At 41.5% G+C, this 72,089-nt stretch overlaps 2 protein-coding genes across 2 annotated transcripts in view; one reads left to right on the plus strand and one right to left on the minus strand.

The window, feature by feature from the left end:
* Positions 1-10,648, plus strand: part of col9a1c (collagen, type IX, alpha 1c) — a 20,165-nt gene extending 9,517 nt beyond the window's left edge. The window contains exons 11-37 of the mRNA XM_079231538.1: positions 464-499; positions 581-604; positions 750-803; positions 1,474-1,545; positions 2,082-2,120; positions 2,301-2,357; positions 3,053-3,106; positions 3,355-3,408; positions 3,616-3,669; positions 3,976-4,029; positions 4,137-4,190; positions 4,264-4,317; positions 4,409-4,462; positions 4,559-4,612; positions 5,770-5,814; positions 5,945-5,998; positions 6,097-6,150; positions 6,305-6,358; positions 6,505-6,576; positions 6,687-6,722; positions 6,823-6,867; positions 6,954-6,986; positions 7,166-7,312; positions 7,805-7,859; positions 7,976-8,170; positions 8,676-8,762; positions 9,683-10,648. Coding sequence (XP_079087664.1) covers positions 464-499; positions 581-604; positions 750-803; positions 1,474-1,545; positions 2,082-2,120; positions 2,301-2,357; positions 3,053-3,106; positions 3,355-3,408; positions 3,616-3,669; positions 3,976-4,029; positions 4,137-4,190; positions 4,264-4,317; positions 4,409-4,462; positions 4,559-4,612; positions 5,770-5,814; positions 5,945-5,998; positions 6,097-6,150; positions 6,305-6,358; positions 6,505-6,576; positions 6,687-6,722; positions 6,823-6,867; positions 6,954-6,986; positions 7,166-7,312; positions 7,805-7,859; positions 7,976-8,170; positions 8,676-8,762; positions 9,683-9,882 — 1,791 coding nt within the window. The 3' untranslated portion in view covers positions 9,883-10,648. The remainder of the gene's footprint in view (positions 1-463; positions 500-580; positions 605-749; positions 804-1,473; positions 1,546-2,081; positions 2,121-2,300; positions 2,358-3,052; positions 3,107-3,354; positions 3,409-3,615; positions 3,670-3,975; positions 4,030-4,136; positions 4,191-4,263; positions 4,318-4,408; positions 4,463-4,558; positions 4,613-5,769; positions 5,815-5,944; positions 5,999-6,096; positions 6,151-6,304; positions 6,359-6,504; positions 6,577-6,686; positions 6,723-6,822; positions 6,868-6,953; positions 6,987-7,165; positions 7,313-7,804; positions 7,860-7,975; positions 8,171-8,675; positions 8,763-9,682) is intronic.
* A 4,018-nt stretch (positions 10,649-14,666) lies between these two features.
* col22a1 (collagen, type XXII, alpha 1) lies at positions 14,667-58,976 on the minus strand (the record flags this gene model as incomplete). The annotated part of the gene is made up of 64 exons (XM_079232239.1): positions 14,667-14,860; positions 15,280-15,357; positions 16,146-16,328; positions 17,533-17,599; positions 17,682-17,861; positions 18,105-18,149; positions 18,242-18,277; positions 18,375-18,446; positions 21,658-21,711; positions 21,866-21,919; positions 23,065-23,118; positions 25,444-25,488; positions 25,579-25,632; positions 25,754-25,807; positions 25,950-26,003; positions 26,181-26,234; positions 26,383-26,436; positions 26,550-26,603; positions 26,896-26,949; positions 27,236-27,349; positions 27,448-27,483; positions 28,258-28,302; positions 28,448-28,501; positions 28,582-28,617; positions 28,715-28,792; positions 29,390-29,434; positions 30,487-30,591; positions 31,091-31,144; positions 31,259-31,312; positions 31,433-31,486; positions 31,576-31,629; positions 32,135-32,188; positions 32,414-32,446; positions 32,541-32,582; positions 32,757-32,810; positions 33,056-33,118; positions 33,209-33,253; positions 33,358-33,411; positions 34,805-34,858; positions 34,963-35,016; positions 35,102-35,155; positions 35,725-35,778; positions 39,424-39,477; positions 39,603-39,656; positions 39,880-39,909; positions 40,463-40,498; positions 41,003-41,056; positions 41,176-41,229; positions 43,019-43,063; positions 43,178-43,231; positions 44,995-45,048; positions 45,130-45,183; positions 45,292-45,345; positions 46,919-46,957; positions 47,189-47,251; positions 47,348-47,392; positions 47,505-47,624; positions 48,346-48,426; positions 48,562-48,837; positions 49,336-49,459; positions 49,803-49,914; positions 54,633-54,713; positions 58,234-58,800; positions 58,886-58,976. The coding sequence occupies 64 exons, from the start codon at positions 58,974-58,976 to the stop codon at positions 14,667-14,669; spliced, it is 4,872 nt and encodes a 1,623-aa protein (XP_079088365.1).
* Positions 58,977-72,089: the final 13,113 nt, after the last annotated feature.

The raw sequence follows: 72,089 nt of genomic DNA on the forward strand, positions 1-72,089 counted from the left end.
TGATATAGAGTATGTCATAAAAATACACTATATATTTAACAAATAATAGTATAGAAGGCCATAAAGAAATCGTAAATATCATTAAAAGTCATATCATTAAATGTAATAAAAAGTAATAATGTTGTATATTATTAAAAAAAGTCATAATAAAGTGCAATAAAAAGTAATACTTTAGTGTACTATAAAATGGCACAAAAAAGGAAGATTATATGTGTATTTCATGTTCTACAAATGCCATTTAAAATGTTGTAAAGTAAGTTGTACACAAGTAATGATTAAGGGTCTCATAAAAAGTCACAGGTCATAAAAAATTGTAAAAAAGACATCATTAAAATGTCATGGTATATTTTGTCATAAAAAGTCATAGTATCATGTAAAAGTCTTAATAAGTCATAAATCATAAATGTCATAATATATTATGTGATATAGTAAATTAACAGAGTTGTTTGCCTTCTGACTGCAGGGACTTCCCGGCTTCCCTGGTTCCCCAGGTCCTGCTGTAAGTGGAAACATCTCATTAAACTAAAACATGGACTGAGACTCTAATACTAACACACTCCTTTTGTCTTTTGTCTCCCAGGGCCCCGCAAGCGAAGGACCCACTGTATGTGTTTGCAACATCTTTGGTTTTTATCGTTTTACCAGCTCATATAATAATAATAATAATAATAATAATAATAATGAATCCTTTGTTATATGTTGTATATATATTATATATGCTGCCGTATTAACCGCCGTGTCTCTTACAGGGACCTGCAGGGAAACCAGGAATCCCAGGAGACGAAGGAAACATCGGGCCGGAGGTCAGAAACGCACACATTAAAAGTTTGAGTACATTTTGACGTAAACCAATGTGAAAATAGTACGTGGTGGAAAGTAACTAAGTACATTTATTCATGTATTTGGGTAGATTTATCATACTTTACTCAAGTATTTTCATTTAGTGCTACACTTTATACTTCTACTCCACTACATGTCAGAGGGAAATATTGTACTCTTTACTCAACTGTCTATCATTTAAAGTTATACTTTCTTTTTCCATTAAGATTTTACATTAAAAAAAGATTTGCAAATACAATATAATACATCATTAAAGATTAAACTGGTGGTACTGAAATACAGAACTGTGTGAAGCAATTCAAACTAACTGCAGAAAATAACATCAGTGAAATGCTGCTTCCACATTTCTGCATCAGTATTCACAATCTGATAATGTCATTATGTAATATCTGTAACATGGGAAAGGTCCCTGAGTACCTTTTCTGTGGATACTTTATGTACATTTGTCTTATGATACTTCTAGTGATACCACTTACTTGTAATGGAGTATTTTTACGTCGTTGTATTGTATTATTCCACTTGACCTGAGTACTTCCTCCACAGAAAATATAGCGCTATAAAACAGTTTGATATGTTGATAAGTTATGGTTACAAAGTTTGCTTTTATATAATTCATATTTCCTGTACTTGCAGGGTCAACCTGGACCCAGAGGGGCCGCCGGCACCCCGGGGTCTGCTGGTCCTCCTGGTCCACCAGGGCCTGCGGTAAGGACCAGAACTAACCCTTTTTCATTAACATTGTATTCATATTTTACACAATACACATGTTACAATATGTATTGTTTTGTGTACAGTTTTGTGTTTGTCTGATTTTATTTTGAATTCATTTAATTTGAGATGATTAATACCTGAGGGCACATATGCAGATACTGATATTTATCTGCTGAGTGCTAATATCACTGTTTTGAATTGGGCACTTTTCCTGCCAAAACCAGACCATTGTAGGTGTGGTCAAGTCTAAAACAAGGCAGCTGATTGGTTCATGCCAAAGTTGTCAGCATCTGCATGCCTGTTCATTTAAGCTCAATCTCAGCCACAGACTGTATATTGACCAACAACATACTAATCTGTCATCTCCATACATTTCTTCTCGAGCTCATATTTCCGTGTGAAATCATGAGTGTGCGTTGTGTCATCGCAACGCCGCGGGTCTCTTTCTCTCTCTGGGGGCTTTTCTTTGGTGGATTTGTGAGGACATCTAAACCGCCGTTGTTTTTAGATGTCGCTCTGCTGTGTTTTAGGGACCGCCTGGTGCCAGCATTGAGGAAAGTGGGGAACCTGTGAGTGTTCTTTTTTACCGTCTTTCACACTCCCAAGTTAGTTTCCTGGATGCATGGCATGTGGTTTGGTGGTGGCAGTGGATTTCTAATCAAATTGAGTCATTAAAGGTAGGAGGCTCTGCGGCAGCTCTGACGGTTGGGTCTGTTTGGTCTGTTTCTTCTGTCACATGTCCTTCCTAGTGTCCTGCCGCCTGCCCTGCTGGCCGCCAGGGGATGGCTGGGCTGCCGGGGATGAAGGTAACACGATTGCACTTTAAATTTAGTTTCATTTAGTTTTGAGTGAGACGGTGTTGGGAACTGTTCCCTCTGTGGGATTCAGAGGAGTCAGATCAGATGACTTTCAGTGTTAAATTCAAGCTAACAGCTAAACATTTCGACAAAAAAGATAATCTAGACGCCATGTGAAAATAAAAATCATGTGAATTTACTATTTTTGTAACAAAAAAGTAGTTTCTGATTCTGTTTTTCATTGCAAAAATGTTTTTTTCGCTCTGAAATGAACGCTTGTGCACACATTCATGGTTCCCTGCAGATGAATTGTAATAACCAAAACCTTTATTATCCAGTCAAACATCTCACTTTGTCCAATACTTTATAGTTCATGACCAAATACTTGCAAAAAAACTAAATTAGCTTCATGAGTCTCAGCTTTGTCTTTAGTTAAACATCCTCATCTTCACGTTGTCATTTGTAGATGTTAGCACCCTGACTTTAGCAAAAGTGAAGCTGTATTAGTCTCGTGAGGGAAATTGAGTAGGAAACCCAAAAATTGCTTTTGGAAAAATGTATTTTCCCAATTGATAAATCAGCTTCACAAGGAAAGGAAACTCTGGGACACAATTATACCTTTAAATCAAGGATGAATATGCAGGAACCTCAAGCTTTGACAGGAAGAAGATCAAGTTGTTAACATGAGTTATTGTTGCCTTCAGGGACATGCAGGTTTGCCTGGTGAACCCGGAAAAGACGGAGAGTCTGGAGAAAAGGTACTGAAACATATCTGTTCAACAATCAGATGTCTTCTTAATATCCTTCCCTTACTCATGACACCTGCCAGGCTCCTCTCCACTAATAAACTCCTGAGTGAATTCCCATTTCCAGTAAAAGATTATATGTGTGGAAAGAGATGGAGAATAACTTGCACATGCGTGATTTGATTGCAGCCTGTAAACAGCTTAATATGATTATCTCTGTTCTGTTGTTGTTGATTAATGTTTTCTTTTTTTACGCCCAGGGAGAAGGTGGAGAGCCAGGTCCTCAGGGGCCAACAGGACGCATGGGAGATGATGTGAGGGAACTCATTCATCAGACATCATTTGCTATTATAGTATACTATGTATATATATATATATATATATATATATATATATATATATATATATATATATATATATATAGAATAGTATGTTATTCAATGAGAGGTGTAAATATATATATATATATATATATATATATATATATATATATATATATATATACATTGCTGTCATTTCAGGGTCAAAGAGGTGAGATTGGATTCCCTGGAACTCTGGGAGAAAAGGGAGACAGAGTAAGTTACAGCAAGGTTTCACATTTATTTTATATATTTTCTTACACTATTAGCATTTATAGCACTTTTTTTGTATTCTTTATTTAAATTCTACCTTAAGTTTGAAGTTATTGTAATTCTGTGTGGAAGATAAGCTTTTCATTGTACGGAGTAACTCTGTTAACGGTGCATATGACAATAAAACATATCTATACCTAAAGTTTCATCACATGTTTTGCTCCCTTGACATGCTTATAACTGATACAGTTTATATTTACCGGCATGTGGTGCTGATACACACGTGTGCTTCCTCCTCTCTGGTCCCAGGGTCCTCCTGGTTTCAATGGGGTCCCCGGGCCGACCGGCCCCCCTGGAGGTCCGGTAAGCACTCTTAGTTTGATCCGGTCTTTGTCATTTACTCTGAGAGCACCAGGACAGGATGTAGTTGAAAGCTAACGCTCAGATGTGCGTCGTATATCTCGTCTCAGGGTGTGGAGGGAGTCCGTGGACGTCAAGGCTTGGAAGGGCCCAAGGGTGACGAGGTGAGTTCTACGATGCAACGCCTGGATTATTTTGCCAAAGCATTATCTTTAAAGACTGTGTCCATTAAATTAGGGAGCTTTGGGACCTCAAGGAGAGCAAGGTGCTACAGGGGAAAACGGAGACCCTGTGAGTAAACTGATGCGATTGGAGGAAATGATTTTCTCTTTTTGTTTTGTGTGTGTGTGAATGGCTTATAACTGTGTTTGTGACATTACAGGGAGCGGCTGGTAAAGATGGCTTAGATGGACTCCCTGGATCTGATGGAGCGAAGGTGACTTCTCTCTTTTAAAAGACTTTTTTTTCAGTATTTAATGTCTTGTTTTTTTAATCATTATAATCTTTGTATGCATAATCCTCTACTCAACAGGGAGAGGCTGGAATTGCTGGAACTGTTGGTCTCAGGGGCATTGTGGGTATTCCAGTAAGTTCAATTTCATTTTCATTCATTTCATTGGATATATATATAAAAAAAAATATATATATATATATCCTAATATAACTATTTGGACATATAGAACGAGAACCTTTTTATGGATTTTTTTCAATGATCTATAGTGCGAAATATGTATGACACACTATCTTATGATAAAAAAAAATTGATACAATAACGTTTTTCAACATACTAAACTATGACATTTGTATGACTTGTTATATACTATACTATGACTTCTTTAGACATGTAATATACTATAACCTTTTGGGGGATTCTTTGAATATACTATGGTATGACTTTTTATTAAATACTTTTTTGACATTTTGCTGCATTTTTATCCTTTTACTATTCTATAATTATTTTCGATCCATTTTCATTTTCATTCTTTGGGTTTTCATAGTCAGTTATTTCTAATATTGGTCATTTTTATGTTGAATAGTTTTTTTTCAAGTCAAGATCAATAAAACATTAAAGTCAAACAACCAGCGGGAAGGAAAAGTCAAAGCCAAGAGATCCTCTACCTCAACCTGTGAGGTGAAAGGCTTCAGATTATCTTCAAACTGCACACTGTCTTTTTCATAGTAAATAATTTGCACGCCACCTTTAGAATAATGCATCGTTTCAGAGCCTCCACCAAGGAGATTATGTGTAAACGTGTCAGAAATACATAACTGTCTCTTTGTGCTGCCAGCATATCTTTGAAAGTCATGAATATTAACCATTACACATAAATTGGCAGCAGTGTGTGTGATACCATGTAGGGGTTTCAAAGTCAACCTCTCTTTGAAATTGGCATGTAATTTTTATCCAGACATTCGTGCTCCTCCAACAGCGTATCCTAATCTCTTTAATGATCTCCTGACCTTTCCTCTCTCGCCAACAGCAGGCTGACTTTAGTGGATTTTAGAGAATTGTCTTCACACTAAACTAAGATGGTGAACAAGTAAAGAGCTGGTTGTGTTACTAGTACGGCCCAAGTCGGACATAATGGAGCTTTCAGAGACTCAGAGCCTGGTTTCAAAGTAATTAGAACAAATGTAATATATTTGTTGTGCTACTTCATTGACCCTTTTGTTGTCAATACATTCTAAGTTCCTCAATCACAAATTATTCCCTGTTTTCACATGATGTGTTGTTGTTCTCAGGGACTCCCAGGAAAGCAGGGACTCGTTGGGCCCACTGGTCCAAAGGTAATTGGAATCATCTTCTATTTAATGAGGCTTCCAAATGTTATTGCTATTGTACGCCAACAGAATTTACTCAACCAGACGAGTAGAAATCCAAATTTGAAGACTGACACAATCCCTGTTTTGGATTCAGGGTGATGGTGGTGATGAGGGACCCATCGGGCCAGTTGGACTTCCTGGAAAGACCGTGAGATTCTCCCATCAAGCCTCCAGTATCACTCATATATCTGTTACTTTGACGCATGTGCAGCTAAATTGTCAAACCCAACATGTGTTTTCATACAGGGTGAGCCTGGAGATAATGGAGAAGATGGGAAACAAGGAGATAAAGGAGCGACCGTGAGTATCCATTTTGTTTTAGTTGTGTTTGGGCCAGTTTATGGTTTCACATCTTTGGTGTTTAATGGATTTTAGTTGTACTTTCTTGATGTTTCAGGTACATTCATTTGACTAAGTTGATATGCAACTAACTCTATCTTTAATCAATTTCCAGGGGGAATCGGGAAAACAAGGGCCAGTGGGGGCTGAAGGTCCTCAAGGCATCCATGTGAGACTTATTGATTATTGATATAAATGCTTTACAAAGCAGTTCATGCTAACGATGAAGATAATTCATAGAAACAAAACATCGGACGAAATATGAAATGTAAAAATGTATTGGATACATGTATATATAAAATGATGCATTTCCAGGGTGACAAAGGAGATAAAGGTTCTACTGGTGACATTGGACTGAAGGGTCATACTGGACACAAAGGTGATCAGGTTAGACAAATCTAATTTTACTAATGTTACTTTCAACATCCAAAATGATAAAAAAAGTCTTAAGATGTTTTGAAGTACCTCAAATTAAATTCCTCATATGTTGTGTGTAGGGGCCTGTGGGACCAATGGGACCAAAAGGAAGTCTGGTAAGAACTATTATAATCTCAGTGATTATGTTATTGACCTGTTCACAGCCAGTTAACTGGTCCAGGAGTAACATACCTGCCCTCTTACTTCTGCGTACAGGGGGACACGGGTATAATGGGAGACTCAGGGGTCAAGGGAGACCAGGTATGTGAAGCTAAATGTTTTATTTTTAATATCTTGTCTCTGTGAGTGTATTTAAAAGAAGTCAACTATTCGTTGTGTGTTTTCAGGGCCCACCTGGTGTTACTGGCATCAAAGGAGAGGTAATACATTGCTTCCAAGCTTTTCCCTTCAGAGAGACATTAATAATCCCACCACTGTGCTATAACACCTGATATTAATAATATAAACTGGATTTACCGTAACTGCCACACATATAAAAGACACAAGAACACATTTTCAGAATGAGATGGTAATAATTTCATTTTTTCTTTACCTCAAGCGTGGTGAGAAGGGCCTACGAGGAGCAACAGGCGATGAGGGCAGACCAGGCCAGACGGGCCACGAGGGTTTGGCCGGTCCGATGGGAGCTCGAGGGCTGGACGGTGAACCAGGCATTCCTGGAGCCTCAGGCCCCAGAGGTCTACCTGTAAGTGTTGCCTTTTGCCAATGTACAGCATATAGACACACATTACCTACATTACTTTGGTTTAAGACCAAATGCCATCAAAACTAATGATTAGTACATCAGATTCAGATGCTATTTGTGCTAATTAGCTATTGTTAGCATGCTAAAATGGTGGTGCAGGATCCTCCACGCCATGCCAATGTCTCCTTGTGCAAGACACTTAACCCCAAACTGCTCCCTAAGGCGTCGGCACATGAATTGGTGTGAATTAGTTTAGTCCTGATGGGCAGGTGGAACAGTGTGTGAATGTGTGTGAACAGGTTAATGAGGACATCCACTATTAAGCGCTTTGAGTGGTTCGAAGACTAGAAAGACGCTATACACAAATGCCTACTTAAAGACAGGGAAATGAAAAAAGACTAGAGCCAAAATTGGGCCCCTGTGTGACTTCAGATTTCATTCATATCTTGCTTTTAAGCAATCATGATTCAGTCTGTGTTCTTTCATTCACAGGGCCCAAAAGTGAATGACGAGAAGCTTCGGGAAATGTGCTCAGGCGTTGTTGAAGGTGCAGTTTGTTCACTTTGATTTGACGTCATCCATAGCAGCACTTTTAATTAACCCACGCAACAATGAATCACGGCTACTTCCCGCTTTAAGCTGATTCCTTCTTTGTGCTTGTAGAACAATTGGCAGCGTTTATGAAAGAGTTTCTGAAGAAGCCGGCAGCCATTGGTTCCCCCGGTACTCCTGGACTTGTGGGACTTCCTGGTCCTGCCGGACCGGCCGGAGTTGCAGGAGCAGCAGGGCCTCCAGGGATGAACGGAGTCAAAGGCCATCCCGGCTTTTATGGACTTCCAGGCGCACCAGGCAAAAAAGGTCAGTGAGCTTTATAAATCCACTCTTTACTAAACTATTACTGAGGCTGAACTACAACAAAGACAGTTATAAGATAACCAAAGCTGCTGCCTTCAGAAAAACCTTAATTGGTTTGCAAATAATATGCGTTTCACCAGCGCTGCTATAGACAAGCTACGATAGCAGCGATAGCAGCGACAGCTGGGATAGCTGCGATAGCTGCTTCATGCTATTCCTTTATTTTCCTGGAGGGCATCCAGAGCTCATACAGTGAATGTAGTGGCAGGAAATTAAGCAAATCCTTTAGAGAAAACCAAAAAAAGAAAGTAAGCCACAACACACTGAAATAAGTAATGTATACCATAGAAGGGATTCACCCTTGCGTAACATTACACATTCAACGATTCACTAAGCAAGGCTGAATTCGAGTGAGGTCATTACGTTTCCAAATGACATTCCCAGAAGCGTGAAAACAGCCATGTAAGCGTTAATGTGTGTGTCCTCTACGTGCGCTGCTGCTCTGCAGGTGATGCTGGGGACAAGGGAGACAAGGGAGACAAGGGAGAGGACGGTGTGGGAATCAAAGGAAGCTCGGGCGCACCAGGTGCACCAGGTAAGGCGACGTTTTAGTCATAATAATAATAGCACTGCTAAGGATGTTACTCTTTATTAACTGTAGCTGAAATGTAATTCTCCTCACTCTTTGTGTAAGGAAATATAATTATGTCATAGTATAGTATGCCGTATAATAGAAAAAATAAATCTTGTAAAATGTCACATTCCATTATATCTAAAAATGTCAAAAAATAATGTAATAAATGACGTCATAGTATAGTATCCCATACAAAAATAGTATTAACAAAACATGATTTAAAAATCATACTATAGAATTGTCATACAAATATCGTAAGACATAGAATTGTACAGTTTTCCATGAATGTATGTCATAAAAGACATATACTTGTGAAAGTATAGTATATAATAAAGACATAGAAAAGGCATATTGCCTTACAAATGGGATAAACATTTAATAGTTCAGTACATAAAAACAATGTGAAATATGTCATAGTATGCAATACATTGTCATTTAACATATAGTATTGTATGTCATTAAAAGGTCATAGCATAGTATACTCTATAGATATCGTGTATGATATAAATATCATAAAAATAGTTTGTATTTTGAATGTCATGAAAATACAAATTATGGAATGTCGTAAAAAAATTAATCAATCATTTGTATAGCATATGGAAAATTAATTGTATGTCATAAATACCTCAAGAGTATATTATATCATGAAAAATATGATACAGTTTTATTATAATATTTTTAGCACTTTATATGTATAAAACTATTATAGTAGAAATATCACCAATCAAATGACAGCACCAACTTCAACAGTTCTTTTTGCTATTTAAACTTTTCAGTCAAAAACATCATGGATGTTACACGTTTATACTCATTTCTTTGCTCAATCCATTTTATTTTCATTGTGACTCTACCTTTACACATATTCTGTACCTCCACCTCAGGTAAACCAGGTGCTGCTGGCATTGGCACGGACGGCAAAAACGGCCAACGGGGCGAGACGGGAACCCCCGGCGTCCCGGGAGCAGCTGGTCCACGGGGAGCCTCGGGGTCGCCCGGCCTCTGCGATCCCTCGACCTGTATAGGCAGACTTCCGCCTTTCTACATGGTCAGCGGAAAGAAGTCCGCCAGCTACAAAAACTAATGAGACACCAGAGCTCATTAACACACATTCCAGATTGCATCCTGCAGTGACCGGGTTTCAGAGCTCCTCAGAAGTCTGGACGTCGTGATCTTTGGGAGTCCTCAAAAAGTCTCCATCTGAACCACGGATTTAAGAGACGCGAAAGGGAAACAGGGACAAGGCACACTTGTAGAATACTGTATAGACATTTGACCTTCTATGTGATTTTAGTGAAGCTTATCTAACGTTACAAGATGGCTGCCACTGATGCCAAAGCAACTTCTTCCAGCCGACGACTGCCTGAGTCGTCCCACACACATCCGAGCGGTGACAACTGCTGAACCCTTATCGTCAGAAAAAAACAAATATGATCAAGCTGTAAAGTAATATAAAAGTACATCTCTCTGATTTCCTCTTATGCATGTACTTTTTTCATTCTTTGAATAAGCTCCCTGAAAACATTGCTTCTTGTCCTTTTCAACGCATGTCAAGCCCACAGCATAATGGAGGTGCCATTTTGAGCCGCTGATTCTCCTCTGCAGTCATGAGCCAGTTACAAACATAATTTGGGAAAAGAGGAATTACGTCTTTGAGGCATTGCTTCCGAGACAAAACTTCCAGAAATGTTAAAAATGTACGTTGACAATTCACCAGACAGTGCAGACCTGAGGTGACATCTACAACAATGTGGGCTTTTTTTTGTTCATCTTGGATCGCCCATTTGTTTTGTCTGATTTCGTCACATTGATTTGTTCTTTTTCAAACAATGGAATAAAGTGATGCGTTTTGGAAAGTGTTGCACATCACATTTAATTGGAGCATAATATCTATCTTGGAGCAGCTGCGGCCATTAGCGTTACAATTTCAAAGATATGCAAGTGACACAAACTCACATTATTATTACACTTAGCGATGCAGAGCATTTCCTCGATTGGTCGGGTGATGAATCACAGCCCCTTTACAGTAAAATGGTTTTATATTGAAAGCAAAGTCCCTGGGTTGTTATGGATATAATCTGTACTCAGGAGGGCATATCAGCGTTGTCTGGTTACAAAGGACGGTCAACATCCTCTCTGTCTGCACAGCACAAATACAGTCACAGATCAAATATGACCTTTAGGTACCAAGCTGCTGGGAAGAGTTAGCGTCGCGACCATCCCAAGGACATCCCTTTGATTTAATAGATCGTATCGTGGCGTCGAGCCAGTGGATTTTAAGTTGTTTGCACAAGTGAAAGGGTACGCAAGGGCCATCAAATTTGATTCAGCAACAGATTGGTTTACATATTTAGCTTACGGATATTAAACATGATAGCTTTTGATGTATGGTGGCGGTACTGAGCAGTATTTTGCAAATAATGCGAGACAAGCATCACCTATTTAAAAAAACAAAGCAAAGCGTGTTTTATAAAATGAATCCTTTCCAGTCTTTATTATACAGTACATGTGTCTTTGCAATACTTATTGCTACTAATTAAAAGTATCTTAGCACCAATTCATGAAGAAAAAACAATGGGAAAACAGGTTAATACATTTTAGCTAATGGGTTAAAACGCATTTGTAATGGGTCAAATCATGAATAATTTAGCATTATAACTTATAAAAAAAGTAATTAGCAAAAACAGCTGAATTTGAATAATGAAAGATCAAAACCAAGAAAAGGGAAATACTGATATGGTTCAATTGTTAAATAATAATACATTGACAATGAAGCAGCAAACAGATGTACTGAATTATATACCGTTGAAAGTGCAGGTGAATTATTACAATCACACGTTTGGGGCCAAATTTTATTCTAAACTTACTGTAAATTTGAATGTCATTGCATTTCCAGCTGGTCTTTACCAATTTGATGAAAGGGAGACATAACGTGATGAAGCTCCGAAAAATATTTGCCAAAGTTGGGTGATTTCTCAAAGGCTGATCTGAAGGCGAGAAAAATATAATTGGTTGAGTTACATCTCAGAATTGCTGTAACTGTGTAGTTTGGTTAACAAAACAATTCTCTGAAAAAAAAAGAAGCTTGCAAGCCTAGCCGTACACGTAATTTTAAACTATTAATTTCAACGACTGAGGTTTAGTATTCAGGCTCGAGTTGCTAGCTTGCTGAATACTTCACCTCAGTCATTACCATGTATATGTTTTGCCTTTGGCATATACTACTAGATAGTTAGCTTTCTTAAAAAAACAAACTTACAACTACTGTACTTTGAAGAGAGCCTACATGATAAGGCCACTGTCCACATGTGGATAATGTCAAATGTTAGAAAAGGTGCCATGTACGAGATTGGGAGCATGTCCATTGGCTCTCCAATAAGGGGGAGGCTGAGCCGGTGACTTACAGCTAACAGTGCCAAGAGCGCTAATGGTGCTAAGAGCGCAAACGGTGCCAAGAGCCCTAACGGTGCCAAGAGCCCTAACGGTGCTAAAAGCGCTAACGGTACCAAGAGCGCTAACAGTGCCAAGAGCGCTAACGGTGCTAAGAGCGCTAACGGTGCTAAGAGCACTAACGGTACCAAGAGCGCTAACGGTGCCAAGAGTGCTAACGGTGCTAAAAGCACTAACGGTACCAAGAGCGCTAACGGTGCAAACGACAGCAACGGTGTTTACCTGAGGGGCGACCATAGCTTGGGTGCTACGACGCCGCCAGCTGTAACTGTGGTATGAGCGCAGTGCAGTGGTAGCGTTGAGCTAGCCAGCCATGTAGAATATGCATAGATGAGTTCTGTATATTGGACTCTTTAAAATTCAACCTTTTGCAAACAACACCCAACACAAACTAATGGTCGTACCAGATAGTGTGAGGATGTAGCAACAAAAACCCTGATTGTACGGAAATTAGCAAGGGTGCATTGTATCGCTTCTGAACTCTGCAAATAAAATGCCTCCTGCCTCCAGAGCAGCCGAGAAACGTCGGCCAACCTAAAAACTCCGGTCTGTTTATCCCAACATCTTCAAAACTAAAGTTTTGCCATATCCACCTTTTTTATGAATGAACTTCCATTAGGTAACCTGAGCAGGAGATGATGAGCATGACAGATCCTTCCTTATAAGGGATGAATTTTGATCTGAGGTCTTGGCAAGCGCTCATAACATTTCTATTTTCTCTTCTTGAACATTGCTCCCCCACTTCCCGTTTGCTGTTGTGTGCGTCGAGGCGTTTCTTCATGTTTGTGAAAGGAAGACACATGTGATACCTTTTGTGGAGGTTATTAAATAAGTTCAAGATGACCAGCACCTCTGAGGTTTGGGAGAGGTGTAATTGCTCCAACCAAATGCTTACGGTACTACAATGGCCTGGATGGTCATCGAGATGCAGGGGAGCAACTCTCCAATAATAGGTTCAGTGGGACAAATAAGAAAAGGGATGTGATCTTTTCAGAGCAGGGCCGAGCTGCCCGGACGCTGCCACAGCGCAGGCACTTCATAGGCCTCGCCGAACAGAAAGGAAGTGACAGGTTTAGAGAAAGCGATGCGAAACAGGCAGCTTTTTAAGAAAGGTGAACAAAGGCTGCGATTAAAACCACCTCCTCAAAGCTGTTTACTGCTCAAGTCTTTGCATACCCCCGAAAAGAGAATGACCAGAGCCACTTCATGAAACACAAAAGTACAAACCTAACGGTGACATTTCTTCCCGTCTCGATTTCTATCTTTAAAACTCAGTTTTTTTTTTAAATAATCATCCTGAGGGTTAGCTTAGCCTTAGCACAAATCACGGCATATATGAAATAAGCGTATACACGTCATGTTATTGCTGTTTGGGACAGATTTTCAAATTAATTTAATTTCAAGATAAGATAGACACCTGTAAATGATACGCCATGGGTTCTGTGTTGCATTTTCTCCGAATTTTGGACTGAAAGTCTGCAAACCTGGCTCTAATTTATGAGTTTATGAATTTATGAGTGACAGAGAAGTAATATCGTCATGCCTCCAGTTTATTCCCAGAATAAATACTTGTTTCGTTTATGTCTAAATAAATCAGACAGGCTTAAAAATTGAAGGGTGGGGATTTTATTTTTATGCCCGTTTTGGGGTGCCAATAATATCTGAAATAATTAAGGCTACATAAGAACACTGCTACCAGCTTGGGGACAATAAGTGCACAAAAAGTGGTCATTCATCATTCTGCACACTTACTCATTAACACTCCTGCTGCACAAAATCACTATTGGTATTTGAGGTTGTGCCTCACACTGTCTGTCCTCCACCCTGCCCATCAATTACAATAAAACAGATAATTCCCCAGACCGGGTAATTATCTCGCCGAGGATCCCCAGCAAGTTAGTGAGCAGTAACTGACATCTATTGCTTGGCACAGGACAGTGTGGGCTGTGAACGGTAAATGATGCAAAATGGTGTGAGGCAGAAGAAAAAAAAAGAAAAGCCTGTGTTGCAGAAAGAATTCCTGCAAGAAAACGCAGAGCTGGACTTTTGAGATAATTACTGATGAAACGATACAACATCGACTCCAAGATCTTCCCCACAGATGGGCCGGTTTAAGAGGAGGGACTTGTTACCTCCCTATATATATATATTTTACAGGAAGCAAGCAAGTGAGGAAATAACAAAAATAAAACAGTTGAGCTGCTCTCTCTACCCCATATTTAATCTGAAAAAGTCCCTCGATGCTTCATCCCCATCCTTCCCACGCTTCTTACCAAAAACAAAACAAAACAATCTGACCGGCAGCACGTGTCGCTTCAGCCCTCCATACTGAGGTTATCTTAAAAAAAGAAAAGTTCTTGATTCAGACCAAGTTCATAAATACAGCTGGACTTCAAGCTCTTGCGTGTCCCTTCTCCCTTAGGTCCCCTTGACATTTTTGGTGTGGGGTCTTTGTGCCAGGCTGGCATAGTAGGCGCACTGGGAGGGGTCACATTGGCCGGTTGGACCCGGAGGTCCAGCTTGACCGTGGGGGCCGGGGTTTCCTGGCTCTCCCTGGGCTCCGGCTTGTCCCGGGCCTCCGTCTTTACCATATCCGGGCAGACCGGCTGGACCTATATAGCGGGAAGAGGAACAATGTGAGGCTCCAAATTAGGTGAAACCCACCTGAGAAGAATTCAATTCAATTCAGTTTATTTTATATAGCCCAACATCACAAATACAAGTTTACAATCTGTACACATGACATCCCTGTCCCGGGACCTCACATCGGATCAGGAAAAACTCCCCCAATAAAGATAGTAAAAACCCTTTCACAGGGAAAAAAGGGGAAGAAACCTGAGGGAGAGCAACAGAGGAGGATCTCTCTCCCCGGATGGACAGGAGCAATAGATGTCATGTGGCCAGAATGAATAACGTAATGGAGTTACAGCACATTCAATGAATGTGACAGAAATTATTCATATAATGAGTAGTAGGCATGGTCCATGATCCATAAGTACAGTAATACAGTAAGCAAGAGACTGGTTGTTACCTATCGGGCCGGTGGGTCCTTGCTCTCCTCTTTCGCCGACACCGGGTTCTCCCTTTTCTCCTCTCGTTCCTTTGTCACCTGGAAATTCAGAAAACAAGTCACCATTATTTGTGCACATTATAAGCTGTTATAAGTATCAGTCAACACATTTTAACAACCTTTGAGCATTACTGTAGGTTGACATTCATGACACATGGATGGACATGGATGTTCTTTAGCTTTATACCGTGCATTTTTAATGTGATTGATGCAAAACAAACAAGGGTTTGTTGGGTTAATCTGTACAAAAACTACAGTGTAACAGCAATATGGTTCAGTTTTATGGGGATTTTGTTCCAGGGCATTTCTTTGCCAGGAACAGCCACTTCCTGGAGTCTTCGCTGGTTGTCTGGCAACCTCAAAGTCACAACAGATTGAAAGGAACCACTGTGCCAGGCCGAGACCAAGTCTGGCACCTTTAGTGTTCAGACATGAGAATCGTATCGATCTTCTCATCTAACTCTCCGGACAAATTAAGTTTATTTTCCTCAAATGTCAAACTATTCCCTCAGATTTATCTCAAACATCCGTCAGCTATCAGATACAAGAGGGTCATTTTTTAATTTTTCTATTAAAATGTTGGCAGAAATGTTCTCTCTTTCCTCTTTGTTCTGATGTAGATCTTTCTTAGTCAGCCTTTATATGAAGTACATCATATTTTTTACTGCCAATACAGGAAGTGATTTCATTAACACAATTCTGATTCTATTGGAGACACTCATTTGGACCAATCTGACAATTGGAAAGTATTATACACTGTGGAATTAGTAAAGGAACAAAAGGACACACACAGAATATAATGACACAGTTAAAAGTCTCTGTCCTACCTTTAGGGCCCGAGGGTCCCCTGGATCCTTCTCCGCCATTTTGTCCGGGCATACCAGGCTCTCCGGGGGGGCCAGGTCGTCCAGAATTGCCGTCTTTACCTGCAGAGCCTGGAGGTCCTGGACGGCCAGCTGTACTCTTCACGTGGGCCGGCTGCATCTGAGCCATGAGGTAAGCCATTTTGGCTGGAAAACACAAAAGCGAAGGTATTTGATCACACTTTAGTTTTTAAGGGTCAGGAATTTAGATGCATTTTAAGAGGAAAAAATGACAGTTATATCTAGTTTTAGAAATACAGATTCACCAACTATGTAGGACCCACCCGTTGGGTGAAGCCCAAATAAATTCCTGAAACTGCTTAATTAAGGTAGTAAATTTGTATTAGATTCGAGCACTGCATTTGATACCATTGATCGTGACATTTTAATCAATCAACTTGAGAAATAGGCTCTTGCAGTGTTTGACAGGTTTTCCTCTTACTACAAATAAAATGTTTTGTTAGCTAAGGCAACTTAATGTGACACACATCAGACGATGAATATGGTGTTCATCAAGGAAGTGTTTTGGTCCCTCTAGGCAACATAATTAGTCACCATGAAGTCAAATATCACTAATATGCTGATGACACACACCTTTATATACATCTCTGTTTCGCGGGGCAAACACCAGTTCTTTGAACACTCTCTTGACTGGATGCAGGCACATTTAGATGAGTAATACATATTTTTAAGTAATGAGCAGTTATTTTAAACCCTGATTAGTCTTAGATGAACGTATGATGTTTTTGTGACCTTGTGGTTGAGGGCCATCACTGAAATTAGACTCAGACCCATTCTGAAATACAAATTCATGCTTTTATTACCAGCACTTTAGATTATTACCACTACACACTGATCTCCTTGAAAGGTCTTCAAGAAAATCACAATTAATTCTGAAGCCGCAGACATTATTATTATGATCAATAAAAATTAAAAATAACAGCGACTGCCTCTTATTTTGTGACCAAACAATAAATCTGGTGAAGGTTTCTGTTTTTATGGCCCTAAACTATGGAAAACTCTCCTTGTAGCTTAGACTTACCTTCATTTATTTTCATTTGGCTTCTAATGGGGGTTAACTTTAATCGTTATTGTTAAAGAGGTAGCGCACACATAATCCCTTCTTCTTTTTTAAAGCTGTAAACTAAATGATGACATGATCGATGCTCATCTTTGCAACATGTATTCAAATCTGTAATTCATGGGTTCAACATCATCTGCATCTTTGAATGAAATTTGCAACATAAATAAGGTTAATATTATCATTACTTCAATTTCAAACAACTCTGTGAAGGTTATCTCAGCAAGGTCAATGGGAAAGATGAGAAACCAAAATAAATTGCCTCCTCACCATCTAATTGCTTCGCCAGCTCCTCCTGGATGAGTCGTCTCATCTGCTCCAGTGATACCGACTCTCCCTGAGACGTCAAACATTATAATCATTAACTCAATTATTGATGCCGCAATTTCAACAACAAAGCGTTCAGGAGTGTGACTCACTCTTTGGCCTGGGATACCGGGATTTCCTGAAGTTCCTTGAGGCCCCGGAGCCCCTAATTCTCCTGGTGGTCCAGACATGCCCATCATCCCTGTGTGGCCCTTCCTGCCAGGGGGTCCGGGGTTCCCAGGAATACCTGAGTCTCCTGATATTCCTTTATCTCCCTTCACACCTGAATCTCCCTGGATCGGATGACAGACAATTGTACATTTTCAGACATGAAGAACCTCCAAAATAACTGGATTATAATTAATTGTTAGAAATCGTCTGTGTGTGATATCGTTCTGTGATGAATTGTGTTTTACTGCCACTAGACACTTTGTGGACATTTCTACTGAATGGATTAGAGATTTGAATTCCACGGATTGCTGCAGTGTGTGTATGACGTCTGTGTTTTATGGACCATTTGCATCTCTAGTACTCGCCTTGTCTCCTCTGAGGCCACGATCACCAACTCTGCCTGGCATCCCCTAAAAAACCCCACCAAAAACAGTGGATGTGAGCATGAAATATGGATATATTGCATCATAATTTGTCAACGTTGGTTCTATGAAGTCCTTACCTGTTTACCTTCTGGCCCGATTGGACCATGTGGACCCTAGAAATCAAGATGAAAGTCAACATTACTCACAGCTGGTCAATTTTAGCCGCTACAAATAATCTTGGAATAAAAACTCTACAAATCTAGCACTCACCGCGGGGCCCTTAGGCCCACTAAAGCCTGGTAATCCTGGGTTGCCGGGCTCTCCCTTGTCTCCTCTAAGACCCTGCAGAGACATAGCCGCTCATCACATGGCACACACACGGCATACTGTACTTGTGCTCTAAAAGCCTCGCTCATTACTGAGGATTCAGCGAGGATTAATATTTAGCTGCAGTTCTTATCGACATGCAGCAGTGCCCCGGATCAAAAAAACAACTCATAAACCAATCTTGCGGTGAGACATGCCAGCTTGAAGAGATTAACATCCATATTTACAGGCGACATGGAGGCCTGCAGAACAGCAGGTTATGGCAACCACAGAGTGATTGTAACTAAAACAGAGTGAGCATAATTAAACTAGAAAATACGGCATTATTACAACAGTTTTAGCTTTCCTTCATTGGCTACAGGTCCATGTCGGATCAGACTTCAACCTTTTAAGGTGATTTTGATCCCCAAAATGTTAAATGAACACGCCACTTCCTATCTTTCTGCTCTTCTGTGACCTCATACTCCAATCAGGAAGCTCTGCCCTCTTGCCAGGTTTCCTGCTGGAGAGGAGGTTGTGTGCCTCAGGCTGTTGCTCTATGGCGCCACCTGAAGGCAGCTCGACATCCTCCTGGATCCATTCGTTTCACATGTTCACAGTCTACACATCATTTTGTCATAAGGATTGCCTATACTGTGATTTTATTACGTTGGTCTATTTTTGTACAGGACAAAAGGGATCCCTCCTCAGTTGCTGATCCTGAGGTTTCCGTGTTTCCCCGTTAAAGGGTTTGTTGAGAGGGTTTTTTCTTGTCTAGTCCGAGACTAGAGGACAGATGGTGACGTAAACTGCACAGATTGTAAAGACCTGAGGCAAATGTGTAATAAAGGGCTTTACACATAACATTTACTTAAATTGTCTCGAAGGAATTTATTAATGCGTGTAGAATTGGGACACTTAACACTTCAATCCATTTGGTCACTTTAATTGCTGGGGCAAAATACATTTTTTTATTATGTTTTTATTCTGTCTGTATATACAATACTGCTATTGTAGATTCTTTTCAGTTTTTTTTACTGTATCCTGCAATCCTGCAATTTCCCCACTGCGGGACTAACAAAAGATTATCTTATTTTATCTTATATTTAACGTTCTCTTTTATCCATTTACACGTTTCTTATTATTCTTGAACAGATCCACTATCTCCTCTGCCTCTTTCCTCTCGCTGCATCATCCTCTCTCTATGTGATAAAATTGTCCATCTGATAACGTTTTTTTTTTTTTTTAATATCCGATCCTGCTTCTAAATAGCTTCACCCTGCACTGAAATCCCTCTGCGCCTCCTCTCCCAACCCTGTTCTGCACCTCCCTCCTGCCGGCTATTTCTGGTGATCTGCTCCCCCTGCTGACTGATATCACCCTCTCCTCTCTGATAGCATGGCCGCATATCGTCTGCCCTCCAGTTAGCAAGAAACCGTCCTCAAGCCCACGGACCATCTATTTCTGTCCAAAAACGCATTTTTTTTGTTGCGATGGACATGCAGCAACTCTGTGCGCTGTCTCCATCTACATTTTATATCCGTGACATATCTATTATGATGACCTCTGCCTGCCTCTTTATCTCCAGGCCCAAATAATCACCGAGCCCTAGCTGACTTTAATTAACCTCGTCTTCGTGCTCAGCCAAATTGTACATGGGCTCCGAAAGCTTTACGAGGACGGGGTCGGCGCTTTAAAATTACATTTCACATTTTTCAATTAAACAAGTCGCTTATTATGAACTGTGGGGACTCAAGCACTCGTTCATTTCAAAGGTATACCACGTTGAGTCTGTGAGGATATGTGCTTCATACCATTGGGTTCCTTCCTCTGGACTCTCTAACCCCGTCACCTGATTGATGCTGACATGGTAAACTGCCCTCCTCTCATCCTACCTGCCACTTCTCTGTGTCTGCTTTTGGGTTTACACCTTGCCCTCCAGAAGCTATGGACTAGAAATTGCAATTTTTCTTGGTCGATTTCAGTTTCTTAAAAGTCTGACCTGCCAATTCAGATTTTCTTTCTTTTTTCTAAAACCTAAAAGTGACAGCAAGGCTGCAGACTAAAGCTTTTTTTTGTTTTACCACTGTTTCAAAAAGTATTTTCAACCATCAAAAATTCTAAATGTGATGCTTTTACTTTGTTGTTGTCAGCTACACGGGGTTATTTGCATAAAAACTCATAAAAATGTAATTGGTTAAGTAAGATAATGTATTTGTTTCCCCCGATATGTTCACATGCCTCTATACATGCGTCTATACTGTGGTTTTATTATGTTGGTCTATTCTGTACACAACATATTTCACGTCTGTCCCTCCTGGGAGACGAGTTCCTCCTTTAATTGCTCCTCCTGAGGTTTCTTCCATTTCCCCGTTAAAGACTCTTTTTGGTTTCGATCGCTCCATCTCTACCTGAGACGGGATCAGAACCCATTGAGAGAGATGGGCCTTTAAAATAATGTTGTTGACATGTTCAGGAGCAGCTCTCAAGATCTGTCAACGAACAGTTGGTGGAGTTCCCCTTTAACAACTGATTTGTGAAAATTAAGCTCAAATTCACATTTATCATTAAAATGAAACTCTGGTATAAAAATTTACAGCAGAGTTATTTTTTCTCAAGCAAAATACAGATTGCCTTTCTCTTATATAATACCAACAATGGGAGAAAATGCCACTTTCACAGTTGGTTATTTTATTCATCTTTAATTGGAAATATTTACCCTTGGATTTGGTAAATTTTGTGTGTTGAACATTGTGTAAAGGCACCTCTGATATATGTTCTACCAGACCTTACACATGCACCTTATGCACGCCGCCCTTCCAATCCCCGCGTGACCTCGGCTGCATTAATAACACCTTTGCGTGGCTCACATCCAGGAGGTGCTCCTCTCCGACCTGTTCTCTGTGCTCGGTGCTCTGATATTACTCGGCAATCAGTTTTCTGGTGTCAACCGGGTCATGTCCCTTAAACGCAACCCCAAGGGAAAGAGATGTTCAAATCATCCATCACAATCTGACAGATCATCTCTTCTAGAAATACTTCACAGCCTCCTCTTGCCGCCAGTTATACATCCCTGCTCGCACTGAAAATGCTATTCAGTGCACTTCTCGATTAAATGCGAACTGTGTTTGTATTGACGTGTTGTGGTTGAATTGAAGTGTTTCGGAGCCACGATTTGCACTTTGTTAGTCGTCCCACTGTTGCAACTGTTGTTTTTTCGAGATAATGTACAAAATGGGCAACTCACTGGAGTTCCAGGGAGGCCTGCTTTTCCTGATGGACCCGCTTCACCTTGCTTGCCCTGCGATGCAAAGAAAAAACACAGGATGAGAAATTTGATGGGGAATGACAGAGAGAGGAACGACTCGAGTGCCACTTTATGTCCAAAACTCTCCCTCTGCTTGACACCGGCTGCGTCTGTCTTCTGTCTCTGCGAGTGATTGAAAAAGACTCACCGACTCTCCTCTTGGTCCACTAAGCCCTTCTCTGCCTGGAGGTCCCATAGAGCCCTGCCAGAAGAAAAGAAAAAAATAGACTTGTTTTATTATGGCTTTTACATGCTGAAAAAAAAAAGGGAACAGAACCATATCTCATCTCGAGGGCATGCGGAGGATCACTTTAATCTTTATTGGAAAACAGCCTCCGCAGTAGCAGGAAGGTAACATCTGAAGAGCTTCCTTTTTCCCGTGGAAGGAGTATGTAGGTGAGGACAAGATTCTAACTTTAGGAGGCACTCTGTGAGAACAATCCGTCTCCGAGCGGCACAGCCAGAGGACGAGTTAAAAAGTTATTTCATTCTTTCTGTGAAGTGTTACATCCTGCTTGGAGACAAATGGGGGGATAAAAGTGCTGCAGTCTTCAAAATGTGTTCATGAAATGAATTCCAGTTTGTCATTTGGTAAAGATTAATGGAATACAACTGTGACAGAGGATGTGAAGCTGCTGGTAATGAAGCCCCAGTATTATATAGACGTGATTAAATATTCTTTGCTCTGCTGAAAACTTTGCATTCGGTCCAAAACCGTTTTTTAATCTCAGGAGTTTTGACTGCATTCCCTCGATCAATGGTGCTCTGGTTCCAGGCAGCAATACAGATTATTCTCACTGTGGCGCAGCCAGGAAGGGATGCTGCATAGACAAGAATGGCATGTAGGATTTTAATAGGGAAGACAAATATCTTCTGCATGCGGGGCATGTGCTGTATATTACTTTTACACTGCAAATGCATGAGTGGAAGCTAATATAGGCATTTTAAAGTTGGTTATATTGTAGTATACATGAATGCAGTCACTTTACAGCAGCTTTTTTCTGTCTGTGTGTGTGTGTGTGTGTGTGTGTGTGTGTGTGTGTGTGTGTGTGTGTGTGTGTGTGTGTGTGTGTGTGTGTGCGCAAAAGAGATGCCAAAAATGAGATGATGGAACTGCAGATTGAAAATACTAAATTGCATTCTTCCTTCAGGAATTCACAATGTTGACGTGTATGCAGCACAGAGCTCTCAGAACGTAGCAGGTATGTATGAAGGAAACAAAACATATGTTATGCAAGGTTATAATACAGACGTTTTTAATAACATGCATATGTCATTATTCTGTTATTATAAAAAGAACATGAGAGACTTGAAACTGAAACTTGGAGCAAAAAACGTTGGACATACCTCTTTCCCAGGTTTGCCATCCCGCCCAGATGATCCAGGCTTTCCATCTTCTCCCTGTTTGACACAGAAGAAAACAATTGTTAGATTAAATAAGAGAAACCTCAAGGACAAATTAAGATGAAGTTCCTGTGATCGCTCAGGAGAAAATTCTCTTGGCTCAGAAACCAAGTTGGACAGGTTTGTATTTCAAAAGTGTATTTCAGCCAAGAGGTGACACATTGTATACCACACACTGTACATATATAGCATAGCATAGCATATACACTGTTGTATAATTATAGTATTACCAACACAATCACTAAAGCTAATGGAAGATGATGTCATAGAGAAAAGGAGTGTGTTTGTGGAGGGCTAATTAGCCCAAATGTTCCTGTTTTAGCTGCTGTTACAAGAGCAGTGTAACTTCAGCAGCACATGATCGGGTCACATGACCAGCAGATGATGTCACCTTACAGGTGTATTTATATATAGCGTGCTGAAAACGTGCTACCATGTTTCCATGTAAGCCAGGCGGCCAAACAGTCCTCTACATTTCCTGTTTCTCATTAATAACATATAAGCAGGAACAATATAAAGCTTATGTTTCCTTTTAAGATATTTCTATTATTTAGCATTTCATCCGATATCCTTAAATTGCTTATTTTTGGGGGGTTTTGCAGCTCCAAAACATGGTATTTACAATCTGATTTACTTCTACATACAGTTGTCTCTGTATGGATGCATACATGCATGTATCATTATTCCTATATTTTAATTTTGCAACATATTTTGTCATATATTATCATTTTTGTCGCTGTGTTTTTAGTTTTTTTATACAGGGTTTGTTGGGAGGGAGCCTGCAGATTTCAGAGTGCTTCTATAATTGTTGTAATTGCTTTACAAATGACAATAAATAACAGATTATGCAGACTTGAGATCCACAGAGTTACTCATAAGGATCCATGACACCTCCGCACTGTCCTGAGGCACACTGGTGAATCTGCACCTCTAATTGTGGACGTCAACTTTCAATTCCCTGAATAATAGTGTCAATCATTTCTGTTTGACATGATATTTAAAGACAATAACTATGAGCGGTGGAAGGCCATTTTCAGTGCGTCGATGGAAACACGTAATGGCTCCTCTAATAAGTTGTCTAACGTCTGTGTGGCTGCCGGGCCGAGAGGCCGCCCGCCACGCCGCGGCTCAGCCAGAGTTTGTCTGTAATGAGCCGTGCTATTGGTCACGCTGCCGTGGCAGAACCTTTATTGTGTGTGTGTGTGTGTGTGTGTGTGTGTGTGTGAGAGGCAAAAGCAGCAGGTGCAGCGGTTCTCTCGGAGAAGCTGTTTCCAACAAAGGAAAGTGTGAGCGTCGGACGCATCTTAAAGTCGCAGTGCGGCACGCCGAACGCTGACTGTGAGCTCCTCCAACTGCCGTTAATAGTTCCAGTTATGGCTCATGAGCAGAGGCCGTTATCTTTCCAAACTCATAATCCATACTCGACTTCCCGTGCTTTTATGTTCTTGTATTCTTTTGTGAAGGTGCCAGTTTTTGAATCCAAGAATACGGATCCGAGTAGAGAATGTTCTGCCAAATAGATCCCACTCTTATTGCATGTCTCTGTCTCTGTGTATGTATGTGTGTGTGTGTGTGTGTGTGTGTGTGTGTGTGTGTGTGTGTGTGTGTGTGTGTGTTGTTTTTGTTTCGCTTAATACTGTCATTTGATCAAATGAATTGGCATAATTCCAATTGTGTGATACATTTCACGATGACATGTACATGTCAAACCTTCGTAGAGGACATATCATTGCATTAGGTCTGTAGAGAGTCTAGTGCTATCCTGATAGCTTTCCCAGCATGCAACAGCATTGACTTGCTGTCTGTGAAACTGCAGGTGTCATCAAAATAGGGCAAAAACACTGTCACCTTTCATAAACTAACTAACCTGCACCGGGGGAAGATGTTTCTGCTTTTCCATACAAATCTGTTTAGCTCACATTTTTAGGGTGGAATGTCTAAATTGAACACTGCTGTCACAAAGAGTGGAAGCTTTCACTGCTCGGCCGTGTCAAAGGAAAAGTAAATGGAAAACAGCCAGCTGCTTCGAAATCCTAAGTATTCTTTTATTAATCATGGCATTTAAAAATTGGATTTGCAATGCACCAATATGTGAAATTTACTGACTTTGACGACATGTTTGGTAACCATTGATATGTCACTTTCCCCTACATTGTTATCAGAGCAACAGGTGAGAAATTCACCAGACAGAAATCCATTGTTTTCCTACATATGGTGACGCTTATTAGGCAAGAACATGGTGCGAAAGATTCATTATTGCAACATTGTGGTTCTTGCAAACTTCCCTGTTCAAATGCACGAAAAACGCAAAGTTCGACTAACCTTAGATCCAGATTCTCCAGATTCTCCTCTGTGGCCCTTAAAGCCCTGCATGGGAAAAACAACAGCCCTGAATCAGTCACAGCAATGAGCTCTGCCTGCCTGCTTCATCAGATCGGTTTACTGGCGGTTACTTACCGGGAGTCCCCTGAGCCCCGGGTTTCCTAGTGGTCCTGACTCGCCTTGCTTGCCCTGAGATGAAACCAGAAATAGTGACAGCATCATTGTCTGGCCATGTTATACCATCATGATGTTGTGTAGCTCCAGCTCTATATATATATATGATCACTGACACACATCTTCATCTACTTACAGGCTCTCCTGGGTCACCTGGTCGGCCATCTTTTCCCATTTTCCCAGGCTGACCCTGCAGATCAATGAAATCTTCCATTTAGCGTCCGCAACTGTTAAGACCTACAATTGCACTTACAAGATTCCAGAGTATTTATGCCACACTGCAGGAACTGTGGGCATATTCGTAATGCTGCACATCCATTAATTTTGCTTACCATCAATCCGGGAAGACCCGATGGTCCCTGGATTCCTTTGAGACCTTCTTTGCCCTAAAAAAACAAACAAACACGAGCAGGTCAATGTCACCGGGGAAGAATAAATGATAAATGGCCGCTATTACCACACAGGCCGGTCGACCTACATGCTAGAGGGAAGAGGTTTTGTACTGTAATGGCACATAGGTAATACGTTTTCTGCGGGGAAAAGTACATGGAGTGCAGCCTGACCTTTTCTCCAGGGGTCCCCGGGGGGCCGGCGGGGCCAGGCTGTCCATCGTTACCCTGAAGAGGAAAGAGACAGTGTCAGTGGAGGTCAACCAAAATAGAAAGAATGAGTGTGGGAACAAAATCCAATACAAATTGCCCTGTTTATGAAAAGCTTAAGTATTTAGACAAATTTGAGTGCATATAGCCCAAAATAATAACTTACAGGTGTGCCCATTAAGCCAGCGGTTCCTGGATGACCAGGGGGTCCTGAAGGACCCTGTAAATGCAGAAAAATATATCTATAATTATGCGATTCATACCAAACAATATTGCACTGAACATTTTTTGGAGGAAATGAGTGAGACTCATGAGTCATCACGACAAATATACTTTTTCTCCTTTCTCTCCTGGGCCTCCTTGGGGTCCTCGATCACCTTTAAGACCCTGTGGTGAAAAAGAAAGACCATAAGAAATGCCACACTTCAAGAGGAAAGCATTCATCTGAAAAACTAAATATCTCTAAGATATTCAAACTATTACAAAGGAGGAGGCTGTAATAGCGATGTTTGTGAAAAACAACTCAATACCTTTTTTTTTTTTTTGGTGTTTTAAATTCACCCAATTATCTGAACCTTGTGAAGTTTAAAAAAATATATATATATACTGTTGACAAAAGCAACTAATGAGCAGTTGGCCCTTCGGGAGCAATAAGGGGGCAGTTAGTGCGCAAACTTGCCTTCGCTCCGTCGGCTCCGGGGGGCCCTTGAGTTCCAGCTGTTCCCGGCGGGCCCTGTAATGACACAGCAGAGCATCAGTCTCTGTCCGGGTGGCGGACGGGAGGCCGAGCACCGGCACCGGGTCCTAATCGTTCACTGCTGGCCCCGAGAGGAGACCCGGCTAATGACGCAGAGAGAGCCTCTCCATCCGTCACACCAACTGAGGCTGATGATGATAGCAAAACCCTCGTGCCTCACTTAGGGCTAATATGGCGGAGACACACATAACTTTATATCCTAGAGGAGCCATAGTTGTTACATCACAAGAGGTGAGGTCATGGTTGAATGTGCATGTCCTACTTGGTAACCGTCTTGTCCGTTTTTCCCCGCAGGTCCCAGGTGTCCTTTGTCCCCGGGGGCTCCCGGGAGACCGGGCAGTCCGGGCGGACCCGCAGGGCAGTCCGAGCAGACGTCCTATAAGACGGCAGAGACATGTTTGTGATGAAGCGGTCGCTCTTGGGATCCAAACATGAAGTCGTTTCTCACTGAAGAGGGATGGAAAGGCTCCTTACCTTCAGATTAAGGTCAGAGAGGTCGGCTGCCTTTCCCTGAGAGACGGAGAATAAAGAGAGGAAATCCAGAGACATTTAATTACAGATTCAATTGGGACAGATTGTAAAACCAGGAAATGTAGACAGCCTATTTAAAGTATTGTTTTAAGATAAGATAAGATAAGATATTCCTGTATTAGTCCAGCAGTGGGGGAAATTGCAGGATTACAGCAGCAAACGCATAGTAAAATAAAAAAATAAGTAATATAAATAAACAGTAAAACAATAATAAAAAGAGTAAATAATCCACAATAGCAATATTATATATACAGACAGAATAAAATGTATTCAAAAATGTATTTATATAGCACCAGTTGAAGTGATTAAAGTGACCAAAGTGATTTTGTGGTCTACTGCGAGCTCAGCTGGTTGTGCAGCCTGACAGCAGCAGGAAGGAAGGACTTAAAGGACTGAGCTTTTGATAATGACAAATTCTGAACAAATGCAAATGAATGTTAATGAAAATAGCAATAATTACGGTCTACATCTGAAAGTATATGTATGTATTATCTAATGCATTTAATCATGCAAGTCAAAAAGGATTCAAAGCATCCACTAACTGACGATGATGATCTTTTAGTTTAGTTTTGCCTAAAAAATATAATTTCTGTGACATGGAGAAAGTATGTTATTAGCGCATGATTATTCTCTCCTTCATAGAGTATAGGACATACTGGACATAAAGTTAAATATAGTAGTTAAAATGAACATCTGAGCACCAGCCAGCACATCAGATAATATTGGTTGTTGTCTGCCAACTTGTGTACTTACAGGATCTCCCTGTGATCCCTTGTCTCCCGGCCTTCCTGGTAAACCCTGCATTTGGTGAAAAGGCAAAAAAATCATTTGACAAAGGAGCCGTAAAGCGCTGCGTATACAAATATGTAAACAAGCGTGAATATTATAGTAATGTAACTGTATATAATGATGTATTCATTCTTTAGTTTACTGTCAGACTCACATTATGTCCTGGTGGGCCCTGAGGGCCGGCGACTCCTGGTACTCCCCTAATGCCCTGCAACCCACATGAACAGATATTGGAGAAACTCCTTTTATGTCAAAAACATTCAATCTGAATATATTGAACATATTTACCGAAGGTCCAGGGTCTCCATTATTTCCCGAAGGCCCCTACAAAAACAAAAAAGAAACATTGAGCATTTCCAAATATGTAAATGAATGCACTAGAGGAAGATCAGGTGACGCTGGTTGACATCGACGCTCGTACCTGTTGTCCCACTTTGCCTTCTCCCGCGAGACCCCGGTCCCCGGGTAACCCCGGTTCTCCCTGCGACCCGGTTTGGCCCTGAGAAGAAAACAAATATATAACTGTCTTCACCACCCTCAGATAATGTCAGGTCAGCAGTAATGTTTGGCTAAGAGCCTCGCTTGGTGAATGCCTTCTGATCCCAGAAATACCACCCTGTTTTCAATCTGTGCTAAAAAAAAAAAAATGTTTTCAAGCAGTTGACATCTTGGCGGTTAAAAGAGAAACAGCGTTGGTGATGAGGGTGAGTGACTTGACACCATAAATCCGGCAAACGTCCGTCTGCGGCCTCCCTCAGCCTGAGCCACCTGACATCTTGGTCTTCAAGGCAAAGGTCATCATCAGAGCAGCGGTCACAGAGCATTGGACACAGAAATTGCTTTTGCTGCGTTCAACAGAAATGAATTGTTTGTATCATCCGCGGCAGATTTTTTGTTTTGTTTTATTAAAACGCTTTTTCACAACAAAAGAGAACCTGTGCATGAAAAAAAAGAAGAAAAGACAAATGCACACAAACCTCAGGCAACCTACAAAGCTCTCTCTCTCTCTCTCTCTCTCTCTCTCACACACACACACACACACACACACACACACACACACACACACACACACACACACCTCTAACTCTAGAGTTACCTTTGGTCCTGGGGGTCCTTGAATTCCTTGTGGCCCTGAATCCCCCTGTAATCACACAAATGACATCAATAAAAAAAAAATGCTTGCCAATCAAAGACAGGACTTCATCCTCCTTTGAATCCATAACTCAGAGCTCAAAGTGTGTACAAGTTGCAGTTCTTCATGCACGCCTCGGGGCCACACCTGGCAGCTGTAAAAAATAAAAAATAAAAACAAAAACAGCGCTGCTTTGAGCCAACTCTGCTGTGCTCCTGCGTTGCTTTAATGCGATATGTCTTAACAATGTTTTCCCTGTGCGCTGCCGCCTCGTCAGCAGGACGGCCACATGACGTCTGAAAAGAAGCGATGAAGAAACGTGTCGAGCTGCAGAATGCGCCGACTCAGGCGGGTCTTCCCGCCGCGCGGAGGCTCATGTCGCTGCGGTTCAACGTGCATTACGGGCGGGAGACGCCTCACAAGCAGAACGCGTGTGGATCGACGTTTATGAGGTTTCTGTTGAACCTGAACTCACAGACATGCATTTCTATGATAAAAAAAAAAAGTCACTGGGATTTAAACTGTAAGCATAATCAACGCTACTTCGATACCGCCTCCACTTCTGAGAGGTTGACCTCTGACCTGCTGGAGGACCAGGCCTTACACACTTTGTGTGACATGGAAATGTATTTCTAACGCTAGTGGAGATGCAAATGTTTGCAAAAGATACACAATATATCAGGAAATGGCATCTAGAATATTTGCATTTGATGTATTGTTGATTCTTTGTTCGGCCTTAAAGCTACTTAGAGGAAAATTAAAAAGGAGCAGCTGGATTTTAACTGACTTTACTGGACTGACAGATGTTGAGGAGCCACTGGAAACGACATCTACATATCTAGGTCTTTAATTACAATCATTGTTTGTAGTTCATAAAAAACATAATGCAACCAAAAATTCTGTTAATGTTTCCTAATACTTCATTTGTTTCTTTCCCTTTAAATGCCCAAACTGCACACTACTTACACATAACTAAAAAGCCATTATTCTGCAAAAACAATACATTTGAAGTATAAACAGAAGTTATAAATAAAGTGTGACAGAAATAACTTAAGTCTTACAGTTTGCCCATCTTTGCCCTTTCCCGGTGGTCCGGGGGGTCCAGTCAAACCGCCATCTCCGGGCGAGCCCGTGGGACCCGCTTGTCCTGGTTTACCCGCTTCGCCCTAAAAATAAATGTTACATCAAAGTGAAGGACTTTATTGTCTCTCGGGGGTAAACAGGTACATCTGCAGGAGGCTCATGAACCTTTATTGCGTTCTATTAGTTTCTACCTTTCATGGCAAATATCCCTCTAAGTGTGATACTTGTGATTGAAGGAGTCTTCATTATAATCACAGCATTGTACAGAAAACACAGATATTCTTTTTTTATCAGGAACTTGTAAAGAAAACAAAGACAAAGAGAACAAAGAAAGTGAAAAGGCCTTGAGAGACAGTAGAAAGTCCACAGCTGTGTAGCTGCAGGATTCAAATGAATTCAAAGGCTTCTCTGCTGAAACATTAATGGAGGACACACAAGGTCATATACAAGGTCACTCTCTCCTCTCCGCAGACTTATTTTCGCTCCGCATTGCCAAACTCCCTTTGGAACATCGTCTGAATGCTTTCAAAAGAACCTCCGACCAGATATACCGACAGCTTTTTTTAGAAATAGAAGACTGACCTTGTCTCCTCTCTGTCCGACGGGACCGGGAGGCCCAAGGATCCCCGGGATGCCCTAGAAGACAGACAGCTGGTGGTTCCACACTCGTTGTACAGTCACAGAAAACAACAAGGAGGCCTCGATGACTTTCGCTTTAACTTCATCTCAGGAAGTTTAGACTAGACTTACCACATTCCCCGGTAACCCACGGGCACCTTGAGGACCCGCTATGCCGGGTGGACCCTTGGGAGAAACACACAGCAGCCGTTAGAGTTGTAACTCTGCAGTACAGCGTCCCATTTGGTGAGATAAAGGTGTATATATATATGTATATGTATATATATATATAAATAGACGACGTACTGGGTGTCCAACACGTCCCGGTTCTCCCGTTAGTCCAGCGTCACCTTTTGAACCCTGGAATAAAACAAAAGGCAAATTAGACGCATTCCACGTCACATCGCTCTGCAATACACTGAGGAGGTGAAAGACTACGAGCATCTCACCGCTAGTCCAGCTGGTCCCTTGAAGCCTTGTTCACCAGGTAACCCTCTCTGACCCTTCAGGAGAAGGCACGGGAAGTTAGTGGAAGAATAGATGCCCATAGGATTTCACTTTTACAACTTCTTGCCAAAATTATTACGTCACGTTTCTCGTAAAATGACGATATGACATTAATGATGATGAAGATTGTAGATAATAACGACATCTATGTAGGAAGAATGACTAAACAAAATTAGTAACTGAACACCATCACCTTCATACGATGCCTGAAAAAGTCAGAGATAATGGACATAGATACAAGCATGTATATATCTAAGTAAATATTATCTGAGCTTATATTCTGTACTTCTATAAACTGCAATGCATAGAGAATCAGGCCAGTGCATCAGCGTCTCTTCTAGTTGTATTTAATTAGCACAGTTAAGGGTCCATGTTGGAGCTCATACCTGATCTCTACTGACATCTAGTGGACACTTTTGCATATTGCAAGAAGTAGTTTTGCTCCTTTAAAGCGAAAGAAGACAAGACAGCAAAATAAAAAGAATAGAAGAAGAATCTCACAATCTCTCCCGGGTTCCCTTGTTCGCCCTTCGCTCCTTTCTCTCCAGGTATTCCCTAGAGGTAGGAACAAACAAACCAATTACAAGTTTAATGTAAAAAAAGAAAAAGAAAAAAGGGAAAGATAAGAGAAAGAACAGAAGATTAGGTTAACTTTTAGGTTCTTAATCAGAACCAAAATGCCTACTTTTTTATCGACTAAAACCAAAAAATGATCCATCTCTGAAACTCTAATAATCGTACAAGAAGGTTTGGTCTGTGTAATAAAATAAGTCGACTCACAGGTTCACCGGGCTCGGGGATGACATTGGCCACCTGCGAAGAAAAAGAAAATCAGATGTATTTTATAACATTGCACACTCGTGATTTCACAGTTTTATAATGTGCCAAAAGCAGAACTTGTACTTACATTTCCCGGGATGCCAGGCAGTCCCCTGACTCCCACTTCACCCTGAGGCCACAGACAATACGGTTACTGATGACCTCATCATAGCTAACATACAGGGTGACCATTACTGAGACAGAAGGGGACGACTGTAACTGACGTAAAACAGTCTGTCGTTTATGAACAACATTCTAGATTAACTCCTCCTTGTACATCAAGTGAAGCTGGTTCCTCCGTTACCTTGTCTCCCTTTTCCCCTTTTGGTCCAAGTGGTCCATCCTGTCCTCTTTCTCCCTGTGGAAGAGACGCCCAAAATATATAAATAAAACATATTTGCACTTTAATGCAGGAATATGGGAACTGTATTAATTGGAAGTAGGAAGTCAAGAGCAGGGAGTCTCAAAGCGGCTTTTGGGGAAACCCAGCAGAACCTGAAGGTGTGACCCAGCCCAAATTAGGCACAGGTATACGTGGTAAATATGTAGACGTTACACAATTTCAACCCAAGATCAAATAGATAAAAGCAAAGTCACACGTACCGGAACCCCCCTGTCGCCTCGTACTCCGTCACCACCTGTTTGACCAGAGGAACCAGGCTCGCCCTGCACAACAGAACATATACGTGTGACATGATGAACTAGGTAGCATTACAAAATATATAAAAAGATGAAAAAATAAGCGAGTGAGCTCACTCTATCCCCTGGAGGTCCTCTTGGTCCGGGAGGCCCGTCGTCACCCTGGGGAGAAGACAATGTCAGATTATGGAAAACACACATGCCGTATATATCATAAGCATCACGTCCCGAGTGTTTCTGGGTTTGTAATGACGTCACGGTGGTACCTTAGCTCCGGGCTTCCCTGGGAACCCATCTGCTCCGCGCTCTCCTCTGGGTCCCTTCAGAGACACAAGATTTACATTTAGATGTCAAAATGTTGCAGCTCAAAAGAAATCCCGTATTTGCCGCCAGCGTTGCCGTGTGCAGTGAAGGCGGAGCCACCGCAACCCAGTTCAGCCACTGTATACATTTCATTGTGTCAATTAAATATCCCACAAGCTGTGTTTTCATTGTTTGATTCTATGCTAGTTGTTGTGTAGCCTGACAATCAGAGGGAAAAGCCCTTTTGTCTGACTTGATTCATCCATGAAAACACATGTAGACGGCGATTCAGAGGGCTGGAAACACACTTAGTTGAAATTTTCCAGCAACATTGCCTTTGCTGATGCATTTAGTTGCTTCAGCATTCTGCACTCTATGTCTAAGTATACTTGCTGCTCAAATACCGAGCAAACTGTAAAAGCTAATGCAGCTATTTGGCATATTCGCCCCTCATGAATTGTAGCTGAGAGACTTTGAAGTCATGCGCCTCGCAGTCAAGAACCTTGCAGCGCTCACAGAGACTGAACATGAAGCAGAATGCATCTTTACTTGAATGACACACATTGGACATATTATGCTTACTACACTTCACATACATACTTTGCATTTTGCACTATCTATTGTTTATCTAATTTGCTTAATTAATGAATACACTCTGCGGCTGTAAAAATAAATATATTTCATTTCAGTTAGTTGTATTGTATTCTATTTTATTTTATTGTGTATATTTAAATATATATATATATATATATTTATATTTTATTTTATTTGTATTTTATTGTATTTTGTATATATCTTTCATCCTTGTTGCTTCTTTATATATTTTAGCTTTTATCTTGTGTGTTTGTATCTTCAAGTTGTAAGGCGCTACTGATGACAACAAATTTCCCCTTGGGGATTAATAAAGTATCTATCTATCTATCTATCTATCTATCTATCTATCTATATTCTGGCCCCGAAAAGTTGACATGGCGAACATGTTTTTATGCATCTAGGAGACACACAAAGCAACATTGGCATCCATTCATAGTCTTGTCTCATTTTCCTTTTATCTTTGTTTTTGTGTCACTTAAACTTTGTCGTCTGCTGTTTTTTAGCATACAGCTCAGATCTTTTTCACTGAAAATGGCTCCCAGTTGCAGCTGGAATCAACTTTTTAAAGTGTGACAGTACAGTCGCAGACCGTTAAAACAAAGCAATGAGCTAAAAGTTACCAATAAGCTCCGTAGAGCTTCCAGAGCTGCATATTTGGGTGATAATTCTGTGGTTTATCTCTCTAAAAAGACTATATTCACATTACAAATAGCATTTGAGCCATTGTTCACGCAAGAGTTTTTTTTGGCACAGCTTTAAACCGTCACTGCAAAAAGAAAGAAAGTAAAGAAAGATTATTCTTAATGTCACACTGACCAAAGTGCCGTCGTTTCCAGGAAGGCCGTCCAGACCGTCTTTACCGGGAAGACCCTTTTGAAGATCAACAGACGAAAGGTTGACATTTAGTGACGTGAGCTGAAGCTATCGTCAACGACATGCGGCTTTATTTGGGGAATAAAAAAAGGCCGACTCACAGCCTTTCCAGCCTCTCCGTGTTTGCCTGAAAATCCAATTTCACCAGGTAGACCCTTCATGAAGAAATACCAGATTCATTAATTTATTGCCCAAAGCAAATTATTCTTTTTCAGAATGATTGTGTGTCTGGTGACTTACAGGAGGTCCAGTGTGTCCTTGGTTTCCTGGAGGCCCAGATGGACCCAGAGGACCCTGCAAAATAAAATAAAATATCAGTGAAAATGTATATCGTTTGATGAGGATCTCATAAATATACTAAATTAATGCATGTTTTTGAAGGTGTCTATACTTTTGTCAAACAATATATTTTCAGTGTTTTCTTGCCAAGTATATTCAAAACAAATATTCAGATTTCCCCAATGAATTGGATCCATATGTACAAAAGAAACAGTGTGCATCAGTACCAGTGAGCAGCCACCAGAGGGGGGTATTGCAGCACTAGTTGCAGCTCATTCATCCTTGAGTACCACTGGACGACAGGTGTACTGTATTTCTATTCCGCTATAGGGAGAAGTTTGTTGAAGTAATTGACGTAAAACCTTGGCTTGAATCTAGTTTGTTTTTCTTCCGGCTGTCAAAACAAACAGCGAAGACGCCTTCGGAAGAGCTGCAGTTCTGTGCTTTGTGGCTCACGTCAAATATTAAGCCGCCTACACAATTTAAATGCCAAATTAAATCTCCTCAATTTACTCTGAGGAGGTCTTACATACATATATACACGTAATACATTTTGCCAGTGATGAAACTGAAGTTGTTCTTACAGGGGATCCAGGAAGACCATCCAATCCAGGCAATCCACTTTCTCCTTTTTTCCCCTGAAAGACAACATTTAAATTCAATTAAAAACTGAATTAAAAGACATGCATTGCACAACATGAGCTGTTTCCAGGGCCAATGCGGCTGAGGTCGCTGGGGTCACGACCAATGTGCTTTTCATTGTTTCCACTTTGGGTGTTTTAGCAATGAAAGGGATTTAAAAAACATAACATTTTTAAACCCTCCCATAGTTTCATTGTCTTTGGCCAATTGCTGTATTTTTAAAACCCAACATTACTCGACTAAATCCAGCCTCCAACAGAGTCTGGAGGGACGAGAGCTTTGAAACAACATGTAGACCTCAAAGCTAAGACAGAACATACATGGTCATGTTACATAGAGACCTGTTTAGCTGACGAGCAGTTCTGCTCAACAAAGTCAAAACACAATAACTATATTTGAATAAGGAATGAATACTAAACTAACATATTTCCATTCATTTAAATGCATTAAAAACATGTACATTCTGCCACAAGATACAGATAGCAGCGTTACATTATCATTTTATCATGATGTTGACTGCAATTAACACAAATATTCAAATGAATGAAGTTATTCCACATAACTAAGTGAGGTAGCGGTTAAATTCATTCATTTAAGTCATAATGAAGGAGAAAAAAGTCGCACAACGCCTGATTGAGCTAACTTAACGAGTAGCTAGCAGGAACTTTCTTCTCAGTATTAGACTGCTTTAATCAATTTGTGTTTTTTTTTAAATTTTATTTAATACTGCAGCACTCAACGCACTGCAAATTAAGAAAACACAAACAAAAAAAACAAACAAAAAAACACAAGCAAATCTACAAAACATCTTCACCAATCTGCCAACGCATGCTCAGCATTTAGAAAAAACGCTGCAAACACAGAAACGCTCTCCAACCCGTTTCCGGGGGACACTAAAGAGTGTGACACACTCTTTAGCGTTAAGTGTAGTTACTCGGTTTTGCTCATCGTGGTTCAGAGAGAAGTGTAGATAGCTGCTGTTAATCCATCGTTAGCCTTTAGTTTAAAAGCTGGAAATTAAAATCTATTTAAATAGCCGTATCTTGAGTTTCAGACGCGTGCGTCACTTTTTAGCGTCCCCTGGAAACAGTTTCCGTTGTGTTGCAAATGCTGCACATGCGTCTTCAAATTGGTGAAAATATGTATGTTTGATATTAGTAGACAGACTACTGAGCACTTAATCCTTATGAACTACAAATTTAGCACCAACTATGTATTTCTAATTATTTAAACAATGTAGTTAAAATGGACAGTAGCATAGCTATATGAACACATTCTGTCTGTGGAGGTTTTCTCCTTGCATTCCTGTCACATTTCCACAATAAATGTTCACAGTAAAATCCTGGCACCTGCTCTGGAATAATGTTTATCTTCATACTGTTTCTTTGTGCTGTCCATCACATTCACATTCCAGCTCAGGCTGCCCTCGGCCGTCGTATCGGGATGGAGGAGAGGTTACAGAGGCCTCAGTAGCGGTGACACACACGACTGATGAGAGCTTTGCAGCAATGGCGGTGAGAGTGGCTCAATCTACACCAACTCAACCATACAGCCAACTCTATCAGTGCTGCAGCAGTGGAGAGCACCCTATTATCACAGCTCCCGGCCTACCTTCACCCACACTCACACTCTGTCCCGGTGCCTCTTCAGATGAGGTATAACAACCGTGAACCTGAAGAAAACCGGTCAAGCTCCTCACCATATGTAGTTTTTCTTTCTGTTTTTTAGCATCCCATGGGGCTGTAAAAAAGAAATGCTTCAGCGAGACCTCCAATGATATAGAAAATGTCTTTCATTCAGGTCCAGGGGAGGTTTGCTTCTGTGACTGTGGATCCCAACATATTGCTAATGAGAAGTGAATTGCCCCCGGTGGAGACGGGGGAATGGAGGTCACTATCTGTGTTAATGTTTTGGAAGAGCAAATCATGGAGAACCACTGTGCCTGTTTTAATTACACCCGGCCGTGTGATTGGACCAACGTGGACGGAGAGACGGCGTAAAATGAATATGAGAGACAAGGGACACTTTTTGTGGATAATTCTACAAGCACTGATAACAGCTACAGTAACGGCTCTCATTAACACGAGGAAGTAAATATCAGTTTTGTTTCTTTTTCAAATAATCCCATTGGAATATGATAAATACAGTTCTGGGAGCACAGTGTAAACTTCCAATTACTGTAGATTAGAGAGACAAGAGCTTCTCTGGAGGCAAAGTAATCTAGTTTTAGTCCAAACTCAGTGGACTAAAGCAGGGAAAAAGCACATCATCTTTATAAGATGCAATGCATGATAACATTTCCATCATTTTTTGTTTGTTTATCTCCTTATTATAGGATTATTGTTTCGTTAAATATCATAAGGTGTGGTTTCTTGTGATCACAAAAACAGCCATTGTGACAAGAAACTTCTATTTTCTCAAGATTACAAAGAAATTCCCTTGTGATGGAAACCCGTCTCCGTTGAATTACACGTGTATACTAGATGCTTGTTAATTATATTTTAATGGGAGACATGTGCTCGCACCCTGAGTCCTGGTTGTGGTTCAGTTCAGGCAACAAAGGCCCTTTGTGTGCAGCATTTAGGAGGTTCCATCGGTAGAAATGGAATAAAATATTAATAAGTATGTTTTCCTTCGTGTATAATCCCCTGGAAAAGCACTTTTTTTTGTGGTGTTTTTTAAACACATTTTCGACGTTCTCCACCTTAGTTTGATACATGCTTGGCACACAAGAGAAGTTTCAGTTTTTTGCAATTTGCAACCTCACCACCAGATGGCACCAAATCCTTCACACCTTTAAGGTTATTGTAAGATCGAGGATACGATTACATGTGAATAAAAGACACATTGCATATTGTGCTTTTTGACTTTTTAAGACACTAAGTCATTATTTAATAATGTTATTATATATAAATATATATATACATATGACAGATGCATCATGCTCCTTTAAAAATGTATGTTGTCTTGGAATTTCAATTATTTAGTCTTGCATAGTTGTACATTTAGGAGACAAGGTTGCATGAGCCTTTATTATGATCATAAAATAATGAAATAACTTATTTTACATCATAATCATGTGATAATGCCCTATTTGGCCTTCCATGAAAAAAAGGCAGGAGAAAAAAGAGGAGGAAGCTACTTTAAATTTAGGGGAGGGAACTTTCTTGTGAGGAACTGAGCCTCCTTGGCAGATCATCCTGTCAGGTTTCGAGACAGACTCTGTCTGCTTCACAAGAATATGGAAGCGAGCCACGGTGGGTGTGATGACCTGCCGTCTGATTTGTATGCAGACGGAGTCGCGTCAAGGAAAGTCCCCGATGGAGTCTTCTTGCAAAGTTCGTGGTTCAAGTTAATTGTTCCGTCAAAGTTCAGATTTGCTGCAATTTGCTTAAATCGTGAATGTGAGGTGCATAAGTAAAAAGAAAGAAGGATGGATTGTGATGGCACGCCTTTAGCCCTGTGATATAACTCAACCAATGAGATTCACTCCACCTCCAGAACAGTGTTACTGAGCAATAAAGAGATGAACACACTCTGAAGCCAGAACTATGCTCTTTGCTGAGCGTCTCCAGGTACAATATAGTGCTGAAATGATGAAGAAATATTTAGATAATCTTCAATCAAAATAAGATTCTCACCCTCTGGCCGAACTCTCCCGGTTCCCCAGGTAGACCCTGCTGACCCGGAGGACCCTGGAAAATGAAATGATCGGATACAATTCATACAACACGGCATCTGAACAGGTGGCTTTTCCACCACAACAACATAGCAAACCCTAAACAGCAGGAAAAAGGAAGTAATAAATCATGATCCTTACTTGAGGCCCCTGGGGGCCCTCGGCCCCCGAAGGCCCAGGAGGTCCAGCATCTCCCTGAAACAGGTCAAACACATGACACATGTTACACAATATAAATGATATTCCTCTTTAAGATTCCAGGTTATGGTTGAACCTTTTCAGATAACAACTCCTTTACAACGTGGTGCACAATGGGAGTGTGTTCATTTGTGAAGTTGGTGGTTTTGTGGTCATCTTTGAATCTTTACATTCCTGTTAATTAACATGATACATGTTTCGTTTTTGAACAATAACTCACCTTTTCACCCCGTAAGCCATCTTTTTGAAACTGAAATTAAAAGATAAGACGGACAAATAATCAATGTGTGTTCTTTTTTAATTAAGAAGTAAAATCATTGACAGATTTGATTGTGCTACCATGGACTAATCATTGTGAATGAACAGTATAACTGGCAAGCCACTTATCGCACACGCTGGTAAAAAAAAACTAAATAAAAATGGCCCATCGTAGTATTCAAATTGGTTGTTTTATCCGACCAAAAGTCAAAAAGTAATTATTTGTATTATTATACATCCAAGAAAGGCATCCTATTTAATAAGCTAGGACCAGCACATTTCTTTCATATTTCCAATTTCAAAACAGCTGCCTGTCAATCAACTTAGAAGAGGCTAAAAGTGATTAGTTGTTTAACGTCTGTTGGCCGGCAGCTCCCTCTAGATGTGTGCTTACACTTAAAAGACAAGGTCAGCAGGTTCATCTCATCCATGATGACCTTGTTAGCCTTAATAATCATGTGCCGTTTCCTCTTTCTAACTCCATCACTCCGTTATGTTCTCCAGCCTGTAATTCTTTTCCCCTATCGTCTATTTTTGGTACTCACCACATCCCCAGGTAATCCGGCAAGGCCTCTCTCCCCCTGTGACGTAGTTCACACAACAAAGATGAAAACCCCCGTCATTAGAATCAAGAGACTTGCAGGGGGAAAAAAGCACCTCTGGCAATATGGTAATGATACGGCAGCAGCCATAATTTATGAGATGACACGTGTGTACTTATTGTCGGCCTGAAGGAAAGTGAAACTTGTGGGTAAAAGAGCCATGGGAATTTGCTGCGTGTGTGTGTGTGTGTCGGTGTGTGTGTGTGTGCATCCGTGTGCGTGCATATGGGTGTGGTATCAGAGTGTGCACGACTGGAAGATTCATCACAGTCAGTAATTACAGACAAATGAATTCTGCATTTCATATTCTCAGACAAACCAGTGGGCAACGAGGAGACTGAGGAATGTCTGGAGAGAACAGACTGATGAACCCGCTTTGAGATGATTTACATCAGTGCAGCTTGATGTCATTATGCTTATGATAATATCTCCCTTGAATTGTTTCTAATCAAGTGTGCATACGGCTCATTTGGGGGAACGTACCTTGATGCCTTTAATTCCGCTGGGCCCGGGTGTCCCGGCCAGTCCTCTCAAACCCTGATCAATTTTAGACAAAAGCTTCATTAATGCATGAGGTGACTCACCAAATATGCCGCAGATTAATATCTGTGGTCTGTTTGTGACTGCGGGATCTTAAATAGAGGATAATAACTTACATCTTTGCCATGAACACCGGGTTTGCCAGGTAATCCATCAAAACCTGCCTGACCCTAAAATGGAAGAGTCGAGGAAAACATTTAGAAAGTATTGATAACTGTTGAAGACAATATGAGAATTAAGAAATAGTTCTGGTTAAATATTATAAGTAAATGCCAGTTGTATGTACTGCATTGATATTAAACAAGTGTCTTAAAGTGTCTATAATCGCATACATTAAATATTTGCTCATCTAAACACTCAATGCCCGTTAAGTTTTTTGTGGAAAACAGTCGACTCAGAAAGTAATTTATGTGACATTTTGTTTACAAAAAAACACGTATAGGCCACCAAAACAGCTATAAAATAACTTCTACGAACTGAAAACACACTCTGAAACGCTGTAAGATGAACACGCACAGTAACACCTACTCAGACAACAACCTGTCAATCACAAGGTAGCCCCGCCCTAAAGCACACCCTGCTTTATGGTCTATTTGACTCTAAATGGGACGATCGTAAGACTTGAAACTAAAGATTGAGACCATACTGTTTACAATGTTTACTGAAGGGACAAATCAAGTGAGAAGTGGAGTCATTTTCTCATAGACTTCTATACAATTTGACTTCTTCAATTTGTCCAGAAGAGGATTCACTTCTCAGACACGAGGGTTGACGCCATTCCAGTGGATATGTGAAAACCTTGACCTCCTGGTGTTGCAAGTCAGCAGATCACCACTGCAAAGGGCACCATTCCAGCTGTACCAACATCCATGGCAATCCATTCAGTTAAAATATTTATATCTGGAACAAAGCGGTGGACCGATGGGGCCGGCATAACCAAACTGAAGATGCTAGCAGATCCTTAAACAGCGCTGTGTGCTGAGTTTTCAGTCAGAAAACATTGCCCTGACTTCAACCCCAGATGCCTCCTCTAAACCATCGATTCCCCTCATCGCTTTACTGAGACAAGTACTTTTCCAGTTTTCACCTATACAGGAAATTGCTTACTGACGGACTGGCTGGCTGACAGACAGCTCTAAACCTGGCATCAGCATGATTGAATGGAGCTTCGGTATGCACAGAACCTGCTGCACATCCTCATGCCATATGGCAAAGTAATCAGTGTAATTATTCCATGTTCAGTGCTTTATGCAGGCCCCTTGTTAAAAATGTTTACATTTTAAATTCAAGTTGACAGCACAGCATGATACAAAAGTAATTCAACTGTTTCTCATATCCTTCTACTTGATCTGCTACTTGTGGTCTAGAATCACTGAAATCATGATCACAAAAACATCTCGACTTCAGTTGGAGACCACTGTGATGCTGTGGCGCCGGGAAAGAACCTTTCACTGATTTATTAGAGATCCGATCTGCATCCTAACATCATTGCGATGGCGAGAGACGGGAGGTGTTAGCAGCTCGGACGAAACTTCAGACGTCAACAGAGCTTCAGAAGGCCTGAATGAGCCGCATTACAGCCAAACGCCCCCACAGGATCCCAGACAGGAAGTGTGGAGAGTGAATCAAGGAAGCCACATCTGTTTGCACGATCACGCCCCTCAGTTCTCTGTTCCTCCTGAGAAGAATTGCCTCGCTCAGAAGTTAAATCTGTGGTCTGAAAGCCTGTGAATTGGTGCAGATTGAGCATGTTCAATCTAACATGCATGGTTTAAATCGCGGGACATGCTGGGAAAACATGGACGGGGAAAATAAAGTTGTGACCTTAACTCGTCCCTCTTGTTCAAGTGCATTTGGGCAAGATGCTGAACCCCTATCTGCTGCGGTATATGTGATCGGTTTATATTACACAAGTCAAATTTGATTTATTTATATTAATGAACGGGCGCTATGACTTACCCTGTCTCCCGAAGTTCCTTTTTCACCTTTCCCACCTGATTCGCCCTACAGCAAAACGCAGCAACATTATAATATAATTCATTAAAAGAAATGTTTGATCATCTATCAATGTCAGATCGTAACCGATCACTCGGTGAAGTGCATTCAGATCATACTCACAGAGACACCTTTCGGACCTGGGGAGCCAGAAATTCCTTCATCCCCTTGAATTCCCTAATAGAGATTGAGCAACATTTTATTAGTGGGAGTTTTCTTTAGACTTGGCACTCTTTTTAATAGTGTTGCCATGACATACTTTAGGCCAACTGGGGGGGAAACTGCTGAGTCAGAGGTGAATCAATGTAAACAATGTAACTGACCAACTAGAAACCTGAACCTCGCCCTCCCGCCCCACAACAGAAACAGCAGTTGTCAATGGCACAACTCCCCATGGATGAACCTTGACCTTTGACCTTTCTTTTCTCATATAAAGAAAGAAAGCAATGTGTCTTCAGATATCTATTTGTAAGGTATCTTTCTTTTCGAACTCTACTGTTTAAGAAGTATTCTAGAAGTATTCTCCTAGAATGTTTTTGCTATCTATATAATACACAAATACCTATTGGCTTGGCTGACATTTGAAGCTTTAACTTTCGGTGGAACCTGTTTGAAGCTGTAAAGACAGACCGCCTAGTACTGAAAACGTCTGTCTCCTTCTTAATCAGGTCTATCATCCTTGACATACACTATTCAATTAATCATTATATTGTCAGCTCGAATTTGAGAGCGTTTGACTTCAGGGGAAACAAAGATGCTATTTCTGTGTAATTTGGCCTCTTCACAGTTCTCATCAGATAACTAATGCGATATGAATAATGTATTCAATAGGTCTTCTTGAAGAGGGACATTTTGAAATGTCAGAGAAAAAGCACAGGTGTAAATAATAAAATGAACGATGGCTCACTGTCACACCGTAATAGCTCACTGGGAAACTTGAATATAACTGAGCCACCAATAATATTACCGTGCTGCCGTTAAATGGGCCTATTATGCTGTAATGAGTTGTGTGGATGTCAGCTGTCTTCCAACTTTAGGCTAAACGCCTGCCGGCAAAAATACTTTGTCAACACTGCTTAACCTAAGAGATTTATTAGCACTATTATTATTCTTTGAAAAAAATGTGGGAGCTTCAAACTTCAAACGACGTGCTGGCATATGTTACCAAATGACAGTTGTTACGGCTAACAGGGTAGCAATTGCTATCTTAAGGATCAAACGTTAGCATGGATTCGGCGTCGTCCGAATGATGAATTTATGTCTAATATTCACTTTAATGTTTGGGCTTTACGAACTCCTGAGAAGAATGTCAGATGCTAACTTGATGTTTGACTAGCTAGCATCGCTGACATCCGGCGTTTATGCTAGGTAGCTAGCGGACGGGCTCACCAGAGACTTAATGCTTGAGCACATGCTGTCGCAGCAAAATCATTGAATCATACAGTAGCCTCCATGAGCCATATATATATATATATATATATATATATATATATATATATATATATATATATATATATATGAAAAGTTGATTTAAAGTTGATGGTAGCATTTAACTAATTGAGTATTCCCTGTGTTCATCATTCCCTCCAGTCCCGGGCCGAGCAGCCTGTCACAGTCCATTGGCTGATCCTGAGCCAACACCCTGCTTCCTCCCCCTTTTGGCTCTTTCCCCAGCTGCTGCTTCATCCAAGGGAAAGTCAACCAAACTGCCCCCTTTTACACAAGAAATCGATAACGGGCTGAGGGGTAATTGTCCAGAAAAATGAATGTACGGCCATTAAACAGAACAAGTGCGTCTCTGAGATCAGTGCCAATAACGGAATGACTAAAGATGCCCTTTTATTTATTTGTTTGCCCCGCATAAACATCACAATGAGTAAAATGTACGTGCAATGGCTGGTGATTTCATTTAAAAAAATGGGAAGACCATATTCACACACCTTTTGTCCAGCTAGACCAGGCAGCCCAGAACCACCAGCCAGTCCTGCTGCACCCTATATACAGAAGATGAAAACACACATATTAGCACAAGTTTTGCAAACCCTGACTGATATATCAAACCATTCACGACTTACTTTGTCTCCTTTGTCTCCAGATAAGCCATCGATGCCTGGCACACCACCCAGTCCCTGTCAGATGATGGGAAACACAGAATGAACACCAGAAGAGCATGTGGACTCTTTAGATTCGACATATTAAAGAAATCCGCCACATGTTCGGGTTCGCGAGGGCCACACCTTCTCTCCTTTTTGTGCAGGAGCACCTGTCAACCCTATCCTGCCTGTATCGCCCTGTGAACAGAAGGCATGTATTTACTTTGACTGCTCCATCATATATAAGCATGCAGGATGGCCGGCAACACAGGAGACGATGACCGATGACGTGCTGTCAGAACATCAACCTGGTAGCATCACAGAGCGTGGTTTAGTGCACGATGGTCGGAGGGTTAATGTAGGAGGAATTAATGGATTTGATTATTTGAACAGTAATACATACATTTGGACAAAAAACAGGCGTTAATATCACACACAACACAAAGAGTTACACACGACAAGATACACAAAAACACATAGAAACGTTTGGGAGCCGGAATGTGCCAACAGCTGTTATCGCCTTCACCGAGACCCACAATGGTCTAGTCACACGTCCAACCAAAGACTCAAAGAGCTTCCCAGTGTTCCACTTTTGGGTTGAACACTGATGTCATAAACTATATGCCAAGGAATCCCTTGGGGTTCGAAAACTGGACCGAGTGAAAAGTAATAGCAGTTAAATTACACAGTACCACGAAGGTCCTGCCCACCGCAAGACTTCCCTCTGCTTCATAAACCACTTTATGAGCCACAGCAGGTCGCCCCTTTAATTATTCTAGGAGCTTATATCATTTTTAACGCACGTCATTTCATTCATCGCAGAGATTAGGAGAAAGGCCTCCCCCACCCCCGCTCCGCTGCGCCCTAGAACGAAGAAGACATTATCCGCGACATCACTGCTACTCTGGGAATTGCCCGTTATTGTCGGCTAAAGATGCAATTAGAAGCAATCAAAGCCGCATGAATCCACTTTCACCCTATGCGACTCGATGACCGACATAGACGCTTTTAACCACCGCCTGGAGTCGGCTTGCGTCATGTTTTTCGCATCGGCTTTAAAAAAAAAAAGAAGAAAAGTTTGCAACAACAAATTGCAGCCTTCTCTGGGAGGAAGTGAAGACAGATGCTCATGCAGATAGTAAGAAATGGGAAAGCAACAGGGATTCGCTGCATTAAAGATTTGATTTAATGCAGTTTTATCAAACCGGAAAGGTTTCCAGCCGCAAGAACAGCAAGATGGAAATCAATTTATCGCGAAATTTGTTCTGCTGTCGGCCTGACGTTAAAATAACACAGCTTTAAACACTGCGCATACACCTGCATTTTTATCACAACCAAAGTAGATAACACAAGTGAGAGGACCGCCTCTCGGCTTCCAGACCTCTTGGGGCCGTTTTAAGTGTCCCTCTCTGGACAGCTTGAATGATGCATGCCCAGGATTTTGTCTCAAGGAATAAATTACACTGTGAGACTCCCAGCTGGCAGCAGCAGGCAGCACAGAGGCTGTGATTTGAACAGACTTGGTGGGCATCTGCGTAGGCCTGGCCTCTCTTCGACACATTCTCTGTGGTAACCTGTCCTCTAATTCTGACAATCACAGCTGCTTGTGCATTTTCCTACCCACTCCCTGACCAAAAAAAAGAGGTAAAGTAATAAAATACCAAAGGAAAAAAGAAAGGGAGCAATTAGAAAGTCGTGTCTTAAGATGTACATGCATATAAAATATGCACGGAGACGAGCATGCGGCGTCAGGAAGAGCAGGTGTACTTACCTTCGCACCTCTGTCACCTTTGACAGAGATTACTTTGCCCTGCAAATAATTCATCGATAAGGATCAATTATTCTCGAGGCGGGAAGAAAAGCAGATGAGATAACAGCTGAAAGGCATGCAACGTGAAACTAATTACATTTGTATCACGGTATGTCTACAGAAACTCATAACGACATTGAACGTGATGTTCTGAAAATCAATCAACTAGCAATTATCTCTCCATTAAAAGGAGAAAATGCTTGTAAATGTGCACACTTTAAGTTTTCATACAGTTTCTCCTTTCTCTCCTCTGATCCCCGCAGCTCCGGCGGCGCCCTTAAGGCCAGTGTCACCCTAAAAAAACGTGAGTTCACAAAATGAGCAAACATACTCTGGAGTGAAAGCTGTAACAAACACACAAACTAGTACTTAAAAGCAATTGTAGATGACCTTTTCACCCTTAGGGCCTGCAACACCAGGCGCACCAATCGCTCCCTGTGAAAAATGAAAACACAGAAGTCTTTCGAAAGCCATTTAAGAAAGGATTCGCACTCATCTGTGGAAATAATGGACAGGGATTAAGTCTGGTAGACTCAGGTGGCTTTACCTTATCTCCAGGAGGGCAGGAGGAGCAGTTCACTTGAGGGCCTCTTTGTTGCTCCACAGTAGTAGGTGTTGGAGTGGGGATTTGCACAGGTGGGGCCTCCGTAGCAACTTTCTTGGGGCACTGAAATTAATAAATGTATGATAAACGTAATATTCAAACCAGAAAAGATGAAGCAATAGTGGAGCCAGGACTATTTGGTGAGCATTGGACCACCAAAAAATTGCTTTCAGGTGATGACACTAAACTCGAAGAGGCCTTTTTGGAAGTCGTCAGTGTATCTGAGGAGCTGATTGCTTTTTAAAGTTAAAATAGTTTCTTGCCAAAAGTTAGATGCTTCGATCTTTTGCTCATTCAAATGAACGTAGAAGAAAAAATGACTCTGGATTTAGCTATTAATGCATTTTACAACATTTAGGACCTAATGCTTTGAATAAGGACTATTTCAATGTTATTACTGGGACGTTAATTTACCAAAAAAAAAAAGATCTGCTGATTTATACACGTCTCTTTCCTAGTTTAAGTCTATGGGGAAAGTATGCTGTATTCTCTTGGGTGATTGGTTTAGTATGAGGCTTATTTTACTGTAGTCATTAGCTTAGCTTAGCATAAAGCCTGAAAGCAGTAGTAGTATGTCGCTGCTGTACAAAGTGAGTTGAGCTGGTTGTGTGTCAGCGGCAGAAGGTCAAAAAAAGAAGAAGCCAGAAACAGAAAATTCCTGTCAACCTGTCTGTTTGTATTCAAGCTAAAAAATCTAAGTGCTTGAAATTGGAAACTAGCGTGGCAAAAAGCCAAGGCAGCTCCCTTTGTTAAACCTGTACTTGTAGACACAATAAATACTCACAGGTCCATTGGGTAGATCACAGCAGGTCTCCAGCTCTGCATGCTTGGAATCGCAGTACACCATCATCCTCTGGAGGTCGAACTGCGCGGAAACGAGACAGACAATTGATGAACATATCAACGTGGAGGATATTGGGACATTTTTTAATCTATTCCGGCCTCTCGTGATGCTTCATTTCCCGACAGGAATGTAGTCAACAAGCACACAAAGACTCACATCAATTGGCACACTGTCATACAGTCTCTTCCCAATCACGGTCTTGCCCTGGATATCAATGTCCTCCCTGTCTCCGATGGGCAGAGTCTGGATGTGCTTGCAGTCCAAGTACAGAGACACGGACTTGGCCTCCACGCTGAGGGCAATCTTGTGCCAGTTGCGGTCAAAAAGGTTGTCAACTTCTTGGTTCTTGAACACGGCTCTGACGGCGTCTTTGGTCAAGCCGACAGCATTGTACTCCACCCCTTTGTTCTCGCCGTCCAGTCGGATGGACACCTGACGAGACAGAGGCGGGATAACGTTAACGAGCGGAAAGATGAAATCAGACAGGTTCAGGGGTGGAATGCAACCACTAAGGACATTGGATGATTAGATCTTAGTGAAACACAAGCTACCCAGAAGCATATTAAGTATATAAAATTAGCCCCACCTTTACCAGATGTAATAATTACAATCCTTGTAAAATATTCTGTATAATGACTTTAACTTTTGGTACTTTAAGTATGTTTTGATGCCAAAACTTTTGTACTTGTACTTTAAATGCAGGAGCCAAATTAAAAGTAAGGCATTAGCCAAAGTAAGGCACTTTAACATGAATAATATATTATTACATATAGTACAACAATCTGACATTCCAGTTGAAAACTTGATAAATACAATATTTTCATGTTTATTTTAAGAAGGATCTGAATAGTCAGGGAGTCCAGCTTGTGAAATCCAGCCACCCATGCAGTAGTAGTCACGTTTATTACTATTCACATTCGGCTGACTCACCTGCGGGATTCCATATTTGTCATAAACCTGCCAGAGGTACCAATCTTCCCGTTTTGAGGTTTTCCTGAATTTGAATGTCGTCACGAAGGCATATTCATCTGGCAAGCCTTGAGGAAACACATGCCTGCAGAATAAAAGCACATTGTTATAGCGTGGATATGTAAACGGTGCTTTATTTGACTCAGACACAGTCACAGTTTAGACTTCAATGAACAAACTCATAATGAAACATAGTGTTTATGTTTCACCTGAAACCACTTTGTCTATATATACTGTATATACACTGTTCCTTCCATGGCATTATTAGTTAACATCTGCTGATACATCTGTCAATATTTCATGACTTCTGAGGTGAATTCACTCAATTAAAGATTGCATCCAAACACATTTTGCACATGTTTACATCTTTACAAATGTTTAGAAGACAATGTACAGCTCTTTTGCAGTAAACTAGGGTTGTCACTTACTCCGTTTGCTGCACAATGGGCATGGTGCCGAGGCGAACGTAAGAACTTTGGCCCTCATCATCTCTGGTTCCCAGAATATCTCTCACTTTGAAGTGCTCCATCAGGTCGAACCCTGCAGCAACACAGTAAAACAGCCCCATTGGACTCACGACAGCCTCTCGCACACAAATAAATAGGCACACAGGGCTCTTAAGTGTTGAGGTTGAGTAAAGGCTTTGTCAGATTTCTTGGGTACTGGGGGTTTAATTGGGTCTGTCCCGCCACGCCCTGCAGCCACTGTGTTTGAAACTATTTTGGAGATTAAAATCACTGAATAACTGGAAAATAGAGCCATTTTTTTGGCAACGCAACATTTCTTTGATTTGCTGCCAAAGGAAAAAATTTGTTATCCTTTCTGTTAAGGTCCACGTATTAGTGTGTGTGCACGTGTGTGTGTGTGTATATGTTGCCCTGCAGGCTGCAGCATGCGATTTGAAGTGGTGTGACCACAGGTCATATTTAGGTGGTTTGGAAAGGACACTCCCTTGTACAACAAACAAGCGCTGTAGCTATGGCAATGCCAGCCATCATCCGATAGCTTGTACAGCACCAATGCTGCCAGCAGGTCTCACTGGAAGCTGGTGGTTATGCTGTTGTGCGTTCAGCAGACTGGGCCATTAGTGAGCAGACAGGGATGAGGACGCCCCCAAAATATGCCTCTACGATGAAACAAAAATCTGTGAAAAGTAATGTTTCCGGTGGGAATATAAACACCAGCGCACTCATCTTCCAAAGAGGAAACGGGAACATTAAGGTGGTAATGTGAGAGTCTGGCAAAAGCTCAGTGGAGGCCATTAGAAATAGCCTCGAAACAGGTGGCTGCCCCTGTGACATTAGCAACAGAGTAAAAAATAACCTTAATAACAGACCAAATAACTGAATGGGTCAGTCATCTGAATGAGTCTGTCTGTACGGGGTCTCAGATGAACCGTTAGGGATAACAGAGTATTATGCACTCACCACAGGAGGAGTGTTTCCTCTGGTTTGTACATGGTACATGGGGTGGGGACATTTTCCATACACCTTGATTCATTTTTAGATGCCATTTAATTCGCCTGCATCTTTAACAGCTTCCACATTTGGTCAGTAGATGGTTTGTCTCAAATTTTTGTTTTTTTGTTTGTCTGACCGGGATCAAGATTAAAGACTAACGGTGAATTTTGTCTGCAGTTGCTTTTATTTCTATTTCATGTTCTTTTATGTCATCAGCAGCATCGTTTGTGTAGCATTATAACGACTTTTTGGCAAGACAAAAGCCATCGAGACTGTGACACCCAGGAGAACTCACATAATCTGACAGTGTCACACCTATTATCGTAGCTTTGTTCTCTAATGGTACCTGTATAGTCTTTATGTTTGTTAGTGTTACTATGTTTAACCCTTTTACATCTGTAATTATGACTCCGCTTGGTCCCTTTTTGTCTTTTTTAATCAATAAATGTGTCAGAAAATGTCCTTTTGGCTAAATTATTTTTGCTCCTTTTTTCAGGAGAAATGTAACTTTCAAGTATTTTTCCTTATTCTATGTTATAAAGGCTTAAAACAGTGTGTAATAACCAAAAAGTAAAGAAGCATATTTGAATGTTCATAAGGTTTCTCTTCATAAACAATTGTAAATGAACATGAAGAACACTTTTGAGATTACAGAAAGGAAGTTTAAAAATAAAAGGACACACATCTCAAGCTAAATACATGATAGAAACCAGAAGGACTTGAGCAGCGGTAATACTCTAACAAGTGAAAAGGCCACGCAGCTTGAGCCTTGGTGATGCGATACTGAGGGATGTTTTGCTGCTTATCAGGACTCGCTGAAGGGTTTTGCTGGAGGAAGCCGTGCAGCTGTGAGCCTCCACTCTTTGTCACCCCGCTCGCGTCGTGCACATTCGCTCACCGCGCCGCTTCTGTGGCCGTCACGGGGCCATCGCAGCGCAGAGCTGTAATTTGGACTGGCAGCGGATAGCATATAATCAACCCAAAAAAGTTATTTTGAACACGACCAATGGGGTGATCTGCGGGAAAAGCCAGATGAGTTCACTGACTGGGGAAAGGCAGAAACGCATACACACAGCGTTCTTTTGATCAGGGCAGATGGCAGCGGGCGTGCAGCAGATAGTGAGCGCATGGAGCCGCGGCCTCTCGTGTGCTCGGTACCCCGAGGGGTCAGACCAGACAGCCCGTGATAAACACAAGTCTGACTCAAACCGCAGGTGTCTTTGGCTGTCAAATCGTAATCAGCTGCAAAATAGTCTTTCTGAGAGGACATTTGTTGGGTAATTATAAGTGGGAGCCCACAGCTGCTTGTTGCAACGGAAAAATTCTGTTTGTCTTGTACGTCTGTGAGACGTTCTCCATGTGCTTACCCACAATTTGAGAGAAAAGCACTTTGCTCAAACAAGTTTGACATTGTATGTCTTCAAGCGAGGCCACAGTTACAGACTTACAGCGTTTTGGGAAAACCCCCAGACATCTTTGTCATGTCAGGGAGCTTCAGACCGCCGTGTGATAACAGAGGTCGAGGCCCGAAGCGGGTTCGGGCTCCGAGATGCGATTACGAGCTATAATGTCGGCAAAGAACCTCAATAATCCTTTGTATACTTTGTCCAAAACAAAAAATCCCATTTGGCTGCACCTGCTGTGGCCTCTTCATGTTCTCCTGTAAAAAATATTATCATATAGAAATTCACTTCAGATTTAAATGATGATGATAGAAGCTCTGAGGCAGCATCAATCAGTGCAGTGTAAATTATATTCATGCTAGCTTTTGGTTTTGAGGAAAGATTTTCTCATCTAATTTACCAGTGGAACAAGACTTGGGATCGGAAAGACAAACAAAGACACAGCCTGAAATATTTATTCCAATTAGAGGGCTTACAGCACATCTGTGTATGGAAACATCAGTGTTTTATCTAAAGTTTGTTCTAATTCCTGTGCAGTTTAGAGGAAAAGCCCTAATTAGCATAATTAGCACTTGCCTAATGGCCATGATCTGATAAAATGTCCCACATGATTAGCTGTTCTTTAACTTTGACCAACAAAGCCACTAGAAACAACCCTTTTTTGAGAATTTAAACGTATCAGGTTGTGATATCAAGCTTGAAGCTTTTACCAGTGGAGGCAACACTGACTGAAAAGTATTTCCATCATAAGCTCCTTTATACTTTATACCATTCTACCACTACTATTGCTTGTTTACGCCCAACCACATCTGTTTTAAACTTCCAATGATACAATATAATGGATGTATAGCGATGCAAAAGATGGACACAGTACAATACAAAGATGGTTCCTTATCTTGCCAAATTCTCTTTTCTTTTTGTTGTTGTTTTTGTTGTTTTTGGCTCAGTGGTTGGTACAGCAAAACAAATCTGACATTTGTGTGGAGTTTGCATATTATGTCTAAATGGATTCCCGCCAAGTGCTCTTGTTTCGTCCCTCAAAATACATTCATGTTAAATAAATTAGAAACCTCAAATAGGCATGTGAGAGTGCCTGTTTTGGTTTTCAGCCCTGTGATGGGCAGGTGACTCTGCCTCTCACCCAGTGCATGCTGGGAAAGGGTCCAACCCCAACAACCCTGAAGATGATGAACCAAGCGAACAACAAACCAAATAGATGGATTGTTCTATTTGTAGATACATGTTCATTATTCTTTATTATATTGTATTTGTCACAGGAATGCCGTGCACCATCAATATATAATGATGCTTCATGAATTTCGTTGGTCCGGGTTCCACAGAGTTTTAATGGAGGGTTTAAATGTTTTATAGGGACCTGGATAGCCTGAAAACACTACATTTATGAAGAAACACAAACTAATATTTTGTTTTTTTGGGTGGGGGTGAATAACTTAAAACTGGCACAAAAGAGTCCATCAGCAAAATGTCAGTAATTTACGATAAAAAACAAACATCCGTTTTCTCAGAGTATCAGGTGAATGTCAAACTTTCTAAAACACAGCTTTCATCACATCTGACATCTCTCTTTCCATGAAGTTCAGCAGAGCAGGAGGCCAAGACAGACATGCCAGTGCATCTGTTTTTCCTATTAGCGTGATGGATGTGGGTGGGAGACGCAGACAGGAACTCAGATCCCCCAAAAGACACTCTTAAAACAACATCCGACCTTTCTGGTGAAACACTACGCATGAGTTCTCAGAAACCTTTTGCACAGCAGCTTGGAATTCATGAAATCAAAACATCGAATGGTGGAGGACTAGTAATGTGCTTCGCTCGGTAGACAACTAGCTGAATGTTTCATAACCTTTGAAACTGGATATTTCTGCGTTAATTAGTTTGCTTTTCTCAGCAAGAAAGCGGAAAAGGCCCATTTACCAAAATAGGACTTTCGGACAAACTTTTCGGCGCGATTGAAACAGTTCAAGCAAGTTTGAAGGGCCAACAAATTGATTTTGATAACTTGTGGAAATGGATGGAAGTCAATGGATGCTGTGGACCGTATACAAAATACATCTAAAACACAGCAGCATTGGTTTGTAGAATGATAAGCTTGCGAAACTTCAAGTCTGCCGCCGTTTTGTTTTTGCAAGTATATTAAGTTAATTGAGTCAGAAAATGACTGTTGCAATAAAGTAGTACTTTTCAAGTCATGAATAAAACAAATTTGTTTTCCAAACCGATTGAAATAGAAGAATAAACTAAATATTTGCATCGTTTCTCCTCATATAACAAAGCTGCATGTGGGAGTGTAGAGAATCCTTTGAAAAACAAAGAGCTGTCTTTGTGGTGCCAGCGATGCATGTTAACGTTGTAAAAAGCAGCAGTTTGCACTTACCAGGAACCTCTTCAAGACCATAACTGGTGCTGTTGGGCTTAAACCGATCAGGTTGGACCTTCATGTTCGGGCACAAGACATCTGAGGAGAGAGGACAATAGTTCAGTTAGACAGTCTCTTTTATTGGTCGCCATCCTGTTGGAAATCTAATCACGTGACAGGAAGCAGTCATTCTGGAACTGAAAAAGGTGTGAATTGTTGGATTGTTGTAGGAAATGGTGATCTCTCTGGTATGATATGTGATCTGAAGAGCACCGGTGCAAACATACCGTCCTTCATCTCTCTTGTGAAGTTTGGAGTGGAGGGTGTGTCTCTACAAGAGCACGAGGTACCTCCATGGGCCCAGGGAGCAGGCACAGTTTTATATTTCCCCACACTATATATTTCAGTCATGGTGACGACAGTGAGAAAGGCAATACACTCAGTTTGCGTTTTTATTGGCAGGAGGGGTATTTTCTATATCTGTGTCAAGATGCCAGCTACGCCGCCAAAAAGCGCATATGTGGTTTAGTTTATTAGACGTAAACATTGGAGAGATTGACATTTTATGAGGGTCAGTTCTTCTAAATTACACAAAAACAACAAGCTTATTTTGTCACTTAGAGGTGGTGAGTTGAGGTTGCTGTCAACATCTTAGATTTGTTGGCAGCATTTGCCTGGAGGGATGGCAGTGTCAATTTGTGGATTCCCTACTTTGGTCCAGATGGAAGTTTCTCAACAACTATTGGAGGAATTGTTGTGAAATTTTGTACCGACACCCATATCTTCCCCGGGATGAATTTGAATAACTATTGTTTTTCATCTAGCATCATAATAAGGTCAACATTTCACTCTCCAATTCTTTGTTGTATGACCAAATACCTGCACAACCAATGCCGTTCCATCAGCCTCCGCTGCTAGCATGCTAACATGCTATATTTAGCATGGTCATCGCGAGCAAGTTAGCATGTCTTTAGCATTCACCTTCTAGCATGATTATGGACCATAAGTCATATTTAAATGCAAGTGTTCATGTTGAGCAACAACTCAAACTTTCTATTAACTCCATTGCATTTTGAGTGTTGCGAGAAATCTGGGTAAATAAAACCCAAACTAGCTGCTTGTCTGCATACCATAGGAATGAGAGAATCATGTTTGTGATCCAACCCTTTATATCTGGATCACATAAGGCTTTTATGTGAGAATAAGTTCCATTTATCAATCTAAATCAAATAGCAGGGATGAACCAAGGGAAAAAAATGTCCTGTCCCTGTTAATTCATTGGTGTAAGGACAAATCTCACCAGTCTGTTTGGAAATAACTTTGATTCCCCTGCATCAATTTTACAACAGACAAGGGGAATTAAATATAACCTCGTCACCAATCCCTCATGGGAAGACGGCATGACAGGATCCTGTCATTAGTTTGTCAATCTGTTCAAAGAAACTTCTCATTAAACTTAATGTCCGCCCAACATTTTGTCTGTGTCGTGACTGTCAGCCTTAAATATTATCTGTGGCCGAAAATATCACAGTGAGACACTTCAACTTCCCTAAAAGATCTAGTGTCTGTCAAACACCCGCGATCAAACCCTGCAATTTTCTTAAATCGCAGCTATAAAGCCCATCCTGTCGGAGGGGCTTTTAACCTCTGCGGTGTTCTTTATGAGCACAGCTCTGTTGACATGGCTTGTTTTTCTCTTCCATGCAAATCCCAGACCATGGCTAATGGCAAATTCCAAGCAGCTAATTTTAACTGTCAGCTCTTGCATACTTGTTAGCAATTCTACAAGTGGCGTTATCTTCATTTCACATTTATTTCTAACTCCTGCTGTATAGTTTGTCCTCGTTTGTGTCTGTCTTCAGTTTGCATAGCAGATAAATTAAATGAGCCTTTTTTCTTTCTTCTGTCTTTATGTCTTTTTAAGGTGATAATTGAAGATCTCAGAAAAGATACTTGGGCTTGTTTTTAAAGCCAGAAAGTCTACCAAAAATGACCGTTCTTTGAATGAATGGAAGTGCGTCACTCTTTTTTTTAAGACAGTGTTGTTGCACAGCCGTGCGACTTAGCATGCTAAAGCAGAGCTACTCCCTGCACTTGTGGCCCTGGAGCTATAATTTAGGAATCTGTCTGTGAGTTTAAATGGAAGCAATGTCAAACCTGCCTTTGGAAATGAATGTCTCAGACAGATTCATAAGAAAAAGATGGAGCATTTCACACCGAACAGCCACCAGGATCTGATGCATTTTTAATTCTTACTATTACCCATGCTGCCTGTCATCATTATGCCTGCTGAGTTGTTTTAACACACTGCAGGTGTTAGACGGGAGCTTTGATAATAGAGTTCTCCGTCACTGGGGTCATGTAAGGTCAAGTGTGTGATCCAATGTGTTAGTAAGCGAGGCCACACACGCTTTAATGAAATAGTGAAGAACATAATAAGTAGAGTCCATTTTTATACCCATGGATTAAAAGGTGAAAACATTCAACATGGACATTGGAGCGGCTGCCCTGCACCCAATTAAAACATTAGAGCTATAATTTTCTGGGTGAAAATAACTTGCATTGCTCACTGAGCCAGTTGAGCCGACCACTGATATATTTAGAGACTCCCTTGTGGTGATTTTAGAGATTACAGAAAGAAAACATTGGAATTTTTTATATAAATGTAGCCCATGGTTAGTTCTCCAGAGCTCTAAAGTTGCATGTGCAGCATGTCTTATGACATATAACCTACATTATTAGTTGACAGATTGAAAATCTATGTAGTCAAGAAACAAAGTGAAAGGTCATCGGCTTCAAAATGAGAGCCCATGCTGCCCGAGCACAAGTTTCACTCTGTGAGGTGATATGACCTTAAAGAAAAATAAAGGCGTTTCAGAGTCTGAATCAACACTTCCTTCAGAAGAATCTCTACTTTTGACTCGTAAAACATGACAATTTAGAAACAGATTAAAGTGAGAGTTTGTCTTTGCTCATCTGTGCGCGAAACCATGTAATCATGTCTTTTTGTATTTAGTTTGTGGCAAAGACTTATGGCATCCTTTTCTTTCCAGTCTGGCTAATTTTAGACAGGAATTTTAGTGTTGGAGTGCAAAGTATTCATCTTCCTCGTGAAAACATTCATGGACAGATATTTCTCCACCGGACAGCTCTAAACTCTATTTTTAAGCTTATTTTAGCTAATTGCTTTGGCTATGTAAGATACTTTCTAAGCCTGCGTGCCTGTGTTGAAAGATTGTCTCGGAAAACTAGTGAAAAAAACCCCAATGAGGTTAGCTGAAGACAGGCTTTCCAGTGCTAAACACCTCTGCACCAAAGCAGCAGTTAAATAGACAGCTAACCCACAGAAATGTCTTGGTTAGAAAGCTGTCATCTTCAAGTAAAAGTTTGCAACAGCCCCCTCACACGCTTCATACTCAGAAAGAAGCTATGATAGCACATGTGCCACAGCCCTTTGTGGTTTGGGGTGGGGTTATGTGGTCAGGGTCTTTTCTCCATGTAGCGCTTAAATAAGAGTCCAATTTAATGAAGTGCACGTTCAGGGTGAGGCTTCAAACAGAAGCCATGTGGCGTGCAGCGTGAGTGATGTGTTGGCACTGAGCCCGATTGGCTGACTTACTCTCGCACAGCCTCCTCCTCAGCCTGCCTCTGATCTTGTCGATGGCATTGAAGTCCGTCACATGGAAGACGTGGGCATTCTTTGGCTCGGCCGCGATCTCCTCCAGCTCCACCTTCAGCGCCTCCCCGATGCCCACGGCGAACATCCTGATGCCGGCTTTGGCGGCCGCCTTGGAGGGCTCCAGAACATAATCCTGGCTTCGGCCATCTGTGAGAAGGATGGCCACTTTCTGAATGCCTCGGGCCGTCGGCCTGGCTCCGTTACCCTCCGTGAAGATGTTGGCGGTGGTGTAGCCGATAGCATCCCCGGTCATTGTATTTCCTCCCAGGTAGCGTATGTTGCGAGCCGCTCGCTTCACATCCTCCAGGGTCCTGTGTTTACCCAGGGTGAACTCGATGGTGGGTCTGTCGCTGTAGCGAACCACGGCGACTCTCGTCTTGTCTGGTGCCACATCGAAAGACTCGACAATGTTGGCCACCCATTGCCGGATTTTCTCAAAATTCTCCTTTCCAACACTGGAAGACGTATCCAGGATGAACGCCAAATCGTAGTGGACATTTTTACATCCTGCCATAAGAAAATACATGAGAGATTAGTCACATACAGCCAACATGAGCTCTAGATAATGGGATATTCAATATAATCGTTTTACCTGCCCTCTGAGCTTCCACCCTCTCGCCGGAAAGAGTCAAAGCCAGGACGAACAAGACCAAAGTGATCCTAAATCCCAGGCGTAATTCCATCTCGGCCTTTGTTTGGTTCTGTGTCGTTTAGCTTATCACCACCATCAAGCTGTTCCGTCTGTGGAAAGATCGGTGAAAACATCAACAATTCACTATTCTTCTCACAGGTGCGGCAGGCAGTTATTTTGTAAATGTACAACAGACCTTTCAGATATTTTCAAATCTAAATCCTGTTGGCCAAGCGGTCATTGGCGAACAGGATTTGTGTTCATTTCTCTCCAGCAGTGAAACCAAAGTGGGTGCTGTACTTCCTGTCGTGCAGGGAGATTGCTGTAAAAGGGGCCTCCTACAGAGGCGGCTGCCACATCTCCTATATTGAAAAGGGGACTAGTGGAAAGCTGATTTCAGATTGCATTTGCCACTTTATATGTATAAAAAAAATCTCTATCACATCCCCCGTATTGTCCAGTGTTTCTATCGTCTCTTGTTTCAAATTATTTCTGCTATAGAAGCTTGCAAGATGCGTCCTCCATTCTCAAGATGTGATGATTGAAGCCTCAGACCGAAACACACATTTGTCTACAGCAGCAAGTGAACACAAACTGGACACGCCAAAGATTGTTGGAACTTGCTTCCAAACTATTTATTTTTCGCAATGTCCGCTCACAAAACAGTAAAAGAACAAAGTTAGACGTGAATTGAATTTCTGCAGCTTTGATCAACCAGCATGTTGCGAAGGACCGATCAGTCCGTCTCTGTTGGATTGATGCATGAGGCTGTTGTGCCTGGGTGGCGCTGACAGAAACCTGTCATATAAACACAAAACTATTCTCGCTCTTATTGTACACCCGTGGTTTGCGATGCCGGCCTTTGTGAGTGACCGTAGCCATAACATGGTGACTGGGAGAGTGTCTCTCTGCGTGGGGGTCACTGGGGGAGGTTGAGGAAAGAGATATGCACAACTTGGAAAGCAATAATACGAGAGAAGTGCTTTACCATTCCTCACCGCCATCCAGTGCTCTCTGACATTTCTATTGAATTAGTCTGTAAATGTACTTGTTCTCCAGAGGTGAATGGCATCTACACCTCCAGTCTCTTTGTCAAGAATGTGCTTAAAGGAATATTTTTGAATGAAGATTTTTTTTTTAAAAATCATTTATTTGCATTCTTGTCGAGCTCGAGGTGAGAAGATTGATACTACTCTTGTATCCGTTCATTAAATATGAAGCTGGACCCAGAAGACTGTTCCCAATTATATGTATAGGTATGAATTTATGCATTTCTCCTAGTTTAAAGATAAATATGTTACCATCCTTGTAGCATATGAAATACTTGTTTTAGGTCAGTGGACCTCTGGGGCCTGAAATGAAGGAGAAGTAGTATGTTGGAGTAAAGGAGCAGATAATTATTCCAGGAAATGGTCAATTTTTCCTACAGCAACCTGTTGACTGTGGCCTATATACCCAATAGATTGTGCTTTATTCACTGTGGGTAAAGCAAAGCGCTTTGGCCTCCAGATACAAGTTTCCTTATCTGATACCAAACTGGGCTATTTATACTGCTTTACTGATAATATTAATGATTATAATGGCCACGCTTTAGCTGAATCACTCTAATTGCCCCAATTAGTGAGCATTTAAAATCTGAGAAATTCAGCCCAGCGAGACTTCGAGAAAAAAAAAGAATATCTCACCAGCAAAAAGAAAGCTGCTGAACATCATTAAGATTCATGCTCCTAATCCTCCTTACCCAACTTTGCACAAGTCTAACATTTTCTAATTTGTCTCCCTTTCATCTCTGATCACATTTAAATACACTGCACGTTCCTCTCAGGGCTGTGTGGACTCAATCTGCAGATACAGTATCCGAGGTAAAGCTAAAAACAAGCTGGTTCCTCTCAGTCAACATCTGAACCATGAGGCCCGATTTCTTACAAACTGTGGGTCTGTTTCCACTTCCTCTCTCAATGGCAGACCTGGGACTGCAATAGATGTCTAAAACAGAAGCGCCGCATTTGTCATTCCCAAGATGTCAAAAACAGAAACAGTGCTTTTTCCATGTGCAACCCAAGAAGAATAGAAACAAAAACCTGTTCCCTCATAGAGCATCCCAACATGTGGACACAAAACTGATAAAGAATTTTAAAAAACAGTCCGTTTTTAGAGGAAGACAGCAGTGACAGATGGATTTTTTATTCCTCAATTTCTTCCCCTTACCTGGCCTGTCACTTGTTCGTCAGCGGTTCTGAGGTGTGTCTCTCCAGCAGTCACACCCTGAATCAGCACCGAGGCAGCATCATCATCATCAAGTGACAATAATCCGAGATATCTCCCCCCTGCACGCGTCAGAAATCAAAATGAGATTATCATTTAATCCAGGAGTGACAGTCCGGTGTTCAGTGTTGTTAAAAAATGAGGTGAGGTGAGCTTCAGAAACCTTGTGGATGGGTGGACAGAGTGGGAGGGAACTGGGAGAGGGGGTGAAAGTGTTGGGTTTCACTGGGGGATGAAGTGGCTTCTACTGTTCTCGACTGGGCTGTGCTCACATAAAAAAAGGCTGAGAGGCGCAGGCCAATTATAGACGCAACTTTCTGGATATTTTTATCCTTTATTTTCTCTGCTCCATGGCTGCACCCATCTGAAGTGTCGCCCTCAAAGAAAGAAAAAAAAAGGTCCGGCCCTCGCCGCTGCGATAGCCACAGCGGAGCCGCCCTGGGGCCGGTGGTGGGCCGGGCCCGCGTTGGCTTCAACCAGCCACACACTTTTGGAGCAGGGCTGTATTTAAGTTGGGGAAATGATTATAGAACACTTGCGCTCACAGGTTTGTGTTAAATGTCTGTCCTTGCTCTGACTTAAAGCTCTGTGATCTATATCACTCATGTCGTGCCGTTTTGACAAGTTTACGACCACGTCAGACCACAAAGCGCTCTTTTTCCCCCCATAAACGCTCATACATAAAATATGAAACATGTATATTATAATGTACTTTCTATACTCTGCTTCAGTAGTTTTGTTGCACTTATTTAACGTTCTCATTTTTTTCCTTGAGCCGAACATTTCGCAATATCCCAATTTCCTTTGAAGACGATGAAATCTATATTCTAATATCCACTTTGTAGAACTGATCATTTATTTACAACAAGCAAACACACTCGTGGATGAATAGTCACATATCTACCTTATTCCCCCTCGATAGAACATTCAGTACAGTTTGCCGACGCTTTGATTTGATATCCACATTTAGAGGATGACTGTAAATTAGATTATAAAACTATTAACCCCCACATTAATTCACATTTGAGTGTACACTGATGTTCTTATCATGTGTGGTCATGCTCTCTGGTGGCAGTGAAACACGCCAGCTCTGCCTGGAAGACATTCTGTGCTTCTCTTCAAAAGTCCTTTGCATGTTGAACTAGTCTCTTTAAAGGTCTCTTACAGCCGTCACTGCATGCTTTCACTGTATTCAAAAACACATCCAAAATGCAGTGGAGGTGGTGAGTGTCAATATTTGAATGTCATGGGCAAACACAAAAAGTTAGCCGTTACATCCCGGCCTATTTGCAATGCCTTTGTAGCCAAGGGAAGTGAGGCAGGCTATGTATAGGTGTGAAGTGGATGGGAAGTGGGCTGACGATACGGGGCAGATGCACGTTATGAGCAATGGTGTCAGTCTAAGCAACCGTCTGTTGCCTTATGTGAGAGGACTAAAGAGGTGAACAGCTTGTTGGGTGAGCGAACTGCGAGCGCCATGTAGTCGTGGAGAAAGCCATCTGTCATCTGATTGACAGCCAGCGCTCAACCTCCCACGTCAGGAAACACAAATATGTCAAAACATTCATGTGAGAGTTAATGTTAGCACTTTCGTGCAACGGTAATAGCGACTCACTCGACTTGGTGGGGAATCTGCGGCGCTGCTTTATAATACAGACAGCCAGAGGGCGCTGTTCTTCAAGCAAATGGCAGATTCAAAGATGTGGCAGGTTGCCTTTGATTTGCACCCTTCAACTTGTTGCTGTTTTCCCCCTGTGAGTTATATTTTAACAATGGATCACATGTTGCCTCATGGGAAATTTAACTGCAAGGGTCAACTTACCTAACAGTGTACTGGATTCTCATGGTGGCACAAGACCAGGTGAGACTCTCGGCATCATCACATATTAATGGTTCCTTCAAAATAACATTGGTGGCTCCTGAAGGTTTTAGCGTAAACGCTCAAATAGCATCAGTTACATCCTATCTAAAGAGCAAGGAACAACCCTGAAGAAAGATGTTTTAGCTCTTCTCCAGATTGGCTTCTTGAGGAAGTTTGAATGACAGATGGTTCACCCAGTTACCCTTTTTTAAACAGTTTAAAATGACGACTTCTCAAATGGTTCTGTGTAAAACTATCTGGTGGGTCAGGTTAAAGGGGCCCACATTGTTCAACACCAGGAAGTCAGTCCAAGCAGGCAAACAAATCCAATGAGGGGCAGGAAGGTGAGAACCAGACAGCAGGTCAACATCCAGCGAAATCCAGAGCAGCTAACAGGAGCGACTGGACCTGTAAGGAATGAAGCACCGGGCAACAAGGAGTCTGTGGAAAAGGGTCGGTTATAAACTGCAAGCTGATGAAGGAAAGTGAAAAACAGGTAATGTGGGAGGGGATGTCAGGTGACCAAGACTGGCCAGAGATTCTGAGAGCACCTAGTGGATGGTGTCTGTGTGGCAGATGAGATGGAGAAGACACAGAGTCAGGTTCCATAATGGAAAATGTAGGCGCAAAAGATAAAAATGTATCTAAATGAAAAAACATGTGCGATAGAAAATAACATATTCTTGCATCTGCTCCATCGATTATGATCCTTCCTTCCATTTGTTTCCAGCAAACATTTTAGAAGGATGTTTAATGACAAAAACAGTGTTGCCTACCTAAGGCTGAGTTAAGTTATTAACATTACCTGGCTAATGACCAAAGGTCAGAGTCAAGGGAGACGTAGAGCATTAGTGCAGAGCATTGTGGGAGAGGAGGGCCATCAAACAACAACAAAACATGGCTGCTCCTGCACTTTTAAAAGCAAGATTGTTCAACAACCACCGCTGACGTATATCATATTTTGAACATGACAATCAGAAACACTACATATAGAATTGAATGGTCACATAAACTCTTTTATTATTGGTCATATGTGCAAATGTACAGATATACATCATAGGATTCAACCCATAAAAGTAAGGATGGTCCTTGTCTGCTGCTGTTTAACTCATCACACCAACACATCTGCGCTGTTTCATTGCCTTGGACCAGATAATGATTTAACTCTCTGTGGCGTGCCATAAGCCAGCTGATTGAGTCGTAACAAACTCTAAGTGATCTGCACAATAGTTGTTTGAATTAGGACAATTCATAACTTAAAGCTGCCTTGCATACACTTCTTGAAATGTTATGACATGTTTGGGTTCAGGGAAAGCCAGCCGGACCATTAACGAACTTCAGACCCATCTGCACATAATCTGGTGCAAAAAACGTATCTCAAGATTACAGACTAAACTGCTCAAAAATCTACGTTATTTGCTCATGTTGCCGTGTGCGTACAGTAGTTTATAATGGCACGGCTTAAAGCAGCACTTTTTTGATTCCTACATGTGTTGTTTTTCATCTGCCGGGTAAATTAGTAGACTATGAATCAGCTTCCAAATAGGGATGTAAGCCTGTTTCTGGTGGGTTGTCTCTAAGCATGACATCATTTCATAAAGTCCTCAGCTGCAAAAAGTGAAAGATCCAATTTAATTACAGCTGGAGACGCTCCAGAGGGACTGCACCGCTATGCTTCGTGATCAAGCTTTTTTTCCTCTTTAATCTCCAGTTAGAAGCACTTGGCTTCACACCGTCGAGCGGGTGTTCACCTCTCCCACCTTCCGCCGGCTGCCGATTCAGAGTGCATCTTGCAGATTGCTGACTGCAATCCTCTTGATGGCTTTTCCTGATAGCACTTCCACGCTCCCAGGGGGCCGCGGGATGCTCTTTGATGCCTTTTCTAGCGTGCGGCTGGACTCTCGGGGCCCTCTCCGCCGGGCGCTGCCCTTTGCCTTGGACACCTTGGGCCAGCTTGCCTTTATCTGCAGATAATCCCCCTGTTGAGGTGTTTGAATTGCACTGATCCTCCTCTGGGCGTTGTGCTCTCCTCAGCCTCGGCCGCTGCCTCCCCTCTTCCAGCAGTGGGGTGCTGTGGTTTTTGCGCGCCACCTCTGCGCCCCGTGCGGCTTGAGCTTTGACTCTCCGGGAAAGCAAAGGAGGGGCCGGCATGCAGCGCAGAGGAGCCGGGGTACCTCGACACACCACATCCTCCAGGTGCTTGCCTCCATGCCGCTCTATGGGCACGGAGCGTGTCGGCCTTGGAGATGTGTGCTGCTGTTGGACTTTGAGTGGCTCAGTAGAAGCAGGAGGGCAACCTGCAGCTTTTACCAGTCTCTGTCTCACGCAGGATTTCAATTTCCCCGTAGCCGGCGGCTCAGTCGCCACCTCATCCAGCTTACAGGACGCCGGTTTGGCCTCTTGCTGGATAAACATAAGTTTTCGCCTCTGAGCCTCCCTCACCTCCTCTGGCAGCTCCAGTGGCGCGAGCTTCGGGGGCCGTCTGAGCGGCCGGCTCTCGGCCTCCCGGTGTGAGTCAGGCCCGGCCGACAATCCCTCCTGGGTCGGCGAGCTCGCCGTAAGCCGACCCACCGTCTCCTTCCCATGTGCTGCTGACAGACGGAGGCCAGGTGTTTTTGAATTGCGGCCATTTTTAGCCGCCAGTCTGAAGTTTTGACCATTCAGATGCAACGTGGTATTTTTAACTTGGATGGTCAACATTTCTTCTCGCCGGAGAGCCCCCTGAACAAAAGAGACGTCATATTAATATCACTGAAACCATAATGTGGGCTTTGCTTCTACCTAGAAGTCTTTGTTTACCACATGATGGCAAAGCATAATGCAACTTACCTGATGTAACAAGTGCAGCACTCTTAGGAAGATGAGTCATTTCAATACCACTTCCTGACGGGACATATTCTAAGAATTGTACCAGTGCCAGCTAAGGAAAAATCCCTTAAGCTGCTTTGTTTTTTTTAATAGCTTAATAGCTCCTCTTTTTGAATAACTGCAGAGCATAGCCAGAGTCTGATGCAATTGAAATTAGTAAATCATAGGTTTCCTACTTTGCCGTTATATTCATTAATATGTTATAATTAAATGATTATTTCTCTACAAATAGACATCAAGTCTTTCGATGTAAATGTTGATCCAACACCAACTTGTCTCTCATCTTTTTGTCATACTACACAGGTTTTAGCACTTCAGTCCGTCAAAGGATTCAAACTAAAGAATATGAGAAGGGGAAAATATTTTTTAGATTACACCTTTTACAACTAAAGACTGTGATGAAGGGTTGGAGAGAGATGTGACTGTAATTCTGATTAAAGGGTCACAACAAAGAAGTTTGGGGGCCAATGTTCTCTAGAAGGTACACAAGTGGTTAAACACCAGAGCGCTGCTTGTTATGAGCGAGCTGAAAAGACAAAACAAGGTATGCAGACACAACTGGGAACCACTTGCTCTTTTTTGTTTGAATAAGTTGTAAATTACGTATCAACCAGTACTGAAGTCATTAGTTACAACTTTTTCTACAGTAACCCTTGTTAGGAAGTCATGCAAAAACATGTTTTAAGACACTTTGACTTTCTTTAATGCCAAACTAAAGATTCCACAATACTCCAATTGACCAGCAGTACCTTACATACCAGTAACTCATATTTACCACTCGATAAATACAGAAATGAAAAAACAAAACCAAGCACAAGTCATATTGTGCTTGTATTGTCTCATAATACATTCAACAAGGTTGTTGTTTGCACACTGTTCCCTCACTTTCACTGCATGCCACTCAGACTAACACCAGCCGGGTCCATTGGCAGTGACAAACATGTCAAAGTAGATCACTAGGTCTTCGGTATACTCACAGGTTTGGCAGACATCTCTCGCTCAAACTCTTATTGAGTTGTATTTTTCAGCGAAGGTGAAGGATGTTGTCGCTGTCCGTGTGCTTGTTTGCTTTGTGCCACCTGAGCACACGGCAGTGACGCTGCAGTTGGAAAAGGTTTTAGCCGCCTTAATGTAATTAAGCAGATTTGGGTCACAGGTCAGCACAAGCGATCTCTAATTATCTCCGGCTTAGCGGCAGCCAGCGTGCACACTCACGGCAAGGCCGGTTCGCTTTCATCGTCCACACTGCAACTTTATAATGACATGAACTAACGGGAAAGTTGCTCCTCAGGTGATGATGAAGAAGTCAAATGGAGCAGGTTTTTTTTTTTTTTGCATTTCACTCTCCACTAGATGGGGCCACAGACCTCTTTTGCATATTAGCGTCAACTGTGGAGGTTGTGGCCTCATCATCATTATGTGGAGAACACAGCTGTCAAGGAGCTGGTGGACATCAGCAGAACACATCCTTCTCATCAAATATTTATAAGAAAAAAAAAAAATACACTATCTTATCACAAACTGGGGGTTTTCAACTTGAGGCTCGGAAACCCTCAAGCGTCCAAAGAAAGATTTCACAGAATTGTGCTCCACAAAACAATGGATATTTTCCTAATTCTTTCTTTTTTTATACAAGCAAAATACTGAATACATTTACTTTTTCAGGCCGATACAAATCCTTCATATTCCTTTCGGCTGTTCACACACTTACGCCATAATCTGTTATGCAGGGTCACAAGAAAACATTTACAATTGATTGATGTTATAGATGCCTGGGATTTTCTCCTGGCACCAAATCACCTGTGTTGACATCACACATTCAAATCTTATCTTATCTTAATCATATTGCCCTCCAAAAACCAGCCACATGAAGGTGATATAAATATAAGTACAAGTGTTACAGATGGATTTGTAACCTTTGGAGAGACTGAATAGTGGATAAAGGTCAGAGAGATGTCCTTAGTATTATTGTCAGCATTCACATGGAGTTAAACTTTGATCGAATTCTCTTCAGCAGACAGGCTAGATAAGACAATGATGTGGCGTGTATCGCCTGCAGGAATATCTGCAGATCTTAATCACTTCAAGAGAGCAGTTTATTTTCAAATTTGGCTCCATCGCTTCTATTCTTTTTTATATTTAGAGGCAGACTGTGGCAGAGTTTTCCTCCGATGGATGAAACTCGTATTAGCGGGCAGTTGTGCCTCCTACAGTGGATCCATTTTTCATCAGGCAGACAGACTCAATCATCGTTGAAAATCTCCTCCTCTCCGTTGTCTCATTCTCTCGCCTCAGGCCCGGAGGAAAAGGGAAAAAAAAAGCAGCTTGTCAGCTGCTGCTTATTGCGAAGCTGCATCATATCATTGGTGTGGTAGGAGATGGACTCGCTGCAGAGCAACTTGGCTACACTTACATGATCATTTAAGATGCAAAATTACAGGCTTGACGCCAAGAGATGGCCTTTACGCCCCGCTGCCATGTTCTCATTGTGTCGCCCTCTGCGTTGCCTGACGTTCACGGCTGACATGTAATTACAGCGGTGTGGGAAGAGATAAAAAGGGATGTTGCCTGCTCGTTCTCCCACCTACTGAACATCCAGCTGCACCGCACGAGCCACATGGGGAGAAGAAGGCGTCGACTGGACTGCAGAGATCTTTTATCAGTCAAATGTTGCCAGAATTCACAATACGAAACATTTTTATACCATAATGTTGCTCTCACATGGGGTTTTGTCTGGGCTTTTATTAACTAACTAATGTATGCACGGCCCCAGCTGGAGAAACTGACGGCGCATAAAGAGTGAGAAACCACAGGACTTTCAGCGAGGAGGCTGCTCTTTATGTCCTGCTTGAAACCAAGTCAATGTTGACTTATTTTATGAGTTGTGTTGCGCAACGTCCGTACTGAACCAACAGCAGTTACGTAACAGCATACTTATTTAACGTAATTGCGAGAGCACCAGATTACACACCTGATTGAAAATGGACTTTTCTTGAACCTTACCAAGTAGTTTTTTTTGCAGAGGAAAAGGCTAAAAAAAATGTTAGTGCACCTGCGTTGGAAGTTTATTTTGAAAAGACGCGCTGTTCCTGACTGACGCTAGAGGGGTATTTAGAGCAGTATATTTCAAAGAGTTGTGCCACTTTATTTCTTCCATTGTTTTTCGGAGGTATTTCTACAAATGCTAGATGAGCCCGCTTCGGTTTAGGCAACGAAATCCCTGAGGTTAGGCTTAGGAAAAACATCACTGGGCAAAAAACAAATAAGTCAACTAAGTAAAACGTAAACAACGTAATATAAGTACTGAAGACACAATATGTCACAATAACTGAACCACACGTTGGGACCAGATGCCGGGTTTACCACCAGTCTGCTGGTTTAAAGTGTTGTTTGTTTCTCCAACACCCTGGGAATGAGAGCAGGCCACAGACCAAGCATCAATATTTGAGTGGTTGGGAGTGAGAATGTGTTGATAATGATATGTCTGTTCAGTATAAAGCAGCAAGTTAGCTTAGCATACTACACTGAAAATGGTGGGAAACAGCTAGCCTGGCTCTGTCTGAGGCAAGGTAGCGTCTATTATGTGTTATTAAGTGAACTCTAAAGGTGTTGGTAAGCGGATCTTGTTCACTTTGGACAGAGCCATTGCTAGCTGTTTCCCCTTGGTTCCAGTCTTTATCCTACGCTAGGCTAACCGACTACTGGGAGTTGCTTCATATTTACCGTACAGACATGTGCAGTCTCGAGTAAGTAAGCATATTTCCCAAAGGGTCAAATGATTCCCTTTACTTGGAGACTTGTAAAAAGAAAGTAAAAGTGAAACAAGAAAAAGCAGAGGTAATGTGATTAGTTTTATAGGATTAATTAAGGATTATCTCTTTTTTCTCTTGCAGCTCATATTGTTGCACTCTCATCCGATCATTTTCTGAAAGTCTGAATATTTTAGATCGAGACTATTCCCTTTAGCTCAGTGTTTCTTTGTATTTATCAGCAGATACTCTTGCAGGCCAGACTCCTCTCATTTGAACTGATAGAAGGCCACACTTCTCTAGACCTTGACTTCAAAAAGGTGTGATATTGAGAATAATATTAGTTTTAGCTTTCTAAGTGAACTCATCAATTCTTAATGAACGAGTGAGTTAAAAAGTTGATCTTGAATCAGTTTAAATTTTAAAAAATTGTCCTGAGGCACATTTACAAATCATTGAAACTGTTGATCTAATAAATATACAATGCCATCACTCTTTTTTTTAAACAGTTTTAAACCCCGTGTGCGAATTAAACTTCTCAGTCGAGCCGTTGGAGATGTTAGGCAGTTAGAACAAGACAGAGGGTTTCAGAAGGAGGCTCATCATTTTTATTCAAGTGTGTTATGGCTTCACTCAGGCTGTGTAACCGAGTGAGTCATCCACACCAAATCATGCACACACGCACCAAAAAAAAAAAAAGGAAAACATACAAATGTAAAATGTTATGTAAAATGTTCATTTCACTCTGCACAATTCTCAACAATCTCTTCTCCGTGTGGCGAAAAGAGAAGCGACCCACACTGGAGTGTACTGTACAGACATCAGTTTCAAAATTGTGACAGAAGACGTCGGTGGGTTCAAACATGACCGCAAAACCACATGGATGGGATATAATCTCCTGTAAGGAATATGGTACATGGTATTATTTGTTCATCAGACCTACAGAAGAAACTATTGCAAAGGATATTTCACAAATTGAAGTTATGGAACACAGCCTTTTCTATTATATGGTATTACACAGTTTGTAGTGCAATTCGTGTCTCTTCGTCCCTGTTGGGAAAAAACATGGCACTGTTGACAGAGAAATGGCCTCCTTGTACTGCCACATGCAGTAAATGACGCCTGGAAGCCAAGCACAGCTACGTACGGAAAATGCCAGGGGGGAAAAAAACAAACCAATAACCGTCAGGAATCAATTCACCTTTGTGTTGTTTGATGCCACGTGGCGGGGAAACGCTCGAGAAAGCAAAACGCTGCAGAGAGAGAGACGTGTGGCTGTTTCTCCGTGCCATCTGTGTTATAGAGCAACATTCAGTCGAGGACCATCAATATGATGATGGCAGACAAATCTGAGTAATATGCACGCGCTTGGGAGGGGTGTGAAAAACGATCTGACTGGCAGCTCATGAAAAGCAAATGAGTTCATTTGTTTGCTGCTTCCTTTCAGAAAAAGAAGGGAAAAAAAGATCCATTATGGCTGATACATTCCCCAAAATGCTGCATGGAAAAGTTTGGCTGTGAACTGAATGGAAGGTAGACGTCAGCGACACTTATTATAGGTAGATATGTGCTCAACCCTATCAGTATTGGAAACATATAAAGGATAATTCCAGTGTATTACAAATCTTATTTTTGCACGTTTGCCATCATTCGTAACCGTTATGATAACATTATATTCACCAAAATAAAAGCTGAGATCTGGGAACAACTGCCAGGTGTTAACAAGAGAATAGTTTAGCCAGAATGTATAAAGCATGTTTATGGAGGTAAAGACAAACAGATAAACTCACTGTATGCCACCGCTCAATGCTAAACAGCCGGCAGATAGAGTTAGCGACTAGCTAGTGACCGCTAAGCTAACGAGCTACGTTGTTTGGGGGGAATTGGAAACAAAGCTGAAAGGAAACTTAATATTGGGCTGACATGTATTATGTCCTCAGATGCATGACTCCTAAATACATTTTAAACGCAAACTCTATCAGGTGATAATATGTTAGCTATGTGTGATTAGCTTGTTTTGCTGCACCCAAATGACTGAAAAAGTGTCAATGCAGCTTAAAAAAGAGCATTTCTTCGAGACAATTTTCAATCAGGTGTGAGATCAACTCAGAATTAACTACAGTGCCGGCTTTCACCTCGATATTAGAACATGTCAGTCAGAGCAACAATGTTGTTGCTTCATCTGTTTGAAATTGCTGTGGTTAAACGGACAATATTTAGTTAGTTTTTTTTTAATATTTCGGGGATTCTTTTGAGTGAATATTGCTAGCATTAACTTCAAACCTGTGTAACCATCTGCTCGCTTGTGTCTCTTCTGCCATCTGGCTTCTTTTTTTTTGCCACGTTGTGGCATTCCCAAAATCTCAGCAATCATCTCTGTCAGTACAACATCACTGCCTGATTATTACTGATAGGAGTGTTG

Source organism: Taurulus bubalis, assembly GCF_910589615.1.
Source record: "Taurulus bubalis genome assembly, chromosome: 16".
Classification (NCBI taxonomy): Eukaryota; Metazoa; Chordata; class Actinopteri; order Perciformes; family Cottidae; genus Taurulus; species Taurulus bubalis.